At 42.5% G+C, this 72,089-nt stretch overlaps 2 protein-coding genes across 2 annotated transcripts; one reads left to right on the forward strand and one right to left on the reverse strand.

Annotated features, from left to right (window-relative positions):
- Positions 1-15,089: 15,089 nt before the first annotated feature.
- LOC147450242 (4-alpha-glucanotransferase DPE1, chloroplastic/amyloplastic-like) lies at positions 15,090-53,155 on the reverse strand. Its single transcript, XM_086519525.1, has 16 exons — positions 52,857-53,155; positions 51,924-51,986; positions 51,762-51,850; positions 51,590-51,650; positions 51,435-51,513; positions 18,750-18,886; positions 18,500-18,658; positions 18,336-18,415; positions 18,106-18,245; positions 17,992-18,023; positions 17,836-17,910; positions 17,634-17,706; positions 17,462-17,550; positions 15,772-15,816; positions 15,508-15,660; positions 15,090-15,326 (listed from the first exon to the last, which is right to left on the reverse strand). The coding sequence occupies exons 1-16, from the start codon at positions 53,043-53,045 to the stop codon at positions 15,222-15,224; spliced, it is 1,569 nt and encodes a 522-aa protein (XP_086375651.1). The 5' UTR covers positions 53,046-53,155; the 3' UTR covers positions 15,090-15,221.
- On the forward strand, positions 29,259-34,225 carry LOC147450243 (uncharacterized). The gene is made up of 2 exons (XM_086519526.1): positions 29,259-33,019; positions 33,096-34,225. The coding sequence occupies exons 1-2, from the start codon at positions 31,698-31,700 to the stop codon at positions 33,469-33,471; spliced, it is 1,698 nt and encodes a 565-aa protein (XP_086375652.1). The 5' UTR covers positions 29,259-31,697; the 3' UTR covers positions 33,472-34,225.
- Positions 53,156-72,089: the final 18,934 nt, after the last annotated feature.

A 72,089-nucleotide genomic window follows, 5' to 3' on the forward strand; every position in this document is an offset into this window, starting at 1 on the left:
AAGAAATTGAAGAAATGTGGAAAGGCTATTAAACGGTGGATGGAAGCAGCTTATAGGATCGTAAGGGTACAAATGGCCATCCACCCAAATGTCAACATTGGTCTCACAAGCGGTGCGACGTTCCTGTGATGACCTTTGATCACCTTCACTAGTGGTCTTCGGTGCAAATGCTGTGGGTAAACGAATATGTATGCTTTTGGTGTACGGAGTACGTGGTGGTGGAAGCAAACCATTTGTGATGTCCGTGAGCACCATGGATGCTGTTGCGTGAGGAAGCAAATGATGAAAAGATAGAGGGGGAAGGGTAGAGAGGTTGAGGAAGATGGGAGGAGAGAAGGAGGGAGGGGAGGGGGGGAGGGAGAGATTGGGGAGGAGGAGGAAGGTAGGGGCAGAGAGGGAGAGGAGAGGGAGAGGGAGAGAGAGAGGAGGGAGGAGGAGGGGAGAACAAAATATTTATTACATTTTTGGGAGAAAAGAGTTTTGAAAAAATGGACTTTCTAAGCTTGTGGGTTAAAAAATGGGTCAAAAAATGATTTTTGGATATGTATATATGTTGGGAGGGAGTTTTAAGTTAGAAACAAGTAAAAATGAATTTTTTTTTAAAAAGTCAAATTTTGTCTCTTTGTGACCCACGTTTTTGCTGATGTGGACACACCCCTATGCTTCCTTCACTTTAAAAAAAGCTAAAGAGAGAAAGTAACCCTTTAGGTCCACATCCTACATTTGTCTAAAAAAAAGGCTAGAAAAGCCTACTCAAAACTACCTTCTTCAATGCCCTTGCCCCCTAAACCCCACACAACATTAGCCTTAATCCCTAAAAATTAGGATTCCTTACAAGGCCCATGCAAGGTTCATATTTCTCCTAATGGTGGTGCTGATTTCTTGTCCAAAAGTACGGATGGCTACTCTGAGGTATCTTTGAGAGACGAGCCAGTGGATGCAGAACTATTTCAAATAACAGCCGGAGAAACAACTGATCTAGAGCAGTATGATGTATATTAGTTTCTTTCTAAAGGAGAATTCCCGGACAACTAGACTCATAATCAAAGAAGGCTCTGATTATCAAGAGTCTGAAGTTGATTCTGAAGTTCACCATCATTGGCGGATCACTTTACAGAGTGGGAATAGATGGAGTTCTTAGAAGATGTGTACCTATGGAAGGTAGAATGCAAGTAATTTCAGAGGCACATAATGGGGATTCTGGAGGACATTTTTCTACTGATATCACTTACAAGAAAATTTTGTAGGCAGGTTTGTGGTGGCAAACTTTAATAGCTGAAGACAGAAGCTTTTGTAAATTGTGTGATATATGCCAGAGGATGGGCAGATCACAGCAGCAGATATGACTCCTCTAACTCCAGTTCCGCCGCCGCTGGGTGTATTTATCAAATGGGGTCTAGATTTTATGGTTCCCTTTAAGAAAATTACTCCCAGAAAGAACATGTATATATTGATGGCTACTTGCTATGTCACCAAATGGGTGGAAGCTAAAGCTCTTCTCGACAACACTGCAAGGTCAACAACTGTGTTCTTATTTGAAAATACTGTTTGCCGATATGGATGTCCTGTGGAAATTGTGTCTGACCAGGGAACACACTTTATAAATGACACTATGGACATTCTCATGGAAATGCTTTCAGTCAAGCATCAGAAATCAACACCAAATTATCCTAGATGCAATGGGCAAGCCAAAAGCAGCAACAAGTCTGCCAAGACTATTCTCACTAAGATTGTGCAGAAAGAGCCACATCAGTGGGATTTGAAACTTCAAACTGCTCTCTGGGCATATCGGACAGCCTACTAAGGTCACTACTGGACTAACACCATTTAGAATGGTATATGGCACTGAGGCTGTTGTACATATGGAGTTTGTGATTCCCAGTCTCATAATGGCAGTGGAGTATGGATTGGATTTTAATCACAATCTAAACAAAGACTGGAGGAGTTAACACAGCTGGATGAGTTGAGACAACATGCTATGCTGGAACAAAAATTTGTTCAGCAAAGACGGAAACACTGGCATGATAGACGAATCAAAGTCAGGAAGTTCCAGAAAGGAGATTTGGTTCTGCTATATTAATCAAAACTGGGTCCTAAGAAACAGAACTTAAAAATAGCTTGGGTCGGTCCATATGAAGTTGATTGGGTGTCTTTCAATGGCTTCGTAAGATTGAAAGATTTCTCTAGATTACTGTCGCCAGGCGTTTATAATGGGGCCAAAATCAAGCTATACTATTCCAATGACAAAGAGACTTCCAAGGATGAAGATACTGGTATTCTGGGAGCTGAAAACCAGGAAAATTCAGAATCAATTATTCTAAGCTTGTTTCATGTACAACCAATACCAGAGCCAGTCAAAGAGGTAGCTCAAGGGTCAGAAAAGTTCCAATACGACAAATCTGTGTCAGTAGCAAAATCTGTAAAGTGTCAGAATCAGTATCAGTTTTTATGGGAAAAAGGGCCAGTTGGACCATCAATAGTAATCATTTCAAGGAACATGGAGAGTATTAGCCAACGCATGTATGCCATGTCATTTGCGGTGCATAGGACTCTAGGAAAAGTAAGTAGTGGAGCTTTTATGGCACAAACGCGTATAACAGTAAGGCAAGTTCCTCATAAATCTCCTGCGCGACGATTGCCTGCTGTCACGCATTCACCATCGCCAAGCTCCGAAGCCTCGTCACTGCAACCATAGACTTCTTCTTCAGAAGCAACCATCGATTGCTGTTTATCTTTACCCCACACACCTGGATACGGATTTGAATATTCGGGTAAGTCTTCTTTTTCTTCTGACACAGAGGCATCGTCTTCACCTTGTATGGGCCGAAGAAAAATGTCAGATAAGATGCAGGACACTAAAGAAGAGACCCAAGCACTTACCACCTCTATCAAAGCCTCCCTACCACTCATTCTCCATAGCAAGATAGAGCGGTATGTGTTTACTGAGCAAGCAGAAGCGTTGCTACGACTGTGGGATTTGCATGTGGTGGTGCAAGCTACAAGAATAGAGTTCGACATAGCCATCATTAGGCAGGTTCTTGATGCATTCAATGCTGATGAAGGCAACGCTATGGTGTATGGAATGAAAGTGTCAGCAACTTCGGATAACATTGCTTATGCTTTCAAGATGCCAAATGAGCCGAAGCTGGCTATGAAAACCGCAGAGCAGATAACTATAGCTTTGAAGGAAGATGATGCAGCCAAGAAAAAAAGTAAGGCCAATGCGCAAGGGGTTCCAGTAGGCAGGTCTGGACGTTTCCATTGCTTACTGATTTGTGGCTGAAGCTGTGAGTCTAAAGAATAACCCCACATATGTTTCAAAAAAACTGTTTGCTATGTTACTGGCAAAAAGATTGGATGACAAGGCCTCAATCAACCTATGTCAGATCCTGTCTCTAATGTGCTTCAGCAGACCGCCAAGCTAAAGTCTCAGACTATTTTTAAAGCCTGGATGTTTGGCAGTTTCTCTATTGGGCAACTTCTCCAGATGCTCATCATCAAGTAGGGATGGCGTGGAGTTAAAAACCCATCCCAGCAACTAATAATGTTGACTTATCTTCTGATGAAAAAACCCCAGGCACTCAATTGACTCTTACTGGTCAGAAGAGAAAGGTCACGCAGGAGGAAGCTGGTAGCTGTAAGAGACCAAAAACTACATTGGCCAAGAGCAGTGCTCTATTAAAGCAGCTACTGAAAAATCTCTAGCAGACCAGACTTCAGCCGGCCATACAGACCAGCCTCCAGCAAAGACTACTGTTGGGAATAGCCAACAAACTGAGCAGAGTTCATCAACCACCAATACTAGAAAAGGCCAGCCTGAAAAGACCAGTGCTCAGCAGTTGCCAGCCCACACTGATAAGGAAAAAGATCAGATGCCTGCTAGCCCACTTGGTAATTCTACTATCCCTTTCAGTGACATGGCTTTGGCCTTAACCAAGAAGGACAGATTACAACAGCTGCAGACTCATCCTCTCAAAGGACGATTAATCCTGCATAAGCCTGATTATGCTACACTATCATATATGGCTCCTGTTACAGTTTATGAGAAAGTTGTCTCTGACCCAACAACGATCAATGATGGTTGCTCAATGTTAGTCCAGTCATCCTAGAATATGATTGTCCATGCCTTGGGGACAAATAATGGATGCTTCAACGTCCACTGATGAAGTGACCAAGTTACAACTTGAACTGAGGAAAAGTGAGCAGCAAGTTGAGAAGTTAAAAGAAGATATGGGGGCACAGTCCTTGAGGCATAGTGTTCTTGAAAATCATTCAGCCATGACAATTCAGACGTTGGAAAGTAAGCTGACAAAGATGGAGGTTGAGATGAGGCAGTTGAGAGAAGAAAAGTCAGAGGCTGAGAGAGTTGCTGACACATTTGAAACTATGTTAAGAATGAAGAGAGTTGAATTCAACTCATTACTAACCAGCCACACTGCATTGAAAGCCTTTTTAACAAAAAGATAAATATATAATAATTTGGTTGATATTTTGAATCTAGACGGCAACATAGCCTTCAATATGAATAATTTGAGGGTGTTCACGGAAACCATGCAAAGTGATTTGCAAGATAAACTTCTTGAGTATAACAGTGATTTGGCAAATCAAGCCATTATGGACTATATAGAGAAGCAGAATGACCTCGAGGAGGATTCTGAGAAAGAGAAGGATGAAGAAAGGGAGGAGGAACGAGCAAATAAACATGATGATGATGATGATTCTCCTCCATCTCCGCCTTCAGGATCTGGTGCTGGTGGATCAGCTGCCATAGGGGGATAGTCAGTCCAACACGGACCAGCCAGACCAATATAAGGATCAACAGTCGGGAGATCAAGGAACTGAAAACTAGCAAACAGGCAACACTGAAGACACCTCAGCACATCAGTCACATCACTGTACATATGAGAAAGGGAAAGCTAAGGTTGTGACTGAAACTCTAGAAGGTGATGAGCAACATTCATCACAGCTCATCACATTGAACAAAAGGCTAAGACATCAGCAAGCCCCAATAACCAGGATGTATTTGGAGGATGATGCTCTCCTTTTTTATTTGGAACGGTTTCAGAGGTTATACATTGGCGCCAAAGAAATGGTCCAGCATTAGAAATCAGCCGCCTTCCATGATAAGGAAGTGTGCCAATTGCCGGAGCATCCTAGCCGAATTCAGTTGCTAGAGAGAGTACCTGAATGGGTACTAACCTCTGATGATAGGCAGGTCAATGTACACTGGCAGTGGCAGTCTACTGTAGACTGTCATTCCTTAGCCATTGAATTAGAGCTCCTGCTTGGGAATAGGCCCACATACAAGTGCATGAGAGAGGTCAAAAATCAACTGAAAGAGGTACTACTGCAAATGCAAATTTCCAGAGGAGTTTTGGACCAGAGGGTACAAGCTATGATTGAAGATCAAGCTTCCAGCAGTAAGGGACCACAAACTCAAATGATAGTAGGGGCACAAGCGATGACTCTTCGAAGTCTGTTCCAGCTGGTTAGAGTCACCAGGAAGGTGATGCAGTAGGAGAACCAGACTGTTCTAAATTTTTTAGAATTTGTACCCGATTCCCCAGTTTTCCTGTATGCCTTGCCTGCTAGGGAAACTTAGCTGCTTAGGTTTTTCCCTGCCTTGTATCCTCAACATCCAGAACCAGTGGATCGGCTTACATACTATAACATCACTAATGATCTTCAGGAGTGGTATGAGCGACCCACTGTCGAATGGAAAACCTGGCAGTCATTGATCAATGATGCTCTCCAGTTAAATGATGTTCTGGAATTGAAAGATGAAATACAGAGGATCAAGCTCTGTATGGGGCGATGGAAAATCCGGCTCAAAGGGCTCACTAAGATCACAAATCAGTTGTTGCAACTTATTGTGGAGTCCTCTAAGATTCCTGAAAAGGATATTACGCCTAAACTAGGTTTGGGACCACAGTATAGAGAAATGACTGAGATACTCTTTGAAGCTAGGATTTAAACAAATCAGCCTCTTCTAGAACGATGGATCCACATAGCTTCGCATTGTCATAAATTGGCCAGAGCCCGTCTGATGAAGGGTAAACGCACACTCTATGATCCCGACACTAAAACCTATCATCCTCTCACGCCCTATGAAATTGAGACAACCATAGCAAGGTGGGATCAGCTTGAGTAGGAGGCCATTTACAGACTTATCCAGAAGGACAATGCTGGCACTGGGACTTCTGAGACACCAACACAGACGAAGGGAAAGAGGAAGCGGGTTCAGTGGAAGGATCGTGGGTAGTTCCATCTCAGAATCAGACGGTGGATTTTCCCAGTGAGGCGTTGGAATTTCTTTGGCTAGACACCCTTGGAATTACAATTGTAGGGGTGTCAAGCACTCAACAAGCATGAAATATGGTATAAAGCTAGCAATACCAGAAGAGCTAGCAACTCCAAGGGAGTACTATCATGAGGAACATCAGCGACTCAACAAATGGGCAAAGGGGTTCCTCAACACCATTTCAAGATCAGGCAGTGGATTTTTCCAAATTTTTTGGAGTTATACCAAAATTCAAGAAAGGAGGGAAGGATGTAGAAGGCGAAGACGGTTCCAGCAGGCGGGAACTATCTCCTGGAAGCCGGATAGTGGATCGGTCACACAACAGTAATTGCCACGGTAATTACTACAGTACCTCTAGAGGCTATAAATAGACCCATTACTTTGTAATCGGGCGGCTTGTCTTTTGACTTCTTACTTCATAGTTCTCTTGGTTTAGCTTCCTAAGTAGTTCCTGAGCTACAATCTTTCGCCTGTAAATCCACTTTGTAATCATAACTACTGTAGTCAATTGAGCTTCAGTATGATATACCTTGTACTGGTTACTCATGAACTATAAATCTGTATCTGAACTGTGAACACTGTTCCAGTCATCTTGTCTATTTCTCAGTCCAATATACTATTTCAGGTCAGCTAACTATTTCAGTCTAGTTTTCACCTTCTATCCCAGTTTCTCTGAATGAACTGACGACTTACCAGTATAGCTGTAAGTTCTAACACTGGAATCAGCTATCTGAAAGAGATTAGCTCCAATTCCAGGAGCCATGGTTTGATCGCATGGCTTCCAACATGAAGTTCCGTGAAAGGAGAATCTACTTCATCTACAGGGGAAAGAACATGTATATAGATGCTAATGAGTCTAGTCATACTATACCACTTGTAAATTCACCAGCTTTTGATAAGTCAATGAAAAGCTCGATTTCTGTCTACATGATTTTTGTCAAAGAATCCACTAATGACGCTAATGGTTTATCAAATGAAAATGGTAGGAATCAAGAAGAGTGAGACCTGTCTACTTTTCTAATTGGATTCCAAGATGTTTTCATCGATGATATCCCTATGGACTTACCTCCAAAACGAGGGAATGATGACCATGGAATTGAGCTCCTACCAGGAAGCTCGCCACCTAACAAGTTTCTTTATCGAGTTTCCCAAGCTCAACAAGAGCAGATCATGAAGCAAGTACAAGAATTGGTAGACAAAGGGACGGTGAGGCCTAGCTCCTCTCCCTTTTGTTCTCTAGTCCTTTTAGTGCAAAAGAAAGATGGTACATACCATATGTGTGTGGACGATCGAGCACTAAACCATATCACTATCAAAAATAGATTGCCTGTGGCTCAGATAGAAGATCACTTTGATAAGCTATAAGGCTCTACCTACTGCAGTAGGATTGATATTAAAAGTGGCTATCATCAAATAAGGATAGTCGATGACGATATCCTAAAGATCGCATTTTGTAGAACGTTTGGTCTTTATGAATATCTACTCATGCCTTTTGGCTTGATCAATGCACCAATCACATTCAATCGTTTGATGGAGACCTTACCGCAAGTTCATTGGAGTGTTCTTTGATGATATCATCATCTACTCCAAGTCCTTGGAGAAACACAAGCAACATCTCCAAGTGATTTTTCAAGCATTGAGGGAGAACAAGTTTTTTCTCAACTAAAAGAAAAGCGAATTTTTCCTTCAAGAGATTCAATACTTAGGTCATATTATCTCTCAAGATGGTATTCGTATGGATCCATCGAAGTTAGAGGTAATAAAAGCATGGCCTAATCCAAGGAATCTACATGAGCTAAGAAGCTTTATTGGTACTTGTGCATACTATAGACGCTTCATAGAAATTTTTTGTCAAATAGCAGGACCATTACATGACTTAACAAAGAAGAACGTTAAGTATTCATGGACTGCTAAGGAGCAAAAAGCTTTTGACACGCTCAAAGAGAAGCTTACCTCTCAACCAGTCCTCATGCTTCCGGATCTCTCAAAGTCATTTGAGGTCCAATGTGATGCTTGTGGTGATTGCCTTGGAGTAGTCTTGCTTCAAGAAGGGCATGCCATAGCATATGAGAGCCGAAGGCTCAATACGGATGAACAAGTCTTGGGTATTTATGAGAAAGAGATTTTAGCTGTTCTACATGCCCTAGACACATGGAAGCACTATTTATTGGGGACTCCATTCATTTTACGAATAGACCACCAAAGTCTCAAGTACTTCATGATGCAAACCAAGCTTTAGGACAAACAAATGAGGTGGGCAAATTTTCTTTTGCAATTTTATTTTCGTATTGCTCACATTGTTGGTAAGCACAATCAAGTGGCCGATGCACTTTCACGACGACCAAAAGTCAATGCGGTGTCTATAGAAACTCACAATGATCTATCTTCCGTGATAGATGAGTATGCTATTGATCCTGAATTCAAAGATGTAATGTCAGCCCTTGCTTTGGGAAAGAAAGAGGAACCATTCACCTTGCAGGATGATTATCTTCTCCATGGCAATAGGCTATGTGTTACCCACTCCCTTTGTGAGAAAGTCATGTATGAATCCCATGCTCCTCCGCATGCGGGACATAGAGGCATTCAACCTACTCTTCGAGGAGTAGAGACATACTTCTATTGGCCTACCATGAAAGTGGACATACAAGAGTATGTTTCAAAATGTGTGGTATGCCAAAAGACTAAGTATGATAGAGGAAAGAAACCTGGATTACTCCAGCCATTGCCAATCCCTAATTCACCATGGGAGAGTATATCCATGGATTTTATCTTTGGATTACCCAAGTCTATCCATGGAAATACGGGAATATGGACAATAGTCAACAGGTTTAGCAAGCAAACACACTTTATCCCTGTCAAAAAGACTATTAAGGCACACCAAATGGCAACCATCTTTATATCTCAGATTTTCAAACACCATGGATTACCAACATCCATCATGTCAGATAGAGATCCTAGAATGACCAGTAATTTCTTGAAAGGTCTCTTCAAAAATCTAGGTACAAGATTGAAATTCTCTTCGGCCTACCACCCACAAACGGATGGCCAAAGTGAGATAGCCAATTTTACGATACTCGATCTACTAAAGACTTATGTTACAAAAGTAGATCAGCGATCACAATGGGAGAAGTACTTACCCCTTGTAGAGTATGCGTACAATAACAATGTCCACAGTACTACAGAAAAGCACCCTTTGAGATCATAGAGGGAAGCCCTAAAAGTCCCTTGCTACTTAAAGTACATGGGAAGATCTTCGCTGCTGCTGATGAGTATAGTCGTGACCTACAAGAATCTTTTCAAAAGGTTAAGGAGGCCATATCCATCTCTCAACAAAGGTAAACATCTGCTGCTGAGAAGCACAGAAGGGACTTAACATTTAAAGAAAATGATTGGGTCTTACTTAAGTTTTCGAAGGCTCGATTGTGGCAAACAACAGACAAAATTCCTACGGGCCATCAAAAGTATTATGCTAAATTAGCAAAAAGATACTATGGTCCTTTTCAAACCTTGAAGCCAATCAATGCCATGGCTTATCAACTCAAGTTGCCCAACCATTGGCTCATACACAATGCTTTTCATGTTAGCCTACTTAAGCCCTACAAAGGAGAGCCACCAATAGAACCAATTATCAAAGACCAAGAGGAGGTGCTACAACCTGAAGCTATCCTTCAGCATGAAGACAAGGTACTACGGCATGGTAATATTATCCGACGGTATCTTATTAAGTTCAAAAATTATCCATTTGAAGATGTGAGATCGATGCAAGGAATACAGCTTAAGGATAGTATGAACCTTGTCAATGCTTACAATGCTGCACTAGAGTAAGCAAATATAAATGCTTTCTAAAGGAACAATGTTTTTGTCTTATATAAGACTAATCCTCTTTTGTGCACAAATTTAAATAGTATGCATGCTTAGAATCATGTTTGTGATGACGACGTCACTCAAACACTAAGTAGAATTTGTCACTCTACTTTGAGAGTATGATATGGACTAAAGAGCAGACATGCTTGCGATAGCTACGTCTCCCAAGCACCAAAGGGACTAGTCATCCATTCTGGAATGATATCACAGGGTGAAAAGGGTTCCTCTACCCAGTAAGAAACGTAAACTAATGACTAAGACTTTATCTCTTCTACTTTATAGTCGAGGACGACTATGATTTCAAGAGAAAGTTGATGTCATAAAATCTAATATCTAATCAATCCAAATGATTTTCTCATATTAAACTGATCAATTAATGTGGGAGAATAAACGGGAACAAGGATTAGAATATACACATGTGCTTATTGATCTGTCTCAACACGGGGCCAAGGTTAAAAGTGGTCCAAATGAGAGATGGTATGTTAAAGAGCAATGCTACCTAATGGAGCTTAAAGACCGTAGGGTTAGCTTCATTAAAGACCTCCAAAAGTAGTGTTCAAAAGTCTTTTGACCTTAGGCAAGTTAGGGATGACATTGAGGTGGAAATCTTACCCGAGCATGAAGTGCTTGTTGGCTTGCTAAGTGTTAGTGGGAACCTTACCCAAAAGCTTGAGGTGTTTCTCATATGCTTCAATGAGTAAAGTTCTTGAAGTATTCAATTCAAAGATAACTCTTAAGAGGCATCAACGTTTCCATGCTTGATTGACTAAGTCCTTGAAGTATTCAATTCAACGAAATGACTTAATTAGCATAAAAGACACATGTTCAAATGATCCTCCACATGTGGCCCTCATGATGTGCTTGAATGCTATTGGATAGGTTTTAAAGGGGTCCAATGAGAATTTAGATACATAACAATAAATAATTAAGTTCTTTCTCTCAAAGAGGAAAAAGAGGACACATGTCCAAATGACATAATAAAATCATGAGAGAGAGAGAGAGAGAGAGAGAGAGAGAGAGAGAGAGAGAGAGAGGTGTGCACCAAGCATGGGAGGGGGGTATACTTTTCCACACACAGGCACAGACATACACATTCTCTCATTGTGGAGAGTGCAAAGTGCAAGAGCTCCATCTCCTTCTCCAAGCTTGTTGAGAAGTGGAGAGCCTACACCAACACTCTTGGCTATGGAATGCAAATCCAACCAAGAGCCATGCTTCAATGCTTAAGCTTGCCATCTTCCTCATCTTCATTACTATGCTATTATGCTATGCTAAGCAAGAAGAGTGATGATAAGTGAGGAACTATTTCTTTCTCCTATGGACTATTCTTCTTCCTCTTCCCTACCTTCATTCCCCGCTAGCTCTCTCCACCTTCGAAGGTGTTTGAGGCCTTGGGAGTGAGCGTTGGGATAGTTAATGTTTTTTGCAAAGTTCATATTAAGCTCGTGATGCATGAAGCTTTCCATCTGCATAGCATCACCAAGGTCACAAGGAACACAAAGATTGTATTATAACAAGTCTCTCTTAATGGGAGAATCTATAATACAAACGCCTTTTGGAGGGGGGGATCGGCTCCAAGTAAATCCGGTCCTCAATTATTGTCATGTTCTCTAATACTCTCTCTCTTGCAAAAGTATTGCTCATGTCAAGTCAATTCAGTACTATGTTCATGTTGTTACCATCAATTATGTTCACCCTCTATGTTCTCAAAGTAATCTCACAAAAATGCTCACTCTAATTCTCTTAATTCCGCTATTCTCAAAGTTTATAGGCCATTTCCATTACAAAATCAATGAAAATGAGTAGGCTAAAGGTATGCCACATGCACTTTGGCTTGAGGCTATCATGTGTGTTGCATATGCACAAAATATGAGTCTCGTTAAAGCATTGCAATCTTATAAAACTTGGCATGGCAAGAAGCCATCCATTGGTCATTTGCCTGTTTTTGGTTACTTGGCTTATGCTTTAGTGCTTGAGAAACAACATAGAAAATTGGATTATAAAGCTGTGAAATGTCTTTTTGTTGGTTAAAAGTTTATAAATTAATGGTTACAGGTTGTATCGTCCACAAATGAACGTATCTTGATTGGTCGAGATATTTTTGTGGAAGATGCGGTTTGAACCTTGTTAGTATGTATCAAGGAGGCATAAATGAGCTCAACAAATGTATATGATAAGTTTTTGCCTCTAATCAATGGTGGGAGTACGAATGTAAGTCCCAATGAGGCACACGTAGAATCTATGTAGGTTTTAAATGAGGTTATAGATTAGCCATCTTTTGCTGCGGATTTATGAATGCTCCAAGATGGCTGGTGTGAACCTTGCGCGACACTAAATTGGGTGTACCTTTGTCTAGTCATACTCGGTTAGGTTCTCATCATACTTCTATGCATTTGATTTTTATGTTTTGGCTGTCTAGTATGCAAGATAAGGAAGAACCTTTCTCATTTGATGAAGCACAAAATTGGTTGGCTGCAATGCAATTCGAGTACAATGCTATTGTGAAGAATGGCACATGGTCTTTGTGCAACTTGTCTCCTAGAGAATAGGGAATTGATACTAAGTGGAATTAAAACATGGGCATGATGGTAGTGTAGATCGTTGCTACAAGGCTATAGACTTGTGGCAAAAAGGTATCCTCAAGAGAAGGGCATTGATTTTGATGAGACTTTTGCTGGTTGCATGACTATCATTTGTAGCATTTGTGCATTGGTAGCTAAAAATGCAAAGAATGTATATCAACAATTGGACATAAAGACTACGCTTTTATTTGGTTGTTTGCATAAGGAAATGTATATAGTGCAACCTCATGGCTTAGTTCAAAACAGGTAGGAAGACAAGGTGTTCATGCTTAAGAAGACTTTATATGATTTAACAAGTGCTTGGTACAAAAAGATTCATGTTTACTTGGCTGCACATGTTTTTTAGAATTGTTCAATTGAGAGCACTTTGTATGTCAAGTGTTTGGATAACGTATCTTTGATCATTGTGCTCTATATTGATGAAATAGTGATCATTGGAAGAATGAAGGACATATTCATGATTTTAAAACTGACACAACACCTCTTTTGAAATGTCAAATTTGGAGCTTTTGCATCATTACTTGGGCATAAAGTTTAAGCAAGTTAGGTCTTGCATTGGGTTAAACAAAGTACATTGAGACGTTGTTGTGTAGATTCAGCCTCAAAGATTGCAAGCCTATTTGCACTCCTATGGAGAAGCTTAGTCTTTATGATGTTGGAGACTATTTGCGCACACACACACACACACACACACATGCACGGGCTTACACGATGTAAAGAGCGCCCAATGCAAAGGCTTTAGAGATGGATTTCTTTTTTGGTGCACATACCTTGCAAGGTTGTTTTAAAGATCCCCAAGCACCAATGGATCCACATCTTTGACATACATATGCACAATGTGTATCATGTGCCACAGCCATCACCTATGCCTCGGCCACGGTTTCTAGTGAGAGAAAGTCGTTTAAGTAAGCCAAAATTAAAGTCTGTGACAACAACAGTCTTCAAACCTATTACAACTACCTTCTTTACACCATCGATGATAAGGAGTGATCCACCAACTATACCATGACTGAAAACATACAACGCACACCCACAACATTAACACTTCATTTATGCTCTTGATAGACTAGCTCCTTTTTGGCTCACCTACTCAATAGAGCTCTAGTAGAGAGTCTACGTGTAGAGTGGACAATGCATACCATTGTATCAATTCACAAGGAACTCTCAAACACATATTCTACCTTATTGCAAAAGCCATGCTCTTTTGGTCAACCAATTGAGTCCAAAGGCCAACACAAACTCAAGCCATCACAAAAGAGCTCTCTACAACCCCAATCACACAAGGGATAGGACAACAGACACACATTGCAAATTTTTCCACAAATCTAACCCCCATGTCACACTTCAACAAGATATAGCAAGATATCAAGAGCAACACTATCAAATGCCCAAGCTCTACGAGAAAGATAAGACATAGACCAAAGCTTGATACCACATGGAGGAAGCCTAGAGCGCCTCAACTCCACTCAAAGCAAACATGTTCTTCGCAAAACTCTTCATCCCTAATGATGTACACCATCTTACCCCACACTTTGTACTAGATGGAGCTAGCTAGATTATGCTCATCATCCATGAAGTTTGCACTCTTAACCATTAGCCATTGAGACACCCTCCTTTGTACCAAATCATATTACAGTATCCTATCAACAATCCGGTACTAAAACAATTACGTGCTACAAATTTGGCTTTTGAATTTAAAGTGCACATTATTTTGAGGCCTATAACAAGTTGACAATCTATGTTTTAAATAAATATATACGTATGGATTCCTATTGTATACATGTCCAAGTATCTTACAACAAAGAAAAAAACAAAGTGCTTTGAAGGGGTCTAGGGGGGATATCAATACTTTTTGAATTTTTTTGGATCAATTGTACCTAAAAGATGCCTTCTCAATAAATAGCATGTTTTATATAAAAAAGTTTATTTCTATTTTTAACCACCTCCCTACATGCCTTCTAGGTTAAGATTTTTTTGCGGCTCATAACAAGAATTTACACATAAATTGCTTATAGCCACAAAACTGTCCTGTGCTCACACAACTTTCATTTCAATCATAGGTATTCATTGATTTGTCTCATAGACTCAGACTCTAGAAGAGGTTAATAATCTCTCTCTCTCTCTCTCTCTCTCTCTCTCTCTCTCTCTCTCTCATTGCTGATGTGCACCCATGCAATTTGGCTGACACATTGCCAGAAAACCTTACCAGACCCAAGAAGCTCAGCACTACTGTTTGTGAATGGCAATGCTATCAAAACAAAACCCGAAGGATAGGAAAATACTAGAGCGCCCAACCAAATAAATCATTTGTATCGGATAGCACGCGAGTTTCATCCTCGAGAGATTAAATGTAGTTATTTCTTGATTAATTAGGAAGTAAAATTTTTACCAATACGAAGCACCTTCATGTTTGTTTACATCATGACTACCGAAACTTTGCACAGAAGGCTAATAAATTAGAAAGCTTTCTTCTTTTAACACCGTCTGAATTGAACAAGTAGTTCATGGAGTCTTTTACTCTCCTTATCCAGCTTTTCAATGCTTCCGACTTCTCCCATTCGCCAACCCCAATTACCATACTAGAACAAAAAGCAGAAAGTCATTATAGCAGCCTTGGAGCCATGTGAGCACCCATACATGGATAAAGAAGCATACGGTTAGGAAAAAAGAAGGAACTGAGAAAAGAGCTTCTCTTAGGAGACAAACATAAACTCAAAATGATGCATCACAGTAGATTAGACCCTCGAACAATATCCCCACCTGTGTTGCAGGTGTGTTCATTCGAGCAGAGTTATCTAGCCCCATTATGTCTTGCATTGTGAGTATCGCTGTCCGGGCCACGGATGATATTGCTGCCTTCATGATGACCCATGATACATCAGTTTCATCGGTGACATCAAAATACCTCCTTACCTGTATTCGAGAGAATGATACACATGGCTTTCTTTCATCATTGACTTGCAAACTAAATGTTGTAAAAGGCTCAGTTTCCACACATGAGAAATAAGGAAAGGGACTACGTACAGTGGCTCTTTCTTCCTCGCTTGCCCGCTTCCACCACCCTAGAGTCTTTTACAGATAACAAAAAACAAGTCAGACAAAAACTAGTGATCAGAAATGCATAACAAAGAAGCGTGCATATAAGAGGGCAAGCAAATAGAATATCCATAATTAAACAAGGTGAGATTTTACTATTGCATTCTAAAAAGGAAATCTAAATATGAGAGAAATAAACCAAGAGATGTACATTAAATTATTAATCATGTTTTTTTATTAAGTAAAAACCACACATAAGATATGAGCAAAGGACAAGCAGAAAGCAAAAAGCGAGAAGAATGAAAGTGGGGACATTAAAAACATTATACATGATAGTATAAAAGAAACCAAAATGCGAGAAAAATAAACACGAAAAACATACATTAATCAAATTTTGACTTAAATAACACAAACAAATAACGAGCAAGAATGGAATCTCACGATGACTTGCTTAAAACGAGAGAGAGAGAGAGAGAGAGAGAGATGGAATGTTATATTAACGTCCAAAATGACCTATAAGACCAGAGCATTACAGTGCGGTGGATCTGATACAAAATCAGAGTAACAAAATGAAATGAAATGACAAAATGATGGAATATAAATACTGTGAAATATTAAGCTGATAGGTGTGAACAAAGCAGCTAGTCCGGATAGCTAAACCACAAATCACAAGAGATCCAGCATTGGTCGCTGGCGGATCTCATCAATCTCCTCCATGGCCAGCAGTCTGACTGGGCACGTCGGGCCAACGTGATCCGGATCCTCTGATGTAGCCTTTGTCGATGCTGTGTAGTCCTCCGCAGTCGTGGGCGTCTGGATCTCCCCAATTCAGTCGCTCGGTCGATCAATGTGCCTCTGGTGTGAGGTGACAAGATCTGCTGTGGTAGTAACTCTTCCGGGTGTCCAGTGTCTGCTCTAAAGAAGTCTGTGATGTGTCTCTGAGATTGGCTGGCCTCTCCTCTCAGCAGGCTCTCTTTGTGTCTGCGCAGCTCGAGCAGAAACAAACCCAGGCATCTCTGATCCTCGTACCCCATGACTTTGGAGAGAGCTCCACACTCTTAAAAAACTTTAAAAGCAGAGTTTGGAAAAGTAACGACCCACTTACACAAATGATAAAAGCAATCTAGTCCCTCCCTAAGGAAAAGAACAAGTGTGGATTGTGTACTGACTAGTCCCACTTTTGAGGAAATAATAGATGAGTGTACAAAATTTTATAGGAACCATGGTGGTTCATCGCCCTCCAAAGGTCTTCATACGACCTTTGGCATAGGAGTACTAAGACCTTCTATAAGCCCAAAAACGATAAATCAAAACCTTCTCTGCAAAAAAAAGCGAAGGCAGCCAACAGCAACTGATCAGCTGAGAAAAATGTCATCATAAATGAGCTGCTCCCTGAGTCCGCTGCACAAGTATGCCATATGATACAACCAACAGTATGACATAGTTGCTTGAACAGTAGCGAAATTTTTTCTGGTAAATCTGTAGAGCTTGACTAAAAGAGAGACTACTGTTGCATGATCAGCCTAGAGAAGCTGTTGAGAGTCTACATAAGGCAATCAATGCTAGGTAAAGAATAAAACCAGAGTTGGTAAGGGCCATGTTGAAAGATAGATAGCGCTTAGTGACAGTCTTTCCATGCATCCATGTGACAAATGGTGAAGATGAAAATAACACTCACCGTATCATTATCATGTGTACCAGGATATACTACTTGATCCACTTCATGATTGTGCAATAGGTAAGGGTTACTTGGTCCACCTCCAAAGGCTGTGAACAGAAAAAAATTAAGGACACGAGAAGGCTTCCACTTATGGAAAACGAACTGCAAAAGCACCATGATGCCCTGATACCGAATTGTAATACTGCCATTCCAGGAGCACCAATAGCTTTGCGTAATTTGACAACATCTCCTGTTATGACTCCCTGCATTTCCATGAAAAAAGCAGTTCATACCAAACCAAACCAGCCTTATTTTATTTTCTTTATGACTCATTTAAAGTGAGTAAATTATAAAATTATTACTCCTTTCAGGAGGAACAAAACCAAACATACCAAATCCTCTGCGATGATATCAATCTTCCCTACTGCACTTTTTACTGCATTAAAAAGTTCCTCCCTCGGGCCCCTCTGCAAGTTTAAGATTTACTTCAGCCTGAAAACCTAAGAGAAGCCTTGGATTAGGCTACGAAACACTATAACATAACTTACCTTCCATTTTCCAACCATTGCTGTCTTTGAATCTGACAAGAAACTCGGTGAACAAAAGGGTTCACCATAATTAGAAAAAACGACTCAAAATCAGCCAAAACAAATGAAACCAACCTGCTGCTATAGCCCAGTAGCCAGCTAGCCCACGAAAATGATCTATCCGAAACTCATCGTATAGGTCGAACGCCCGTTTCATTCGGTTGATCCACCATGAGTAGGCATCTTTTGCCATTGCCTTCCAGTCATACAATGGACTACAACATAGTAGAATTATTGGCGAGGGTGCAATCCTTCACTGCAATTGAGCTATAAGGAGGCAAAATGGGCATAATATCGATGTTCACCTTCCCCATAATTGTCCAGTATCACTAAAAGCATCAGGTGGAACACCACTTACAAGAAGAGGGGCTCCAGTAGCTTTGTCCTTTTGAAAGACCAAGATAGCAAACGGCTACTTAGATAAGCCAAAATGAGCAGGAAAAAATTCAGCCTAATTCAACAGACGCACCAGCTCAAATTGATCTCTATTTGCCCAAACATCTGCACTGTGACCACCCACATAAATAGGCATGTCCCCCACTATCCGTATCCCTTTGCTGTTGCAGTATTTGTGTAGCGCTTGCCACTGCTTTTGAAATAAGAACTGCTCAGCAACAAATACATCAATCTGCAAGACAAGCCAGTGGAGCCAGTTCTCATCTCGAGCTTTCCTTCATCGAAACAGTTCACATGTTCATAAAAATCTCTATGAACCTTACAAATTCTTTTTGGTTATTGCGAACTTCCTCAAGAGCACCTGCATGCCTATCTCTAAAAGGCACTGGCCAATTCCACCAGCACTTCTCATCTACCACATTGTCTATAGCAGCAAAGAGAGCTGCATCCTCCAGCCAAACTGATAACAAAAAGGAATATCAGCAGGAAACATATTTGCACAATTATTTATTTAATTATTCTCTATCTCAAAGAAAACTTCAAACAGATGGCAGATATACATCTTTTGAGTCACTCCCCCCTTAAGATCTGTCAGTTTACAACTGTTTTGTGTGAGACCACTCACATAATCTGTTTTACAACTTGGGTCCTGCCCATTAATTTATAGGCTCACAAAAAAAAAAAAAAACCTGGAATTTTATGGAGCTTTTAATAAAAAACCAACTGCTTTGATAACTGAAAAAAGCTCCCATCGCTGCCACGTCGGTAAATCCGTACAGTTCCACAGTTTGCACCGAGTTTTGCAGCGTTTTATGAACGCCCCAGCTCAGCTTTTGATCGCTTGTTTGGGGGCGTCTCCTGCTGCTCCATTGGTCATCTCTTGCACCCTCTATTGCTCTCCAATGATGCCACGTCACCAGCTTGTCACATACACATTGGAGATTGCAAACTAGAACAAGTGATTGCTACTGATGAGGGAAAGAGGTGCTCCACTTCGGTTTTATGGTCGTCTGCTGTATCTACGCCATATGTAGGAAGAGCGTACGAACTATGACAGGGGTAGGGCTTCTCTTATATTAAGTTAAAGCTTAGTCTACCATAATGTCTTGTTAATGGTCTTATGAAAAAGCCAGATCATTATCAATGAAGTCACCATAAAGGTACTCGCACATTTCCACACATCACATGATTTATGAATCCAACCCGAGCAAGACCAAACAGGCAAGCATCTAATGCTAGGTTATGTGATGGCGATGCTCGATGCCAAAGGAAGTGTATAAAGACGGGATTACGCCTCGCACAATCATTTATGCTCTGCCAAGCTGAGATCCCCTAAAGTTTCCTAGCCTAAGTATGGCCCTTGGATTGTACTAGCATGTCCAAGTGGCACACTGTGTGCATGTGACAGATAGACAAAGGTTGGATATATTCAACGTACGAATCCGTACTGTTACCATACGGCGTACTGTATAGGGATCTGTATGTACAGGTCGTACTGCACAATAGTTTTTTTTTCTTTTTTGTTTTTGTTTTGTTTCTTGAGGTCGGTTTTTTGAGCGACCATTTGTGTGAGCGCTCTTATTTGGGGTGTTAGGCACCTGTAGACCCTTATTAAACTCATAGAGAGAGACTATCACCTTGTTCTTTTGATAAGACTATCATCTATGATTGACTGTCATCCACTTCGTAATCTAAAGTTTTGAAGTTTGTTGTAGTTTTATGCAAAGCGTAACATTTCAGAGGTAATTGAAGCTTTGCATGTGTTGTTCAATTTTAATTGCTTAGTGTTGGATGTCTGAAGTGGCCCACAATATTGAATGGTCATTTTACTTTATGGCAGCAGTCTTTTTTTTCCCAAGAAAAAGATCCTTCCATTAGTTAAGAAAACTGCCCAATGGGCTACGAACTCATCGAAAATGAGGAGACTCTCCCAATGAAAAAACAGAATATGTACAAGATGGGTGGGGGAAACAGCCACATTGGTGGTCGGTACATCGGGGCACGCCGTGAACCATGGTGAAGATGGGTCCAGGCTGCCACAATCTCAAGAAAGCCTCACGACGCTTGTCACAAACTGATGACGTGGTATGACCATCCGGGCCAACACCTGATGATGTTGCAAGCTAATGACGTGGCAGAACTGTACGGACCTCCGCGTTTTGCGCTGACATGCCATGTGGCAGGCTGTACAAGTTTCCCGTGATTTCCGCTGGCTGCTTTTAGCCCAGTGCTTTTGAGTTTGCAGCTTTTTTACTTGCTTTTGATTTTGAGGCCAAGGGCCTTTAAATAAGAACCCAAGGCCCCTCTTTCACTCAGTTTTGTGCTAACGAGCAACAGAGCAGAGAGGGACCGCGGGAGTTGTAACTTGCTGAAGTATTAATATAAAAATAAACACCGAAAGGGACGCCAGATTTTGGGGCCAATACCTCTGGGTACGGAACTACGGCGGGCCGCGTGGACTCTCTATTTAAAAAGTGTGATAAAAATGAGAAGTATTTTAAGTGGTTCTCTCGTGTGTCGTGCCCGATCTTAGGGTGCCCAAGTCTATTACAACGCTCCCGTACGTAGTCGGAGCTACCCTGAAGGCGCTTGAATTGGCCCATGAGTGTGGACCAACTCCAGTAGATGTCATGAACATTCTCCGCCGGTGGGAGAGGTCGAGCCTCGAAGATGCGAAAACAACGGGCTCTCCAAATGAATCACAGTGTCAGGCCGTAGATGAGCTCCCAACACCCCTCTTTATCATTGCTCCAATTCTGTGGGACGAGCTCTGTGGCAGGCTGAAGTGTAGGCCTGCCATCCTGTAAGCACAATCATCCTAGTGACTGAAGCCATCTCAAAGCGAAGTGCTGAGTCCATGAGTGTGGACCAGGCAGCAACACCCGAAGTGTAGTATCTAATTGGAGAAAATGCAAGAATCGGCGCAAGATCCGAAGCCAAACCTACTATGCCAGGGGATAATGTAACTGGGATGGCACCACGTGCCAATAGAAAAGAACAAACTTAACACACTTTTAGCACTTCAATAACAATAGAATTGAAAGAGAGAGAGAGAGAGAGAGAGAGCACAAGCGACACAGAGTGGTGGAATTCCACCCCAGAGAGTACTTGCCCCAAACCGTAGCGCCCCTCTCAGTATTTCTTTATATTGCTTAAAACACGTACACTGAGGCTCTTGCTTTGCATCTACCGTGGACAGATCGCCAGAGTGAGAGCCCACAGATTATATTTCAAGGCTCTTAAGCAGTTTACATTAAAAGCTATAAACTCAAAAGCATCTGGTCCAAAAACGTTGAACTCAAAAAGCTGTCAGCGCGAATTACGGAAATCCATACACCTGGCGCGTCAGCACCTGAATTCGCTTTGTGTATGTGTTGGTCCCGCTTTAATCTTTAGGTCCTTTGGGCCCAATCGATCTTCACTGATCATCAGATTTTACACTACTTCTTGTCATAGAAGCAGTTACAGATCCAAATTTTCTTGATGTATTCACTCGAATACAAAATGCGGAGGTAGTAGTGGGACATTCCATACGGGATGCCTACTTGATGAAGAAAACAATGATGTGCGTTACACAGCCGTTGAGGGAAAAGGTTCTAATTGAATGCCATTGTCCACCTTTTACGGGTCACCGCAGCATTGACACCACCTTGAAGATGTTGAGTGTTACTTCTTTTGGCCGAAACTCAAGAAGGATGTGGACGACTTTGTACGCAGTTGCTCGGTATGCCAAAAGGTCAAGTTTGACAAGCATAAAGCACAGGCATTGTTACAGCCTTTACCCATTCCCACCCGCCCCTGGGAAAGTATTGCTATGGATTTTATTTTTGATCTCCCGAAGACACAGAGTGGGCATGATGGCATTTGGACTGTCATTGATAGATTTAGGAAGCAAGTTCACTTCCTTCCAATGAAGAAAACAGTCAAGCCGGATTATTTAGCGAGACTGTTCATTCCACAGATTTTTAGATTACATGGCATGCCTGAGACAATAGTCATTGACAGAGATCCCCGATTCACGAGTTTGTTTTGGAAGGCTATTTGGAAGAACATTGACACACGGTTGTAGTTCTCGTAATCTTTCCACACGCAACCAGATGGGCAATCTGAGATTGCAAATTCAGTCGTATTGGATTTATTGAAGTCTTACATATCTGATCAGAAGACTCAATGGGAATTTTTTTTGCCCTTGGTGAAATTTGCCTACAATATTGAATAACACGATCCACTCTTCCACGGGGAAGGCGCCATTTGAGATCATTGAAGGTGCTCTGAAGGTTCCACCCTTCCTTAGCACGAAAGATAAGATTTTTGAAGCCGACCAGTACACGAGGGACTTGGACATTGCTTTTGCCAAGGTCCGGGAGGCTTTAGCGAAATCTCAGAAAAGACATAAGAAGGAAGTAAATCGTCACTGTCGCGATTTGAAATTAAATGAAGACGATTGGGTGCTCTTATGTTTTGAGAAGGCAAGCCTAAGAAAGAAAAAGGGAAAGGAGCGGCTTTTTTCAAAGCTTAGCATGAGATACTATGGCCCTTTCCAAATAAAAGAAAAGATAAATGATGTCTCCTTTGGACTAAAGCTGCCCGATACTTGGAAGATTCACAATGCTTTCATGTGAGTCTCTTGAAGCCTTTTAAAGGCGATTTGCTCAATGATGGAGAGCCACATGAGCAACCCGAAGTAGATACTTGTTCCAGAACACATATTGGCACACAAGGATAGAAAGTTTAAAGGTAAATTGATTAGGCTGTTCTTGGTTAAATTCAAGAACTATCCTGCATTGGATGCGAAGAGCTTAAGCGATGGAATAATTTTTCCATTGACGATGGCTACTTACTCCACAAGGGTAGAGTATGTGTGCCAAAGGACTCAGACACTTGGCGCCAAATATGTAAGGTGCAGCGGAAGTGAATGTTTATATTGCTCAAGATGAGTGCTCCGAATTGTGCTCAAGAGTTCCTTTTACTTACGGAAGGGAGAGCCTTCCGTCCTTTAGAGAGAGAATGCAATGATCACAAACAAAGTGAATGCTACTGTGAATGAAGGTGTTGAGACTAAGAGAAGAGAGAGAGAAGAATACGACACCAAATGGTTCTCAAACCCTCCTCCAAGGGCCCCCCTCTCTATGGCGAGAGAGGTCTATGCTATAGATTGCACAGATATGGTACAATGGTCTAGATGCAATGGACTTGTCGATAATGACGAGGACGGCTGAAAACTGAAAACGCTAGTGCTGAAATCTGCAAACTGCTGACTTTTTGCTGACCTCTGACACTGTGTCTGCGAGGATGGCGACGACGACGACTTGACGCTGAAAACGCAGATGCTGAAAACTCAAAACAGCGGACTGAAATTGTAAATGCCGGCTGATTCCACGGTACAGTGAGGATCTGCTGTGGGTAGGTGAGATATGCGAGGCTAGGGTATGGATCTGCAACGGCTAAGTGCTGAAAACTGAAAACGCTGATGTGCTGGGCTGATCTGGCGCCGGAATCTGCAAACGCTAGGCTAGATCTGCAAACTGAAAAAGCCAGGCTGATCTGTAGCAAAAACGCTAGAGGATATGCATCCAAAAACGCTATCTGCTGCTGTTGGCTGAAAACGCTAGACTGTCTTCTGCAGGTCTTCCTAAGGAGAGAACACTGCAAGTTGCTGGAACTTCTTCTATCTCTTCTGCTTCTACTGAGTGACCACTGGGTTTCTTTTATAATTCCTTAGCAATTTGCCCTACTTACTTTTCCAACAAAAGTGACTTATTAATAAATAAGTGAAAAATGTGTACTTTGGCAAAAAGGGTTCTATGCTCAGCAAATGCTCATGATGGATACCGAATGTCATGCTAATGATCCTGCTACGTGCAATCAGAGGATATGCAACTACTGGGCATGCGCACAAGCTCACAAGGGTGCCATAACACTTCCTAGGCTGACCTGACCCCTAGGCCTGCTATAGCTTGTCGACATGCACATAGGGTTAGATGTACACGTGATAAAATATTATTTGAGTGTCACGATAGTCCACGTGTTGGTCATCCAAATATTCGTAAGACGTATGTCTTAGTTCGACGGCAATTTTATTGGCCAAGCTTACATCATGATGTTCAAGAGTACGTACTAAGCTGCCAACAGTGCCAAGTTAATAAGGCAGAGCGCCTCAAGGTAGGTGGCCTTTTACATCCTTTAGAGATTCCAGAAGGTAAGTAGGAGAGTATCTCTATGGATTTTGTAGTAGGACTACCTAATACAAATTGTGGCCATGATGCCATATGAGTAATTGTAGACCGTTTAACAAAGATGCGTCGATTCATTCTCACTGAGACTACGGTTAAGACACCGGAATTAGCACGGCTATTTATAAAGCATATATATAGACTCTATGCTCTTCGAGGCTCTAGCTAGTATCATTAGTGACAGAGATCGAAAGTTCGATAATCACTTCTCGAGAGCTGTGATCCAAAAGTTGGAAACTACACTTAATCTCAGTACGGCTGATCATCTACAAACAGATGGTCAAACCGAAAGGGTTAATCAAGTGCTAGAGGATATGCTACGAGCGTACATTAGCAAGAAGCAAACCAATTGGGAAGACTACTTGCCCATATTGGAATTTGCTTATAATAGTTCAAAGCATGTGACTACAGGGTTTAGTCCATTTATGCTTTTATATGGTTTTCAACCTAGATCACCCGTTATGGTGGGGTTGGCAACGGAGAAGATACAAAAAGTGAAGGATTTTCTCAAAGACCGTTTTGATATGCTTCGAGTTACTCACCAGAATGTTAAGCAGATATAAGAAGTACGTAGATGAGCATCGGCGTCTTGCTACTTTCCAAGGAGGAGACAAGGGTTTCCTCAAAGTTCTGGAGCATTTAGAAAGTATGAAGACGAGAAAAGTTGCTAAACTTTCACCATGTTATTGTGGACCGTTTACCGTTCTCAAACGTATAGGTCAAGTGGCATATAAGTTAGCTCTTCCCGAGCACTCACGAGTTCATTTTGTTTTTCATGTTAGCCGTTTACGAAAACGGCTAGGACAGAATGATAATGTCATTGACACAGGTGTGTTAGTTGACATTACAGAACCGGCAAGCATCCCTCATGAACGCAAAAAGATTTTGGATTCTCATGAGCTTCGCACCAGACATCATGTCAGACGACAGGGTTGGTAAAATGGCTAGATAGACCTGAAGAAGGTTCTACATGGGAGAATGTCTCTGCACTTAAGAAACGTTTTCCTACGTTTGTTTTCGAGGGCGAAAACGATTCTCGGGGGGGGGGGGGGGAAATAATGTAAGGACACAGGTCCTACGGGCAAGGCTACCGGCACAGCCGGACAATGTGTACGCTAGGGGGAGGTTATAAGATAGCATGGTTGGGTCGAGACTAGCACACTGCATTACTCTCCTCCTTTCATTTGGGCTTTTATGTTTTTTGCACCAGTTACACATTTTGCCCTACCTCAACCTAACATTCTATAGATAGAATGGTTAGTGTCTCGTAGTCATACATTGTGTATTGAGAGCATCATTTGCAGAGCACTTGTGTTCTCTCTCTCTCTCTCTCTCGTTTTCGGCGCGCGTGGCTCACACCCTGTCCGCTGCTCACTCTCACAGTTTTCTATGTGCATTGGCAGCTCATTTTGGTTGGGATGTACATCAATCAGATATTTTTACTGCGTTCTTGAATGGTGACATATTTGAGGAAGTTTATGTAACATAGCCTCGCGGTTTTGTCATTAAAGGGTAGGAAGATAAAGTGTGAAAATTTAAGAAAGCTTTGTATGGGTAGCAATTCCTCGTGCTTGGTATGAGAAAGCTGACACTCATTTGGTTAAACGAGGCTTTCGTAATGTCACAAATTGCTGACAAGTCAAGCCACTAAAGACCTGAGTGAACTTGCAAATCTCAGCCGAGGGGCCTAAACCCTAAGAAAGGAAGTTAAAGCAGCAGGAGAAGTTTTACCAACTTACAAAGTCTTGCGGAGTGGCCTATTTTTAAAGAAAAAGAAGTTCCACCAACTTTTGGGACCCCGTCTGATGGGCCTAGAGGACATAGAGGCATTAAAATAAAGCTGGACTCTCACACACACACGTAACCAGCTGATGACGTGGCATCATGTACAAAATTCCGGATTTTGCGCAACCTCTTGACGTGGCAACAATACGGATTTCCGAAATTTGCGCTGACTGCTGACGTGGCAACTTGTATGGATTTCCTGATTTTACGCTGGCCTGCTGACGTGGTAGCTTGTACGGATTTCCGTGATTTACGCTAGGCAGTTTTCAGCGACAGCTTTTGGGACTAGTTGCTTTTGAGTTTGACTACTTTTCATGTAGCTGCTTTTCAAGGCCAAGGGCCTTTAAATATGTACAGAGGACTCATTCTTTGGCACGCTTGAGTGAGAAGGTGCAGAGCGCGAGTTGTACTGAGGTCAAGGAATATAAAGAAACAAAGAAAGGGGCTCCAAGGTTTGGGGCCAATACACTCTGGGGTGGAATTCTGCCACTCTGTGTCGCATGTGCTCTCTCTCTCTCTCTCTCTCTCTCTCTCTCTCTCTCTCTCTCTCTCTCTCTCTCTCTCTCTCTCTCTCTCTCTCTCTCTCTCTCTCAGTTCAATATGCAAAGTGGAAGCGAACACAATCCCAAGAAGCTTCTAACTTCATGGACATTCTTCAAATTTGGCCAATCATGGATAGTCTCTATCTTGGCCGGATTCATCTGCACTCCTGCTGCTTACACAATCTGTCCCAAAAAGTGTATCTCTCATAGGAAAAATTCACTTTTCTTCGCATTAATCACTAACTTGTGATCTCGTAATGCCTGAAAGACTTGAAGCAGATGTACTCTATGTTCTGCCTCATCCTTCAAGAAAACAATGATGTCGTCAAAGAAAGTATCAACAAATAGTCTATACGCTCGAAAAATCCTGTCCATCATCCGGTTAAATGTCGCAAGAGCATTGGTTAAGCCAAAAGGCATCACCAAAAACTCAAATAACCCAAAAGTCGTCCGAAAGGCGGTTTGTAGACGTCTCCCGCCGCGATTCGAATCTGATAATATCCACTTTTCAAGGCGATCCTGCTAAAGCACGAGGATCCCTGAAGTCGGTCAAGTATATCATTGATTCTAGGAATTGGAAATCTGTTCTTGATGGTGATTTTATTGAGAGCTCTATAATCGATGCACATTCTCCAAGATCCGTCTTTCTTCAAAACCAATAACACTGGAGAGCAATAAGGTGAAGTACTAGGCTGGACAAGACCCTTTTCCAAGAGGTCTTTCACTTGGTTCATAATCTCTTCGTTCTGTGCTCGGCTCACACGGTAAGGTGACCGGTTTGGTGGTGTGCTTCCAGGTGTCAGATCAATAGTATGATCTTCAAGACGAACGGGTGGTAACTCGCCTAGCAGGCCCTCTGAGAAGCAATCGGCATGAGAGTGGATTGAATTTAACCAAGAACCGCCTCATCACTTTACCTCTAATCTTTCTATCTTTATGTGTCAGTATCTGTTCTGGAACGAGTATCTCCTCGCTTTCCTCCACTTCGGGTTGCTCATCTGGCTCCCCATCATCGGGCACATCGCCTTTAAAAGGCTTCAAGAGATCCAATTGAATAACATTGTGAATTCTCCAAGTATCGGGTAGCTTTAGTCTAAAGGAGACATCATTTATCTTTCCCTCTTGTGCATACCCGTTACACTAGATTCGCCCATGCTGAAATCGGGGTGGTTCTATTAGAGTAGACTATGCTAAACCGAATGCTTCAAGGTAAAGGTTCACAATCTGAGGAGTATCTGCCAAGTCCTCCTCCTCCATCCACTTCGCATCCAATGCGGAATAGTTCTTGAATTTAACCAAGAACCGCCTCATCACTTTACCTCTGATCTTTCTATCTTTATGTGTCAGTATCTGTTCTGGAACAAGTATCTCCTCGCTTTCCTCCACTTCGGGTTGCTCATTTGGCTCCCCATCATCGGGCACATCGCCTTTAAAAGGCTTCAAGAGATCCAATTGAAAAGCATTGTGAATTCTCCAAGTATCGGGCAGCTTCAGTCTAAAGGAGACATCATTTATCTTTTCTTTTATCCGAAAAGGTCCAATAGTATCTCATGCGAAGCTCTGGAAAAAGGCGCTCCTTTCCTTTTCGCTTCTCAGGTGTGCCTTCTCAAAACGTAAGAGCATCGAATCGTTCTCCTTTAATTTCAAATCACGACCATGTCATCTGCTGCCTTCTTATGTCTTTCTTGAAATTTCTCTAAAGCCTCCCGGACCAAGTCCAAGTCCCTTGTGAACTGGTCGGCTTCAAAAATCTTATCTTTCGTGCTAAGGAAGGGTGGAACCTTCGTAACAAATTCAATAATCTCAAATGGCGTCTTCCCCATCAAAGAGTGGATCGTGTTTTTGTAGGCAAATTCCACCAAGGGCAAAATACTTTTCCCATGTAGTCTTCTGATCCAAAGAGAAGACTTCAACAAATCCAGTACGACTAAATTTGCAATCTCAGATTGCCCATCTGTTTGCGGGTGGAAAGATGAAAGAATTGCAACCGTGTGCCAATGTTCTCCCAAACAGCCTTCCAAAACAAACTCGTGAATCGGGGATCTCTGTTAGAGACAATTGTCTCAGGCATGCCATGTAATCTGAATATCTGGGCAATGAACAGTCTCCCTAGGTGATTCGGCTTGACTATTTTCTTCACTAGAATGAAATGAGCTTGCTTGCTAAATCTCTCAATAACAGTCCATATACCATCATGTCCACTCTGTGTCTTCGGGAGATCAAAAATGAAATCCATTGCAATACTTTCCCAGGGGCGGGTGGGAATGGGTAAAGGCTGTAACAATCCCTGTGCTTTATGCCTGTCAAACTTGACCTTCTTGCATACGAAACAACTGCGTACAAAATCATCCACGTCCTCCTTGAGTCTCGGCCAAAAGAAGTATCGCTCCACACCTTTCAAGGTGGTATCAATGCCGCGGTGACCCGTGAATGGTGGACAATGGCATTCGGTTTGAACCTTTTCCCTCAACGGTGTGTAACGCACAACATCGTTTTCTTCATCAAGTAGCCATCCAGAAGGAATATCCCGCTACTACCTCCCTATTCTGTATTAGGCTGCAAAATCTGTATCTGTGGCATACTAATCGACCATGTCCTCGAAGGTTCTATGGTGTGTCGCGGAAATAGCCAAAACCAACGGCTTCCGGGACAAAGCATCTGCCACCCAGTTCTTCTGTCCCTGCACATGGACAATCTAGAAGTAAAACTGTGACAAGATGTTTGCCCACCGCATCTGCTTTTCCGAAAGCTGCTTCTGTGACAACAAGTAGCGTAAATTCTGATGGTCAGTGAAGACCGTAAAATCGGCTCCGAGTAGGTAATGTCGCCACTGAGTAAGAGCATGTCACAAACTTGTACGGATGCAGGAAAAGCGGACTGAATGCTGACGTGGCTTGTTGTACGGACAGCTCCGAAAAATGTGGCGCCATTCACGGGCAGGCAGCCACGTGGCAAGGCTATACGAACAGCTTTTGGGACAGCTTTTTGCTACGTAAAAGTTGAACGCTGAAAATTACGCTGAAGCTTTTAGGGATTGCTTTATTTTACATTAAGCAAGAATGAGAGAGAAAGAGTCTCTTGCTTTATTTTTCAAAGAGCTTTTAACTTGAAGCTTTTGGGTCTCTGCTTTTAGCATCCCTTTGTACTCTTTAAATATGCATGTAGGCTCTCATAACTCAGAGCATCTGGACGCACAGTCTAAGTGTGAGCGCCTGCCTCCACTCTTGTACTTTGAACACAGATTAATACAAAAAGAAATACCGAAAGGGGCGCCAGTCTTTGGGGCCAATATCTCTAGGCACGCCGAGCCAGTGTCGAATCAATTGTGAATTGTGAACTGTTTTGAAGTGATCTTTTGTGGTGTCGCGGTAGATTCTCGACTTAGAGTGTCCAAGTCTGTTACAGTGGTATCAAAGCACGACCGATTTCTCTTCCAGGGAAGTCCGATCCCTTTCTTTTCCGCAGCACTTATGGCTTCAAGCAAAGATCAGTCGACTCCCTCTACATCCGGAGATGCGAGAAGGGATCACAACGAAGATTCACGCGAGGAGCATGGCCCACCTCCGCCTACTCAGGCGGAGCGTCGAGAGATGGAGCGTCGACAATTGATCGGCGATGCAACAAAGATGATGCTCAATTTTGCGAAGGAACCCAAATTGGTAAAATATATGAGCCAGACTTCTTTCAATGAGGTGCACACGCAGTGGCAGAAGACCACAAAACCACCCGGCAAACCCGCTCTCAAGAAACCTCCTACTCCCAGGAAGTATACAGAGCAAGAATTAGAAGAGGTGGTTGATGCACGAACATAGTTGCCAAGAAACGCGTTTCCTGATTGAAGAAACGTACGAAACGTTTCTGAAACGTTTCTGACTATTTTTTAACGTTTCAAAGGTAAGAGTAAGGCTCGTAAGTTTTTGCAAGGCTGTAGCGCTGATTTTTTATCAGTTAGAAAAGTATTTAAAAAAGTACTGTGTATGTGGCTGCTCCTAACGTTTCACATTTGGTCAGGTTTTTAAATATTTTCACACTTGGCAATTTAAGTCATAAAGCATAAGTATTTTATGCTGCTGGGTTCTCTTGCGCACACAGAAAATTCTCTCTTACACACACAGCGTAAGTTACTTCTCTCTCTCTCTCTCTCTCTCTCTCTCTCTCTCTCTCTCTCTCTCTCTCTCTCTCAGACACGCACGTGTTACTTTTCACTTTTCTTTCTATTCTTTCACAATCGACTTCTTTTTTACCCTTCTTAATACTCAATCTTACTTTATTGTTTTAAAACAGCTATATGATATTATATATTAAAAATTACCTGGCACCTGCACGAAAGAAAACAGAAAAACAGAAAACACTTTTAACTTAAAAAGAACAAACTTCATATAATCATGATTGATTCATTACTTCGTAAAATATTGTTAAAATGTACCTGCACAAAGGAAAACATAAAACGTGAACATAACAGGCTAACAACAAATAGTATAACTGAAAAACAATATATAAAATACATTATAGCTTCATACACATGACAGTTAGCAACGTTCAAATACCACAAATGAAAGTCTCTATAAAAACCAATAGATTGGAATACAAAGCAAGTACACAAATGCACTACAATTTATCCAGCATCATGTGATGACTCTCTAGAGTCTCCATTCTCATCTATACATTCCTCTCTTTTGTCCCGTTAGCATTCTTTGTCTCTACTCACAGTATGCCTCATGCGAATGTTTTATGGTTGCATACCACCAAAAATTCAGCCTATGGTGGGTCAGGTGCAAGCGAATGGACCTGTAAATTTTGCCACGAGGACTATGCAGGTGTGCTCAATCGAGTGAGAGCGCACTTTTCACATACATCTGGGTATGGTATTGGTGCATGCAAAGACGTACCAAAGCTGATTTTTGATGAGAGATCCCGCAATCAAGTTGATAGTGTCATTGATGATCCTATCCCAAATGTCAATGAGGCTTCTAGCGTCCCCCCGAAGAAGAAAACCAATGTGGATCTTTTCAAGAAGGGGCATGTACAAGCAGGGATGCAAAAAGCTGCCATGAAGACAGCAACAAGTGAGATCACAAAGTTGTTTATTCAATGTGGCCTCTCCTTCAACATTTTGCGAACACCTCAGTGGAAGAAGACTATGCGTGCCATTTCCCGCATCGGTTGCGAGTGGGAGGGCCCCGCATATGAGACCATGCGCACGAAGGATCTTCGAAAGGAGAAGGAAAATGTGGAAAGGCAGCTAGTCACCTTAACACCTACTTGGGAGAAGTATGGCTGCACTATCTTATGTGATGGCTGGTCGGATGTGCGAAAGAGGCAAGTTTACAACATCTTAGTATCCTCATGCAAAGGAACTAAGTTTCTTCGTGCCATTGATGCATCTACGCCTGGTCTTGTCATTACGGGTGAGTTTATTTGGACTCACATACGGAAAGCAATCATGGATGTCGGGCAAGATAATGTTGTGCAGGTTGTTACAGATAATGGGTCCAATTGTGTCTCCATGGGACGCAGGCTTGAAGATGAGTTTCCAAAGATTGTTTGGACACCATGTGCTTCCCATAGTCTTGATCTTTTGATTGAAGATATTGGGAAGCTTGATTGGATCAACCAAACCTTTTCACTTGCCAATAGCATGGTGAATTTTGTCACGAAGCAGCCGAAGATACTCAGCATATTCAGGGCACAAAGCGACTATGAGCTTCTAAAGCCTTCCAAGACACGGTTTGCATATATGTTCATTGTCTTAGAGAGGGTTGCAAGAGTACGCTCAGCACTCTCACGAACGGTGATGTCTCGTGAGTGGGAAGCTTGGGATGAAAAGGAGACACCAAAGTCGCTTGCTTTTCGGCTTATGGTCTTCAATGAAAGTTGGTGGCAAGATGTGGAGGCACTTGTGAAAGTGCTTAACCCTCTCTATAGTGTCATACGGCTAACAGATATGGAGGGCAGCACTATGGGTCTCTTATATGAGTTTATGGACAAAATTGGGGAGTCTCTTGATGCATATTCCTCTTTATCTGAAGAAAAGTGAGTAGCTAGTCTCTAATATTTGCATCAACTTTGACGTCTCTAAATCTGAATTTTTTTATGTTTTCTCTCTTAGAGTCGAAGCTATTAGAGAAATATGGAACGACCGATGGAATTGGTTCCATAAACCTATCCATGCTATTAGTCACATCCTACATCCTTTGTGGAGATCAAAAGAGCAATTCCTCAATGAGGAATTGGAGGAAGGATGGAGTGACTACATTAACCTTTTGGCTGGTGATGATGTTGGTATGGTAAAGAAGCTAGAGGATCAGCTTCTTTCCTATCAGAATGGCACTAACATGTTTGGTAAGCCTACTGCGCTACTCATGGAGACTCAACTTCAACCAGTATCTTGGTGGGAGAAGTATGGCATTGCTACTCCTGAGTTGGTACGTATGAGGGAACATCTAAGTATAAGTTCATGCCAACTCACTAACTACCTGAATTGAGTCTTTGACTTCTATTAATCTTTTGTCTTTGCTCTTATATAGAGACGCATTGCCATGAGAGCATAGTTACCCGGAACGCGGAACGGGAACGGCAACGGGATCCCCGCGGAACAGGGGAACGGCTAGGGGTCCGGAACGGGAACGTCGCGGAACGGGAGGTATAAAAAACACCCAAATAGTGCAATTTTTAGCTCCTTGTGTTTAAATACAAGGAGTATTAGAGTGCTTTGACTCTAATACTCACAAAAAACTCGTTTTGAAGACCATTGAACCTTGCTATGACTAGATGATGAGAGAGAGAGCGAGAGAGAGAGAGAGTGAGAGGGAGAGGGAGAGATTTGAGAGAGTGGGAGGGAGAGGAAGAGAGCTTGAAGGCTTGAAGCCTTGAGCCTTGAGAGAGTGAGTCTTGAGAGGGAGAGATCTTGAGAGTGTGAGAGGGAGAGAGCTTGAGCCTTGAGGATTAGCTTGTGAAGAGAAAGGGGGAGGGGGGTGCATTTTATGAGTCCTTGAGGCCTTGCACACTTTCAAAAGAAGCCCGAACATTTACTTCAATGTTTTCAATTTTTGCCAAATTTGTTTGTAGCCGTTGGCCGTTCCAGGGGCATTCCGGAACGTTCCGGAACGGCCGTTCCGGTTTGCATTGGCCACCCGGAACGTCAGACATTCCGGGATGTTCCGGAACGTTCGGGAAGGGAACTGTCCCCCGGAACGCCGGAACGGGGGCTAGGGGGCGTTCCCCGGTAACTATGCATGAGAGTTCTCTCGCAAGACTGTAGCTCTGGCCCTTGTGAGAGAAACTGGAGTACTTGGGCACTTTTTCATACGAAGAAGAGAAACCGGCTTTCCACCCAACAATTGGAAAGACTTGTGTTTTGTCATTGCAATCTACGTTTATTGGAGCAAAAGGGATATCAGATAGAGCCTCAGCAGGTTAACCCAGATGCGATCGACATCAACAAATGTAAGGAGGTACCAGAGATTCCTCAAGAGGAGAGGGACATTTATGCCATGTTATATGAGGAGCTTTCAGCCCCTACTGATATTACACGATCTCAAACAGCTACTAGTAGAGCCCAGACAACTACTACTAGTCTTGCACCGCAAGAGGCCTTTCATTAATCTTCAGCCAGTGATAATGAGGATTCAGAAAATGAGGATGAGGAGGAGGAGGAGGAGGTGGGGGAGGAAGAGGAGAATTTGACAGTTGATCCTGTTTGATTTGTGCTCGTAGAGCTCATGTTAGATGTAAACCTTGAAGCCTCTTGTTCTTTGTGTCGGTCATGAAATCGTCAATGTCATGAATACAGCTTCTGTCTTGGTTCTAATGATGAAAGTTAGTCCTATTCTCCCTCTTTTTCATGTCTAATTGTAAGGTAATGCTTAAAACATAGATCTCAGCTTATACCACTTAAACTTACGTACATTTCTTTAGTTTGCACGAAACTTCTGTTTTGACGTTTCTTTCTCGGGCGAAATCGTTTCGAAACTTTTGAAACTCGTTTTGAACGAAACGTTTCGAAACTCCGTGGCAACTATGTGCACGAATTGCTCAGCTTTTTGACGTGCAAAACAAAGCTAAAAAGCACGACAAAAAGCAGAAGAAAGGCGCTGACTTCCCGGGTTATTTGGGTCGTTAGTCTACATTTGAAAAGGCAAGAAAGCAGAAGAAGCGTGTTCGATTTGAAGGAGTACCCAGTTCTTCTTCTTCTTCGTCTTCTTCTGACAGTTCTTCTAGCTCATCTGACTCGAGCGAAGAAGAGAGAAAAGGAAAAAAGCAAAGCAAAAAGCAACACTTCGGAAAGGGCAAGAAAAAGGCAAAGAAGCCTAAATCTCACCCCATGATTGACAGTTCTACAGAGGACTCGTCTACAAACAATTCGGACTCTGATGACAACAACTTTTATGCAAAGAAGAAGAATTTTTACAAAGCCAACCAGTATGACTTTTTGGAAGACAAAAGCAAGAAAGTCCGAGAGTTAAAGGAAGGCGGACAGTCAATTAAATTTGACAAGTTTTCTGGTTATGAAGATGCTTCGAAGGCTTTGTCCTTTGTACAGCAGTTTGACATCGCTTTCGCGGGAGGGTGTCACTCGGAGCACTCTTAAGATTTGGAGAGCTACCTCTTACTCTAAGGGGAATGCACGAACTTGGTGGTCCACACTTCTATTAAACAAGACTGCGCCAGTTAAATGGCTGAAATTCAAGAGGCTGTAACAGACTTGGACACTCCAAGTCAAGAATCTACCGCGACAACACCAAATAACCACTTTAAAACAGTTCACATTTCACAATTGATTCACACTGGCCCCGCGGAGTTCCGTGCCTAGAGATATTGGCCCCAAAGACTGGCGCCCCTTTCGGTATTTCTTTTTGTATTAATCTGAGTTCAAAGTACACGAGTGCGGGCAGGCGCTCACACTCAAACTCTGCGTCGAGATGCTCTGAGTTGTGAGAGGCCTGCTCACATATTTAAAGGTACAAGGGTTGCTATAAGCAGAACCCCAAAAGCTGAAATCAAAAGCTTCAAGTAAAAGCTTTGAAAATAACGCAAAAGTTCTCTCTCTCTCTTTCTTTTAATAAATAAAGCAGAGAGGCTTAATTTTTCTCTCTCTTGCTAAAATAAAGCAAAGAGGGTTCTCTCTCTCTTTCTCAGCAATTTGCATGGGAAAAGCAATGCCAAAAAGCTGCCCCCAGAAAAAGCTGCCACTGGTTCTAGTTGCCGGAAATCACGCCGTAAATTGCAGAGATGCCGTACTGCTGACCTGCCACGTCAGCATTTTCTGCAACCTTTTAGGGTTAGGGTTTACAGTAGAATTAGGGTTTCTGATTTTAGGGTTAGGGTTTCAACAGAATTAGAGTTTTGGATTTTAGGGTTAGGGTTTCAACAGAATTAGGGTTTTTGGTAACCACGTCATCACTTTGCGACATACCCTCCTCTTGAAAGCATTGTAATCGAGGGCGATTACGCCTGCAAAATAGACAGAAGCCATAAACTGCCTTTGCAGACACTGACTGTTAGTACCTACGCACTAGGAACGCACATCTAGCACATATACCAATCGACAGTCACATCACATGACATTCAACATTCATTCGGATCTTAGACCATGATTTATCGGCAATGTAGCTAGCAATCGTATCTAGATCCAGTCGGGACCTCATAGATGTCCGATTGACTAACCCCTATTGCAACCATGTCTATTCGAGATCATTTAGACCAAAATGCTGCAGTCATTTTGTCTATCAGTTCCTGCACTTAAAAACAAGTTAAGAACAAATCAATTTCATATTCCGGAATTCCATTTCATAAAGTCATACAGCAGAATACTATCAGCTCTCAGTATCCCTGAAGCTCAAAGAGACATCAGTGACTCTAGTATACAAAAATCAAGGCATCTGTTGACAAAGGAGTGGAGTAACTCCCCTCTTGTGCATCCCACTGCACCATATCTCCGGCCAAGCTGAATTATGGGTTCCATTTGGAATACACTATGATAAACCAAAAGCTCGAGGTAAAGTTTCACAATCTGAGGAGTATCTGCTAGGTCCTCCTCCTCCATCCACTTCACATCCAATGCAGGATAGTTCTTGAATTTAACCAAGAACCGCCTTCGGACTTTACCTTTATTCTTTGTGTCCTTATGTGCCAAAATCCGTTCAGGAACAAGGATCTTCTCGTTTTCTTCCACTTCGGGTTGCTCATCGGGCTCCCCATCTCAGGCACGTCACCTTTAAAAGGTTTCAAGAGACTTCTGAAATGCATTGTGAATCCTTAAAGTGTCAGGCGGTTTCAGTCGGAAGGAGATATCATTGATCTTTTCGGAGATCTGGAAAGGTCCGTAGTATCTCATACTAAGCTTTGGAAAAAGCCTCTCCTTTCCCTTTTTCTTTCTCAGGCATGCCTTCTCAAAACGTAAGAGCACCCAATCATCCTCCTTCAATTCAAAATCGCGACGATGGCGATCCGCTGCCTTCTTCTGTCGTTCTTGAGATTTCTGCAAAGCCTCGCGGACTTTGGTAAAAGCCATGTCTAAGTCGCGCGTATACTCATCTGCTTCAAAAATCTTATCTTTCGCGCTTAGGAAGGGTGGAACCTTCGTAGCACCTTCAACAATCTCAAATGGCGCCTTCCCCGTCAAAGAGTGTATCTTGTTATTGTAGGCAAATTCCACCAAAGGTAGATACTTTTCCCATTGAGTCTTCTAATCCAAGATATAAGACTTCAATAAATCTAAAACCACTGAATTAGCAATCTCGGATTGCCCGTCAGTCTGCGGGTGGAATGATGACGAGAACTGCAACCCGTGCCAATGTTCTCCCAAATTGCCTTCCAAAACAAACTCATAAATCTGGGGTCCCTGTCGGAGACAATCGTATAGGCATGCCATGTAATCTGAATATATGGGCCACAGACAATCTCGCTAAGTGATCCGGCTTGACTGTTTTCTTCATTCGAATGAATGAGCCTGTTTGCTAAGATCTGTCAATAACAGTCCAGATACCATCGTGACCACTCTGTGTTCTCGTGAGGTAAAAAATGAAATCCATTGCGATACTTTCCGAGGGGTGGGTGGGTATGGTGTCACAAAGTGATGACGTGGCGGACAGCAGAAACCCTAATTTCTGCCAAAAACCCTAAAATTCTTGCAAACCCTAATTTCTGCCAGAAACCCTAATTTCCGAAAATCGCGGAGGAGGAAAAAAAGAATATATATATATATATATATATATTTATTTATTTATTTATTTATTTATTTATTTATATTTATATTTATATTTATATTTAATGACGAGCGACGCGAATCTTGCTTTTTTCTCTACGCCATGAGAAAGAGAGAGAACTTGCTTTTTTTTTTTTTAAAAAGAGACTCTCTAAGAGAGAGAGAGAGAGAGAGAGAGAACTGATGCTTTTTATTTTTAAAAGCTTTTGGGGCTCTGCTTTTGGGCATCCCTTGTAACCTTTAAATTAGTGGTGAGGGCCTCACTTCTCAGAGCATCTGGACGCAGAGTCTGAGAGTGAAACCCTAACCGCTCTCTTGTACTTTGATGATTGATTAATACAAAAAGAAATACCGAAAGGGGCACCAGTCTTTGGGGCCAATATCTCTAGGCACGGAACTCCGCCGGGCCAGTGCAAATCTTTTGTGATCTGTGAATTGTTTGAAGTGGTTATTTGGTGCTGTCGTGATTGATTCTTGACTTGGAGTGTCCAAGTCTGTTACAGTGGTATCAGAGCACGGCCGATTTCTCTTCTACGGGAAATCCGATCCCCGAAATTTTTTTCCGCGCCACCTATGGCTTCAGGCAATGATCAATCGACTCCCTTTGCATCTGGAGATGCGGGCTGGGATCACAATGAAGATTCAGACAGAGTATGGCCCACCTCGGCCTACTCAGGCGGAGCAAAAAGAGAGGGAGAGTCGTCGATTGATTGGTGATGCAACAAAGATGATGCTCAATTTTGCCAAGGATGAAAACCAGTATGACTTTCTCGAAGATGAAAACAAGAAAGTCCGAGAGTTTAAGGAAGGTGGCCACTCGATCAAGTTTGATACTTTTCAGGATACTCAAATGCTTCGAAGGCTTTGTCTTTTATACAGCAGTTTGACATCGCTTTCACGGGAGGACACTATTCAGAGCACTCCAAGATTCGGAGAGCTACCTCTTACTTTAAGGGGAATGCTCGTACTTGGTGGTCCACGCTTCTTTTAAACAAGACTGCGCCAGTCACATGGCTGAAATTTAAGAGGCTTTTTATTTCTTCTTGGTTGACGCAAGAATATGAACAAGATGTACGAGTTGCTTGGAACCATCTTCGGATGACCAAAAAAGATACAATCAATGCTTATTGTGAAAGATTCTGGAGCTCTTTTCTACCCGCCTCTTCATTCAAGAAGATCTCATTCAGAGAACAGATTGAGCGGTTTACCTTGGGCCTACCTACAGAGATCCGAGATCACTGCTTGGAACAGAAGTCAGCTTCTATTCAGGAGTTGATGAGTCATGCGAAGCGGGGCTTTGCCATTCACTCTGGCAGTCTGACATACCCCACAGATGAGGCCATGACACAACGAGCCGAACAGACTTCTGGGAATGAAAGTAGAAAGAAAAAGAGCGACCCAGAGAAAAGGATGCACAACCCAAGCTTACTCCCGAGGAGAGAGCTCGCTTCATCAGAGAAGGGAAGTGCTTTGGATGCAGGGAACATGGACATATCTCCGCGAAGTGCCCTAAAAAGGCACAGAAAGAACAGAATGATAAACACGACGACAAGCCTGAGAGTTCGAGAGAAGCTGAGGAATGTGGCAGAAAAGGCAGATAGAAAAGCAGAACTGGTACCACATGGCGTGGGACCTGCACCGAATCTAATGAATGAAAGTACAAACTTTGCCGCTCTTGGGGCAAAGTGAAGGATCAGGAAGCTCTTTTGAAGGAGCCAAGGCCAACTTCTTTTCACTTGGAATTGGCGGCTCGATTTGGAATTACGCCCGACAGACTGACGCCACAGGCGGAGGTAGTTCGACTGGCACCCGGATGGGATGTTGCCATTACACCGAGCATTGGCAAACTTCGTTTGCAATGACAAGGGTGTTCAGGGCACGCGAGTGACGTTCTACTCAGGATCCCTTGGTACCACAAGAACTATGCCGTGGTTGACTACCGGGCCGAGAAAGCGACTTTGATAAATGAAGGGCTTAGAGATTGTACTTGATGAACTTCAGTTTCTTACTCATTCTTTTGGGAGAGAACTGAACGATGGATAAAGGTTGAATATGTTTTGACCTGATCAAAAGAACGCCAAGATTTTTCTCCACACTCATGCCGATTGCTTTTCAGAGGGCCTGAAGATCAAACCATTGATCTGATACCTGGAAGCACACCACCGAATCGGCCACCTTACCGTGTGAGCCGAGTACAGAATGAAAAGATTATGAACCCAATGAAAGACCTCTTGGAAAAGGGTCTTGTCCAGCCTAGTACTTCACTGTATTGCTCTCCAGTGTTGTTGGTTTCGAAGAAAGACGGATCTTGGAGAATGTGCATCGATTATAGCACTCTCAACGAAATGACCATCAAGAACAGATTTCCGATTCCTAGGATCGATGATATACTCGACAGGTTACAGGGATCCTCGTGCTTTAGCAGGATTGACTTGAACAGTGGATATCATCACATCAGGATAGCACCAAGAGATGTCTACAAGACAGCTTTTCGGACGACTTTTGGGTTATTTGAGTTTTTGGTGATGCCTTTTGGCTTAACCAATGCTCCTGCGACATTGAACCGGATGATCGACAGGATTTTTCGAGAGTACAGGCTATTTGTTGGCACTTTCTTTACGACATCATTGTTTTCTCCAAGAATGAGGCAGAACACAAAGATCATCTGCTTCAAGTCTTTCAGGCATTACGAGATCACACGTTAGTGATTACTGCAAAGAAAAGTGAATTTTTCCTACCAGAGATACACTTTTTGGGACACATTGTGTCAGCAGCAAGAGTGCAAATGGACGCGGCCAAGATAGAGACTATCCGTGATTGGCCCGATTTGAGGAATGTCCATGAAGTTAGAAGCTTCTTGGGACTGTGTTCGTACTACAGGCGGTTCATACGAAAGTTTGCAGAGGTTGCTTCCCCTCTGCATACCTTGACACAGAAAGGAGTACCTTTTTTGTGGGGACCCACAGAGGTGACTGCCTTTCGGACATTGAAAGAGAAATTGACTACGGGACCTATTTTGACTTTGCCGGACTTGCAGAAGTCATTTGAAGTATATTGTGATGCTTGTGGTCGTAGTCTGGGTGCGGTCTTGATGCAAGAAGGCCATGTCATAGCTTACGAGAGCCGTTTGTTCTCTAGGCCGGAGATGACAGCACAGATCTATGAGAAAGAGCTTTTGGCGGTTATCCATGCTCTTACTCAGTGGCTGCATTACCTACTTGGAGCAGATTTTACTGTCTTTACAGACCATCAGAGTTTGCGCTACTTCTTGTGACAGAAGCACCTTCGGGAAAAGCAGATGAGGTGGGCGAACATCTTGTCACAATTCCACTTCTAGATTGTCCATGTGCAGGGACAGAGGTATGTGGTGGCAGATGCTTTGTCTCAAGAACCGTTGGTTCTGGCTATTTCCGCGATACATCATAGGAGCTTCGAGGATATGGTCGATCAATATGCCACAGATACAAATTTTGCAGATATTTTCACACGGATACGGGATGGGGAGACAGTAGCGGGATACTCCCTTCGGGAAGGCTACTTGATGAGAAAGACTATGTTGTGCGTTACACAGCCATTGAGGGAAAAGGTTATGACTGAATGCCACTGTCCAACCTTTTACGGGTCACCGCGGCGTTGCTACCACCATGAAAGGGGTAGAGAGATACTTCTTTTGGCCGTGACTCAAAAAGGACGTGGAAGAGTTGGTGCGCAGTATGCCAGAAGGTCCAGTTTGACAGGCATAAGGCGCAGGGATTGTTACAACCTTTACCCATATCCACCCGCCCCTGGAAAAGTATTGAAATGGATTTCATTTTTTATCTCCCAATTGCACAGAATGATCACGATGATTTTCCGATTACATGGCACGTCTGGGACGATTGTCTCCGACAGAGACCCCGGATTTATGAGTTTGTTTTGGAAGGCAATTTGGGAGAACATTGGCACGCGGTTGCAGTTCTCGTCATCGTTCCACTTGCAGACTAACGAGCAATCTGAGATTGCCAATTCAGTGGTTTTAGATTTATTGAAGTCTTGTATCTCGGATCACAAGACTCAATGGGAAAAGAACTTACCTTTGGTGGAATTTGCCTACAATAACACGATACACTCTTCGATGGGGAAGACGCCATTTCAGATTGTTGAAAGTGCTGCGAAGGTTCCATCCTTCCTAAGCACGAAAGATTAGATATTGGAAGCGGATGAATATTCGCGAGATTTGGATACGGCTTTTGCCAAGGTTCGTGAGACTTTGCAAGAGTCTCAAGAACGATAGAAAAAGGCAACGGATCGCCATCGTCGCGACTTGAAATTGAAGAAGGATGATTGGATGCTCTTACGTTTTGAGAAGGCACACCTACGAAAGAAAAAGGGAAAGGAGAGGCTTTTTCCAAAGCTTAGTATGCGATACTACAGACCTTTCCAGATCACTCACAAGATAAATGACGTCTCCTTCCGATTGAAACTGCCAGATACTTGGAGGATTCACAATGCATTGCATGTGAGTCTCTTGAAACCTGTTAAGGGTGATGTGTCTGATGATGGGGAGCCTGATGAGCAACCCGAAGTGGAAGAAAACGAGGAGATCCTTGTTCCTGAACAAATTTTGGCACATAACGATACGAAGAAAGGTAAAGTCCGAAGGCGGTTCTTAGTTAAGTTCAAGAACTTTCCTACATTTGATGCGAAGTGGATGGAGGAGGAGGACCTAGCAGATACTCCTCGGATTGTGAAACTTTACCTCGATGTTTTGGTTTAGCATAGTCTACTCCAATCGGAACCCAGAATTCAGCTTGGCCGGAGATCTTGTGCAGTGGGATGCACAAGAGGGGAGTCACTTCGCTCCTTTGTCAACAGATGCCTTAATGTTGATACTAAAGTCATTGATGTCTCTTTGAGCTTCAGGGATACAGAGAGCTGATAGTATTCTGTTGGATGACTTTATGAAATGGAATTCCTGATAATGATACTGATTTGTTCTTGACTTCTTGTGAGTGCAGGAACTGACAAGCGAAATGACTGCAGCATTTGGTCTAATTGATCTCGAATAGACATGGTTGCAATAGGGGTTAGTCAATCAGACCTCGATGAGGTCCCGATTGGACCTAGATGTGATTGCTAGCTACATTGCCGATAAATCATGGTCTAAGATCCGAATGAATGTTGAATGTCATGTGATGTCCTGTGATGTCTGGTGATGTCTTGTGATGTCGTGTGATGTGACTGTCAATTTTGTACATGTGCTAGATGTGTGTTCCTAGTACGTAGGTACTAACAGTCAGTGTCTGCTAAGACGGTTTATAGCGCTTGTGTCGGTTTTGCAGGCGTAATCGCGGTCGATTACAATGCTTTCAAGAGGGGGGTATGTCACAAAGTGATGACGTGGCAGACAACAGAAACCCTAATTTTTGCCAAAAACCCTAAAATTCTTGCAAATTCTAATTTTTGCCAGAAACCCTAATTTTTGAAAATTGCGGAGGCGGAAAAAAAGAAAATATATATATATATATATATTTTAATGACGAGCGACGCGAATCTTGCTTTTTCTCTACGCCATGAGAAAGAGAGAGAACTTGCTTTTTTCCAGACGGCGTACTCGGTCTTGTTGCTGGCATGCTTTGAGCGAGAGACAAGACGTGTCTCTTTCGCCATTGATCTCCATCATGTCTCCTGAGCATTTAGTTGTGCAAGTCGTGCCACTACATTCTGTAGAGACAGAGATAGAGCGGCAGTGCTCTAGTGAGACACAGCAGGTGTTGTCAGATTTTGTGCAGGCAGAGGTAAAGCAAGTCTGCTGTCACAAAGTGATGACGTGGCGAACAGCAAAAACCCTAATTTCTGCCAGAAACCCTAAAATTCTTGCAAACCCTAATTTCTGCCAAAAACCCTAATTTCCGAAAATCGCGGAGGTTTTTTTTATTATTATTTATAATGATGAGCGACGCGAATCTTGCTTTTTCTGTACGCAATGAGAAAGAGAGAGAGAATGCTTTTGCTTTCAAGTTTTGACTCTCTGTGACAGAGAGAGAGCAGTTGCTTTTGATTTGAAGCTTTTGGGGCTCTGCTTTTGGGCATCCCTTGTAACCTTTAAATTAGTGGTGAGGGCCTCACTTCTAAGAGCATCTGGACGCAGAGTCTGAGAGTGAAACCCTAGCCACTCTCTTGTACTTTGATCTAATGAATATAAAAAAAAATACCAAAAGGGGCGTCAGTCTTTGGGGCCAATATCTCTAGGCACGGAACTCCGCCGGGCCAGTGCAAATCTATTGTGATCTGTGAATTGTTTTGAAGTGGTTATTTGGTGCTGTCGCGATTGATTCTTGACTTGGAGTGTCCAAGTCTATTACAGTGGTATCAGAGCACGGCGGATTTCTCTTCTACGGGAAATCCGATCCCCGAATTTTTTTTCCGCGGCACCTATGGCTTCAGGCAATGATCAATCGACTCCCTCTGCATCTGGAGATGCGGGCAGGGATCACAACGAAGATTCCGGTACAAAGTATGGCCCGCCTAGGCCTACTCCAGCGGAGCAGCAAGAGATGGAGCGTCGAAAATTGATTGATGATGCAACAAAGATGATGCTCAATTTTGCCAAGGACCCAAAGATGGCAAAATATATGAAACAGACCTCTTTGGAAGAGGTACAGATGGAGTGGCAGAGAACCACAACACCACTCCTGAAACCCGCTCTCAAGAAACCTTCTGCCTCCAAGAAATATACGGAGAAGGAACTGGAGAACGTGGTTGATGCACGGATTGCTCAGCTTTTCGACGTGCAAAAGAAAGACAAAAAGTAGAAGAAAGGCACTAACTTCCCGGGATATTTGGGTCGTCGATCGACATTTGACACGGCAAAGAAACAGTTCTTCTAGCTCTTCAGACTCGGGCGAAGAAGACAGGAAAAGCAAAAAGCGAAGCAAGAAACAACGCTTCGGAAAGGGCAAGAAAAAAGGCAAGGAAGTCTACGTCTCGCCCAGTGAGTGACACTTCTACAGAGGACTCGTCTACGAACAATTCAGACTCTGACAACGGAAACTTTTATGCGAACAAGAAGAATTTTTACAAAGCCAACGAGTCTGACTTTCTCGAAGATAAAAGCAAGAAAGTCCGAGAGTTTAAGGAAGGTGGCCACTCGATCAAGTTTGATACTTTTTCAGGATACTCAAATGCTTCGAAGGCTTTGTCTTTTATATAGCAGTTTGACATCCCTTTCCCGGGAGGACGCTATTCAAAGCACTCCAAGATTCGGAGAGCTGCCTCTTACTTTAAGGGGAATGCTCGTACTTGGTGGTCCACGCTTCTTTTAAACAAGACTGCGCCAGTCACATGGCTGAAATTTAAGAGGCTTTTTATTTCTTCTTGGTTGACGCAAGAATATGAACAAGATGTACGAGTTGCTTGGAACCATCTTCGGATGACCAAAAAAGATACAATCAATGCTTATTGTGAAAGATTCTGGAGCTCTTTTCTACCCGCCTCTTCATTCAAGAAGATCTCATTCAGAGAACAGATTGAGCGGTTTACCTTGGGCCTACCTACAGAGATCCGAGATCACTGCTTGGAACAGAAGTCAGCTTCTATTCAGGAGTTGATGAGTCATGCGAAGCGGGGCTTTGCCATTCACTCTGGCAGTCTGACATACCCCACAGATGAGGCCATGACACAACGAGCCGAACAGACTTCTGGGAATGAAAGTAGAAAGAAAAAGAGCGACCCAGAGAAAAGGATGCACAACCCAAGCTTACTCCCGAGGAGAGAGCTCGCTTCATCAGAGAAGGGAAGTGCTTTGGATGCAGGGAACATGGACATATCTCCGCGAAGTGCCCTAAAAAGGCACAGAAAGAACAGAATGATAAACACGACGACAAGCCTGAGAGTTCGAGAGAAGCTGAGGAATGTGGCAGAAAAGGCAGATAGAAAAGCAGAACTGGTACCACATGGCGTGGGACCTGCACCGAATCTAATGAATGAAAGTACAAACTTTGCCGCTCTTGGGGCAAAGTGAAGGATCAGGAAGCTCTTTTGAAGGAGCCAAGGCCAACTTCTTTTCACTTGGAATTGGCGGCTCGATTTGGAATTACGCCCGACAGACTGACGCCACAGGCGGAGGTAGTTCGACTGGCACCCGGATGGGATGTTGCCATTACACCGAGCATTGGCAAACTTCGTTTGCAATGACAAGGGTGTTCAGGGCACGCGAGTGACGTTCTACTCAGGATCCCTTGGTACCACAAGAACTATGCCGTGGTTGACTACCGGGCCGAGAAAGCGACTTTGATAAATGAAGGGCTTAGAGATTGTACTTGATGAACTTCAGTTTCTTACTCATTCTTTTGGGAGAGAACTGAACGATGGATAAAGGTTGAATATGTTTTGACCTGATCAAAAGAACGCCAAGATTTTTCTCCACACTCATGCCGATTGCTTTTCAGAGGGCCTGAAGATCAAACCATTGATCTGATACCTGGAAGCACACCACCGAATCGGCCACCTTACCGTGTGAGCCGAGTACAGAATGAAAAGATTATGAACCCAATGAAAGACCTCTTGGAAAAGGGTCTTGTCCAGCCTAGTACTTCACTGTATTGCTCTCCAGTGTTGTTGGTTTCGAAGAAAGACGGATCTTGGAGAATGTGCATCGATTATAGCACTCTCAACGAAATGACCATCAAGAACAGATTTCCGATTCCTAGGATCGATGATATACTCGACAGGTTACAGGGATCCTCGTGCTTTAGCAGGATTGACTTGAACAGTGGATATCATCACATCAGGATAGCACCAAGAGATGTCTACAAGACAGCTTTTCGGACGACTTTTGGGTTATTTGAGTTTTTGGTGATGCCTTTTGGCTTAACCAATGCTCCTGCGACATTGAACCGGATGATCGACAGGATTTTTCGAGAGTACAGGCTATTTGTTGGCACTTTCTTTACGACATCATTGTTTTCTCCAAGAATGAGGCAGAACACAAAGATCATCTGCTTCAAGTCTTTCAGGCATTACGAGATCACACGTTAGTGATTACTGCAAAGAAAAGTGAATTTTTCCTACCAGAGATACACTTTTTGGGACACATTGTGTCAGCAGCAAGAGTGCAAATGGACGCGGCCAAGATAGAGACTATCCGTGATTGGCCCGATTTGAGGAATGTCCATGAAGTTAGAAGCTTCTTGGGACTGTGTTCGTACTACAGGCGGTTCATACGAAAGTTTGCAGAGGTTGCTTCCCCTCTGCATACCTTGACACAGAAAGGAGTACCTTTTTTGTGGGGACCCACAGAGGTGACTGCCTTTCGGACATTGAAAGAGAAATTGACTACGGGACCTATTTTGACTTTGCCGGACTTGCAGAAGTCATTTGAAGTATATTGTGATGCTTGTGGTCGTAGTCTGGGTGCGGTCTTGATGCAAGAAGGCCATGTCATAGCTTACGAGAGCCGTTTGTTCTCTAGGCCGGAGATGACAGCATAGATATATGAGAAAGAGCTTTTGGTGGTTATCCATGCTCTTACTCAGTGGCGGCATTACCTACTCGGAGCTGATTTTACTGTCTTTACAGACCATCAGAGTTTGCGCTACTTCTTGTGACAGAAGCACCTTCGGGAAAAGCAGATGAGGTGGGCGAACATCTTGTCACAATTCCACTTCTAGATTGTCCATGTGCAGGGACAGAGGTATGTGGTGGCAGATGCTTTGTCTCAAGAACCGTTGGTTCTGGCTATTTCCGCGATACATCATAGGAGCTTCGAGGATATGGTCGATCAATATGCCACAGATACAAATTTTGCAGATATTTTCACACGGATACGGGATGGGAAGACAGTAGTTGGATACTCCCTTCGAGAAGGCTACTTGATGAAAAAGACTATGTTGCGCGTTACACAGCCGTTGAGGAAAAAGGTTATGACTGAATGCCACTGACCACCTTTTACGGGTCACCGCGGCATTGCTACCACCATGAAAGGGGTAGAGAGATACTTCTTTTGGCCGTGACTCAAAAAGGACGTGGAAGAGTTGTGCGCAGTATGCCAGAAGGTCAAGTTTGACAGGCATAAGGCACAGGGATTGTTACACCCTTTACCCATACCCATCCGCCCCCGGTAAAGTATTGAAATGGATTTCATTTTTGATCTCCCGATTACAAAGAATGATCACGATGATTTTCCGATTACATGGCACGTCTGAGACAATTGTCTCCGACAGAGACCCCAGATTTATGAGTTTGTTTTGGAAGGCAATTTGGGAAAACATTGGCACGCGGTTGCAGTTCTCGTCATCGTTCCACTTGCAGACTGACGGGCAATCTGAGATTGCCAATTCAATGGTTTTAGATTTATTGAAGTCTTGTATCTCGGATCAGTAGACTCAATGGGAAAAGAACTTACTTTGGTGGAATTTGCCTACAATGGGGAAGACGCCATGTGAGTTTGTTGAAAGTGCTGCGAAGGTTCCATCCTTCCTGAGCACGAAAGATTAGATATTGGAAGCGGATGATTATTCGCGAGATTTGGATACGGCTTTTGCCAAGGTTCGTGAGACTTTGCAGGAGTATCAAGAACGACAGAAAAAGGCAACGGATCGCCATCGTCGCGACTTGAAATTGAAGAAGGATGATTGGATGCTCTTACGTTTTGAGAAGGCACACCTACGAAAGAAAAAGGAAAAGGAGAGGCTTTTTCCAAAGCTTAGTATGCCATACTACAGACCTTTCCAGATCACTCACAAGATAAATGACGTCTCCTTCCGATTGAAACTGCCAGATACTTGGAAGATTCACAATGCATTGCATGTGAGTCTCTTGAAACCTGTTAAGGGTGATGTGCCTGATGAAGGGGAGCCTGATGAGCAACCCGAAGTGGAAGAAAACGAGGAGATCCTTGTTCCTGAACAAATTTTGGCACATAACGATACGAAGAAAGGTAAAGTCCGAAGGCGGTTCTTAGTTAAGTTCAAGAACTTTCCTACATTTGATGCGAAGTGGATGGAGGAGGAGGACCTAGCAGATACTCCTCGGATTGTGAAACTTTACCTCGATGTTTTGGTTTAGCATAGTCTACTCTAATCGGAACCCAGAATTCAGCTTGGCCGGAGATCTTGTGCAGTGGGATGCACAAGAGGGGAGTCACTTCGCTCCTTTGTCAACGGATGCCTTGATTTTGATACTAAAGTCACTGATGTCTCTCTGAGCTTCAGGGATACTGAGAGCTGACAATATTCTGCTGGTGACTTTATGAAATGGAATTCCTGATAATGATACTGATTTGTTCTTGACTTCTTGTGAGTGCAAGAATTGAAAAACGAAATGACTGCAGCATTTTGGTCTGATCTCGAATAGACATGGTTGCAATAGGGGTTAGTCAATCGGACATCGATGAGGTCCCGATTGGACCTAGATGTGATTGCTAGCTACATTGCCGATAAATCATGGTCTAAGATCCGAATGAATGTTGAATGTCATGTGATGTCATGTGATGTCTGGTGATATCCAGTGATGTTGTGTGATGTGACTGTCGATTTGGTACATGTGTTAGATGTGTGCCCCTAGTACGTAGGTACTAACAGTCAGTGTCTGCTAAGACGGTTTATGGCTTTTGTCGGTTTTGCAGGCGTAACCGCGGTCGATTACAATGCTTTCAAGAGGGGGGTATGTCACAAAGTGATGACGTGGCGGACAACAGAAACCCTAATTTCTGCTAGAAACCCTAAAATTCCTACAAACCCTAATTTCTGCCAAAAACCCTAATTTCTGAAAATCGTAGAGACTTTATAAAATTTTTTATAAAAAATTTATTTTATATATATATATATATATATATATATATATATATATATATATATAATGATGAGCGACGCGAATCTTGCTTTTTCTCTACGCAATGAGAAAGAGAGAGAGAATGCTTTTGCTTTCAAGTTTTGACTCTCTATGAGAGAGAGAGAGAGCAGTTGCTTTTGATTTGAAGCTTTTGGGGCTCTGCTTTTGGGCATCCCTTGTAACCTTTAAATTAGTGGTGAGGGCCTCACTTCTCAGAGCATCTGGACGCAGAGTCTGAGAGTGAAATCCTAGCCACTCTCTTGTACTTTGATTTGATGAATATAAAAAGAAAGCGAAAGGGGCGCCAGTCTTCGGGGCCAATATCTCTAGGCACGGAACTCCGCCGGGCCAGTGCAAATCTATTGTGATCTGTGAATTGTTTTGAAGTGGTTATTTGGTGCTGTCGCGATTGATTCTTGACTTGGAGTGTCCAAGTCTGTTACATCTGCTCCCTAGAGACACACACAGAGCTGACAGATATGGAGTTCTTTGATATGCTCATGTTAGAGGCTGATGAGTTGGTGCCAGGACGCACAGTTTTGTCTATGGGTGAGAGGGACGTAGCTTCCCCACTGTCGGTGTTGACACATCCATACGCGGTGAGTAGTCCTGATGATGCAATGTTTACACATAGCGCAGGGGATGCGAGTACAACCAATTTTGCGCAGATTTCGTCGACGTTCGGACGCCTCGTGTTCAACTTGTTAGTGTCGAGACTCAATCTAGTAGCTACAGTGGGAGCATTTGCAGCAGGGGTTGTCAGTCATGCAATGGCCGACACTAGCATGATGCATAGTGGAGTTTAGTAGACCACAGAGTTATCTGCAAGATTTACATGCAGGCTGGGTACACACGCTTGCCTACCATCAGAGCCGATACGACTGCGTGTAGATCGACAGAGTGAGCCAGTGGGCATAGGTCGAGAGAGTCTCTCACCTAGTTTCTTGTACATACTAGTAGTTTAGCTAGTAGGCCTCACTTATCCGCGCATCGCCTTTAAGTGGGAGATTGTTGGGGTAAAGGCGTTGTGCCTTTGCTCGGGGCCGGACGTCCAGTGTCCAGCCGCTCACCCACATGTGTACATACCCTTATTCTTCATATACATGAGAATAAGGAGCTCTACACTCTCACTTGCTCCACCTACACGGTCTCGTGCTTCTCCCCTTCCCCACACGCACCGCACCGCGCACGCACGCACGCACCGCATCCGCGCACTCACAACCTCAAACTTGGCAAGCTTGCAAGAATGTTAAATAAGCCTAAATATTTACAGAAAAAACGAGGCATCAGTAAAATATACTTCCCCCCAGCAATGGGCATGAAATCTTATTCAATCAACAGCATCCCTTTACAAAGGCGTAACATATGGTTCACATTTTGCAAAGCTTTGACAGATTACTTGCAGCAGCCTGTAAGTAAAACATCAGTTACCAGCAATCTCAGGTTTCTTGCTAAATGCATCCATCTCCTCCTTCAATTGATTGTTGCCAGTCACAACTGCCTTTGCTGCCTGCATGAAGAGCTTTGTTGAGATAGCACTAAGCTTCGATAATCAGCTCATTGTCATGTGCAACGTCTAGACAAACCTTGTTAATAAGAGGGTCTTTGGTCCTAGCAACAGCAGTGAAATCAACCTTCTTGACAGGCCTAAAACCATAGATTAAGAGTAAAGCTTTACAACACTGAAACCAATAAGTTGCTTAAAACTCAATATGTGTAACAAAACACAGACAACAAAGCATTGAGAAGAAGTCCCACATTGGTGTCGGCAGGTCCGCCCCCTTTAATAGGCCATCTTTCACGAGCTCTTCCAGGGATATGAGGAGGGTGTTGCCACAATTGGCATCCTGGAATGAGAAACAGTGTAAATTTGCCACTTTTCCATAAGAGCATTGTTTGCATGCTACTACTAGCCGATACCTGTCCAGCATAAGGAGAGCCATCTTCACCAGATTTACGACCAGGTGGAACTAGAGGAAGCACCTGGAACCATGCATCACATAACAGAAATAGTCCAGTATAAGAAGCAAGCACAATAGGGGGAAAAGTTAAAACAGACAAGAGTAATTGAGGATCCAGCACACACTGATTTACACCACCATCAAGCATCAGGGGTCTCCCATGGACCTATGAGAGAAGGAAAAGGACCCATAAATCATCTGAGCTAACCAGAAGATTTAAGCTTTCTGCAGATATTTGAAATCCAGCTGTCCATAACAGTTGATCCACCTTCAATTCTGAGATACATTTGCTTTGAGACTTGCCTTAGCACCAACTGTACCGAGTAAATATCATAGTATCAACCTGCCAAGAGGTGTTACGGCATGGTAGAAGTTCAATTCAGCCCCAGGAGTAATTACAACTAGCAAAGAACCCCAAAAATGCTATGCCTGACATAGTGGCAAGGAGTTATCCAACTGCATCCTATGGTATCTTCTGAACTTAACTCCAGTCACTAGCCAACAACATCAGGTACGGCTAGCTGGTGAGAAGAAAGAAATCGACTCACTACAGCCAAATCTATAACATGCTTCCTTCTTTCTGCCTTTTTAATTACACACAAGCAAGAAATAAGAATCCAATAATGCATGATCGCATTTCCACTACAGTTTTTGCCTTGTTAGCTTTGTGTGAGTGGATACTACCTACTAAAGCTTGTCGTTTTTCCAATCAGAACAGAAGAAAATGAGGATAGCACTAGCAAAGAAATGCATGCTGAAAACTGCAAGTGAAATTGCACCAGCGAAGCAGAAAAAAACAAATCAAGAAAGAAACCAAGGCTTCCGTAGCACCTGCGGTGCATGAGAAGATGAAAATGAGCCAGATACAGGAGAGCAGGGAGAAAAAGGAAACCTGCCAAAGAGTGCATCCCGTGGCATGAAGCCAGTCGATGAACGCAAAGGCCTGCGGGCCAAGATCACCAATGCCAAAAGGACCTGGCAGGGAGGTCGGGTGAAGCAGCACTCCAGCTCGGCGACGTGGTGCATTCTTGAAAGGATCATCCTCTGTGTAAGACGCCGGGAGGTCGTCGCCTACTTCCATGGCTAGTGCCTCTTGCAGCTCCTCTCGTTAACTCCTAGCTTCCTTGCCACAGAACTGAAGCCATGGCTCATGCCATCCTTCCACGTGGAGCACAAAAGAGATACACGAGCAGAGGTAGGTACTAGAGGGGTCACGAGTTTCAAAAATCGTCTTGAGAGGAGAATCTACGAGAAGGGAATCTACCAAAGGATGCGGGTCTGTAATAAAGATGGGATCGACGGTGGAGGAGTGAGCGCACGAATCTCGAGAAGAGCGGACGGCAAACAAAACGTCCATTTGGTCAATCACCAAGGGAATTCAAACCCGAAACCTAGGCTGTGGCACTGAAGCCCTAACCACACAAGCACGTGCCTTTAAACATGGTCAGGAGGCACGAAGGCTTGCTAAGTCAAGGGGGGAATGAGATTTATGGAAAGTAAGGTTAAATGAGTAAGCAGAGTGAAAATAAAACAATATAATAGTTTAAATGAAAGTCCTCAAATAAAGGAGATCTTTACAAATGAGAATATGAAAAACAAGGTGGTGAGGAAGCACGAAGGCCTGCTAAGTTAAAGGGAGAATAAGATTTATGGAAGTAAGTTTAAATGAGTGCCTACAATCACATGTAATTTTTTGTTACCATATACATGTGGTAGGGATGTGTGTGAACACACTTAAGACTGTCGAGGCATTTTTCCCTCGCTAGGAGATTTTTTCCCCCGTGCAGTGTATATACGTCCCACTCTAGGGCTATCTTATATTTCCATTGCACACTAAGTAATATACTCTCTGTTGTGTGCCTTGAGTTTCCTTCGTCTTCTTCAAGCTGTGTGTGTTTTTCTGTAACCCTAATTCCAACAATTGGTATCAGAGTAGGTTGCATCCTCCTGGGATTAGTCACCGGCAGCTCCAGCACACGCTTGCTCACTTTCTTCGATTTTTGTGAGCTTTGGCCAGTGTTCGTAGGTTGACAAATATTTTGGGGAAACTCGAAGACCTTAGGTTACTCAGATTTCTGATTCGGGCTCATTTCGGCCTCCATTTTCACTACAGGCACACTACTGTGCAAGCTATTTTGTCATTTTGTGCAAAAATTCTGTCAGTGCCGTTTTCTGCATAACAAGTCCCTTACAGTCTTCTACAGTTTGTGTTATATCGTTCCCACTTTCTTTCTCCTATTTTTCGGTAGTTTTCACATCAAGTGCAGCATTTACCATGGCTAACAACAACACAGATGCGTTCAAGACGTTTGCTGCTCAGGACAGATTGGATGGGGACAATTACCCTATGTGGTCTTATATGATGCAACATGTTCTTGTGTCGAAGGGCGTTTACAGGGCATTGATGTACGTCCTAGTTCTGAGGATACAAGCGATGTTGCAGGTCCTACTGCAAGGATTGTTGTTGTTAGAGTTGTTTTTCATATGGCAAAACAAGCTCGTTGGGATGTAAAAGATGCGCATGCTCATGCATTGATTGCATTGTCCGTGAAGCGCACTATTACTCCTCACATTTGTTGAGCGAAATTTGCAAAACAAGCTTGGGATATTCTAGTTGGTCTTTATGCAAGTCGCGATGAGGCTAAAATTGCATTGATGCGTAAAGAGCCGGAGTCAAAGATTATGCATGAGGAAGATGATATGGACACTTTCCTTGCTGGTGTCAAGGATATCAATGAGCAACTTATTTCTGCAAGTGAAGTCATTTCAGAGAGCTCCCTTGTGGAGACTGTTCTTGATGCCTTGCCAGATTCTTACCATACTTTTGCTAGTACTTGGAGACTTATGACCCAAGGAAATCCCGAAGTTGTCAAGTTTGATGCATTAAGCACATTGCTGTTGCAAGAGTCACTTTCCAAAAAAAACAGGACTAGACAGCGTGCAATTGATCATGCCTTTATTGTTGCTCAGAGAAAAGGTGGTAACAGCAATTTAGCCACTTCTCATGATTTTTTTGCTGGTGGTTAATTACTTATGTCTAATGCTTTTGCTGGTAGCAATTTGTCTAGCAATTCTGGTCATTTGGGCAAAAAGAAGATGCATTGTCATTATTGTAAAGCTAATGATCATTTGATCAAGCAGTGTCGTAAGTTGAAGGCCAAAGAGGCTAAGAAGAAAGAGGCTGGCTCCACTGCAAATGCTGGTTCCACTACAAATGCAGCTATTTTTTAGTCTTTTGTGAAAGGAGATTGTGATGTTGATGTTGATGCAGAATGGGCTTTTAGTGCAGAGTGTACTTATGATCCTAATGTCCAGTTGCTGCAGATGCTCAAGTGTGGTACTTTGATAGTGGTGCTACAAAGCACATTACCTCTCATCATGACTTGTTTACCTCTCTTGAGGATGTCCCTTATGGGAATTCAGCCACTTGTGCCAACAATGACTCTTATCTGGTCAAGGGAGTTGGAAAGATTGTGCTTACTGCTGCAAATGGCAGTACTTTCACACTTGTTGATGCATTGTATATACCTGGGATCAAGAAGCTTTTGTTTGTATTTGCACTTGCTAGACTTGGTCTTGTTGTAAAATTTGTGGATGACAGATGTACAGTTCATGATCTCAGTTTTGGTGATGAGATTGTTGTATCAGACATTTTATGTTGTGGGTTGTATAAGCTCACTTTGTATGACAAGTGTGGGTAGAATTTTGCAAATGCAGTTGTGGATTCTAAGGCTATTTCAAATGCAAAACTTTGGCATGCACGTTTTGGACATCTAAATTTTTCAGTCTGCTGCGTTTGCAAAAATCTGATATGGTTGCTTCTTTGCCTCCTCTTGAAGCACCTGTCAAACATGTTTGTGAAGGCTGTACTTTGGGTAAGATGCAGCGTTCAAAGTTTCCAAAGGATGGTTTAGTTAGGGCCACACATAGTGATGTTTGTGGGCCCATGCAAACTCTGTCCTTGGGCAATTACCTGTACTTCGTGACTTTCATTTATGATTACTCCAGGCATGCATGGGTATATCCACTGAAAGCTAAGTGCAAAGTGGATGAAAATGTCTCGAAATGTACTATGGGCACCCTCAATTCTGATCGAGGGGGGGAGTATATGTCTCATGAATTTAATGCATTTCTTGCTAGTCATGGGATAAAACACCAATGTACAATGCATTATACACCTCAGCAAAATGGTGTTGCTGAGAGGAAGAATAGGTCACTTACGAAAATGGCACGATGTATGGTCAAGAGTCAAGCTTTACCGCATTTGTTTTGTCTTGAGGCCATCATGTGTGCCACTTATGTACTAAACAGGTGTCCTATGAAAGCTTTGCAATCTATGACTCCATATGAAGCGTGGCATAAAGCCTTCTATTGAGTACATGCGTGTTTTTGGTTGTTCGGCATATGCTTTGGTGCCACAAACGCAGCGCATGAAATTGGATGATAAGGCTGTCAAATGTTATTTTGTTGGTTATAGTACTGAAAGAAAAGGTTACAGGCTCTATCATCCGTAAACAAAGCGTATCTTGGTCTCAGGGGATGTTGTGTTTGTGGAAGATTCTGTTCAGCCCTTGCTGTCATGTATTAGCGATAATAATTTTAGCTCACAGGACATTTATGACACTTTGTTGCCTCTTTTCAATGGTAGAAGTTCGAATGTAAATTCCAATGAGGCAAATGTACAGCCTATGGGGGTTTCTGAAATGTTACAGATCAACCTATTACTGATGTAGATGTACATGATGTACTTGATGAGGAAAGGGCGGAGAAGGAGCAGGATAGAGGTATGCCTAAATGGTTGGTGCATACTTTGCGTGATAGTAAATTGAATGCACCTTTGTCTAGTCGTACTCATTCAGGTTCTTGCCATGCATCAGATTGTTATGGTTTGGTTGTGTCTAGCTTACATGATGTTGAGGGACCTCTATCTTTGATGAAGCATAAAATTCAAAAAATTGGATGGCTACCATGCAATCAAAATACGATGCACTTATAGAAAATGACACATGGACTTTATGTGATTTGCCTCCTGGCAAAAAGGCCATTGGTACAAAGTGGGTTTACAAGTTGAAACGCAACTCGGTTGGTGAGATTGATCATTATAAGGCTCGACTTGTTGCAAAAGGTTATGCACATAAAAAAGGCATAGATTATGAAGAAACTTTTGTTCCCACTTGCTGTATGACTACTGTGCATCGGCAGCTCATTTTGAATAGGATATACATCAATTAAACATTGTTACTGCTTTCTTGAATAGTGACATATTTGAGGGAGTTTATGTAATGCAGCCTCGCGGTTTTGTCAAGGAAGGACAAGAGGACAAAGTGTGCAAATGTAAGAAATCTTTGTATGGGTTGAAGCAATCTCCTCGTTCTTGGTATGAGAAGGCTGACACTCATTTGGTCAAACGAGGCTTTCATAACAATCCAACAAAAAGCACATTGTATGTAAAGCGTGAGGGTGGTGTCTTCTCATTGTGGTTCTTTATGTGGATGATTTCCGAATCATTGAACCAAATGAGAGACATATTGCTGAATTTAAGATTGATTTGAATGCTACTTTCAAGATGAAAGATTTGGGATTGTTGTATCATTATTTGGGTATGCAGTTTAAGCACTGCGATGGTGGTATTGCCTTGTGTCAGAAAAGTTACATAGAGACATTTCTATGTAAGTTTGGACCTGAGGATTGCAAACCTATTGCCACTCCCATGGAAATAGGTTTGAAATTGAGTCTTCATGATCCTGGTGATCCTACAGATGTCACTCTTTACCAAACTCTTGTTGAATGCCTCATTTATGTATGCAACACGAGGCCGGATATTCGGTTTGCAGTCTCACAGGTCAGTAGATTTATGCATAGCCCAGGCTCTAAGCATTGGCAGGCTGTCAAGAGAGGATTTTCCGCTACTTGAGTGGCACTTTACATCTTGGCTTGTTTTATCCCAAGCGGGGATCATTGCTACCATACTTACATGCTTTTTCAGACTCAAATTGGGCTGGTTGTTTTGACATGTGAGTGTCCACAAGTGGTTTTGTTTCATGCTTGGCCGTTCATGTATATCATGGTTGAGCAACAAGCAACCTACTGTGGCCACTTCCAGTTGTGAGGCTAAGTACATGGCAGTCTTCACAGCTATGGTTGAGTGTGTATGGATCAGACGCCTTATGGCTGATTTGGGTGTTGGAGAGGACTCTACCAACACTATCTACACCACTATGTTAGGGAGAGGCTCTCAGCAAGAGAGATCAGCTTGGCTTATGTACCAACAGAGGACAAACTTTCAGATCTTTTCACAAAGGCATCGTATCCTGAGAAGTTTGAAGCTTTCCACAAAACTTTAGGCTTACCCCCCTTTGTGGACTGATCATGTTCTCTAGGCATGGCACTTTCCTTTACTCTATGTGCCAGCTTTCGTTCACTGCATCACTCCCAGGGGGGATTTGTTACCATATACATGTGGTAGTGATGTGTGTGAACACACTTAGGACTGTCAGGGGCATTTTTTTCCTCGCTAGGAAGTTTTTCCCCCTGTGCATTGTATATGCGCCCATCACTCTAGGGTTATCTTATCTTTCCATTGCACACTAAGTAATATACTCTCTATTGTGTGCCTTGAGCTCCCTTTGTCTTCTCCAAGCTGTGTGTGTTTTCGTGTAACCCTAATTCCAACATTTTTATTGTGTGTTAACATAAAATTTTATGGAAGTAATTTTAACTGAATACCTACAACCACATGGAATTTTATTGTGTTTTAATATAAAATTATATTATCCATCATACATACATAATCATAAATGATTTATAAATTAGGAAAGGTCTCACTTAAATAATGAGGTGAAAGGTGCACACTACACATTATCATTCGAAAACAAAATAAAATGAAAAAAAACTAAAAACATAAATTATGTTATTCATTATACATACATAATCACGAATGGTTTATATATTATAAAAGGCTCCACTTAAATATTAAGGTGAAAAGTGCGCTGTAAGGACATGGGTCCTATGGGCAAGGCCACCGGTACGCTAAGGGGAGGCTATAAGATAGCACGGTTGGGTGGAGACTAGCACACGCATTACCACCGCCCTTTCACTGGTATCCGAGCTATTTTTGAAAGGAGGCTAAAAGCGGCTTGCATGTGCGTGCAATGCTCTGCTTCTCTCCCACGTTCCACAAACAGCGACATCTCTGCTGTGCAGCAAAAAGAAGGCAGACACAATTTTTTGTGTGAACAATGCGTGGACAGACAACGGCACTACGGCCGCCCGACTAAGGCGGGCAACCAAGGCAAACGCGATCGACAACTCGACGGCACCGAGGCTCTGAAGGCTTCCGTTGGCGCCGTTGGTTGCACGCGTAGGAAGGCCCGCTTAACCCTTGCATGAAGGAGTGTTGAACCCACCCCATGAGGGTAAGAGGCCAACACTTTACCATCAAGCTATTGGCCCTACTGGGTCTACGTGCCCATTAACCGGAATCTCACGAGATTCCTAAAACAACCTCTCTCTCTCTCTCTCTCTCTCTCTCTCTCTCTCTCTCTCTCTTTCATCTCTCCTCTCTCCTCGCCCGCCTGCTTAGAAGCTCCATCGCGACTCAAGGCAGACCCCCCCTCCTCTGGCTCTGCACATGCCAGGTCGCCTCCTGCTTGAACGCAATCGCCTGCACTCGCCTCCATTGCGACCTCCACTCAGATTGGGCCATGGACCACAACTTCGAATGGGCATGCCTAGATGACCAGACAAGTGAGAACAATGGCTTTGAAAATGCAGGTGTTTTTTCTGAGCGCGATCCATGTATGGAGAATGGGGACAGGCACACAGGCATGAAGAAGCAGGTTTTGGTGTATGTGATGGCGATCATGAGCACTTAGCATGGACAAAACATAATGCAGGCACTGCATCCACTCAGGCCCTCTTTGAAGAGGATGAAGCAGAGGGAGAAGTGCAGAGTGCCAAGGTTTAGGATCGTTTCTGCGCCAGCAATTGTACGCACAACAAAGCCTTCTATCAATAGTAAGCTTACATCTGCTCCACGAAAGACGCCATGCTCATTGGACCCCCGTCGGCACTATCGCACCCGCTCCAATTCACTTTGTATCCTCCATGACTCCCTCAGAGAGTGCGATGGCATCATTATTCTCTCTCTCTCGCTGTCACTATTCTCTCTCTCTCGCTCGCGATGACTGTAGTCCCTCTGTCCCCTCCACGTGCCATCTCTGAAGCGGACCTCCGCCCTCACCTTTTCCTTTGCTCTTGTTTTCCCCTTGAAGCTTTGGGAGCATCTTCCCAGATTCTGCTTAATTCACCTCCTTCCCAAAATTGGGGGAGCTTACTGGCCCTTGTTGTGTATAGCAAGGAAAGATAGTCTTACTTGTGTTGAAAGGAAAACTAGAAGGAAAGGGAAAGCTTCAAACTTCAAGGAAGTAGCTTCACCCTTCCTTTTCACTTCTTGGAGGAAGGCAAGTTTTCCTCCAAAAATTCTTTTTTCCTCAAAGGAGGTAGCTTCAAAGTGAAGAGAAGCCTTCACAAAAACGTCGAGTTTTTGTGAAGAATCATAAAAGGTGTTCTTACAACAAACGACAAGTGAAGCGCTCAAATTCCCGCAAAGCGAGGTTCGCATGCAACGCAAATCGCGGAGCATACAAAACACAATTTCTCAAGGTACAAGTTGTCGTTTTTTTTCTCTCTTTGCATTAGTGTGTGTTTACCATGGCCAGTGAGGATATCCCACCTACACACACGTTTGATTTTGAGCACATAGATCACAATCAGGGCACCACGGGTGCTACTGACACTAATATGCATGATGATGATGATCTAGAAGATCATGGGCTTGTAGATATGGCTTCTTTCAAGACTTTGGAACATCGCCAAAGCGTATTTGAAAGCAACCTCTCTGCACTCAATGCAAATGTTACCAATCTTACGGAGTTACTTGTTAAATTTATGAATTCACAGCGACTCAAGGAGCCACAAGTGGCACGGTTCAAGGGAACCAAGCTTGCACGACTCAAGGAGTCCAAGAGACAAGTGCTGCAGAAGATGTAGAAGGTAGCAATGCATTACTTAAGAATATCACCATTCCTGAGTTTCACGGTGAAGAGCATGATCGCAACAAGGATGCGGTCAATACATTCTTACACAAATGAAGTGATATTCATAGATTGAGACACACCCCGGATATAAAGACGGCTGTGGAAACAAGTCTATCTCTTAAAGACAAGGCCTATAAGTGGTGGATGACATTTCCAATAGATGCTCGTCCTCCGTCTTGGGTTGCTTCAAGATTCTTTCTCCAAAGAGTTTTTGGACACCATTGAAAGAAGATAAGAATTGGTTAGCATGGGATGCATGCCGCATGTCTGGTCTCTCTCTCACACAGTACCTTTCGAAGTATCGAGAAATCATATTAAAACTAAAAGGTCTAGATGAATTCCAAAAGATACAGGGTTTTAGTAGGGGTCTTGACAAAGACTATCGTCTTCATGTCAAGACCCAACATCCAAAAACTTTGGAAGAAGCCATCAGTCATGCGCAAAGATATGATGATGACCAAGAGAGGAAAGGAAATGTTCCCTACTCTAAGAATACTTTTGTTAAGAGCAATGTGGCTAAGAGCCAATGGCCAGGTAGATCTTCCACACTTTCCAAGAGGAATAAGAGACAATCTACCTCTCCACGCCCACAAGAGGCTAAGAAGCCTAAGCAATCACGAGATACTCCGCGTGGGTCTCTCAGCACTGCTAATTTTGAACGTGCAAAGAAACACAATTTGTGTTTTAGATGTCTTTCAGACCAACATAATAAGAAAGATTGTCCTCTTTTGCAAGGCAAAGAAAAGGCCCATGCACACGGTGCAACGCCTCACATTAGATTCATCTCCTAAATATTGTGCTGCAGAGGTTCTTCATATGGAAGAAAAGCACAAGTGTTGTGTGCCTGCTTCAATGTGGCAGCCCACCTTTGGCCCCCATGATTTGACTCGCATGCATGGCACTATTAACGAACAACGTGTTCGTATTTTAGTGGATGATGGTGCAACTCATAACTTCTTGAACTATAAGCTAGTCAAGAAATTGAAGCTTACACATACTCCCTGCTCTCACAAGTATGTGGTGGAGCAGATGTTTGGGAATGGTAAAGAAGTATGGTACACGATAGTTCAAGGGGTTAAGCTTATTGTTCAAGATCATACGATGACCCTTGACTTTCAAGTTATGAACATGGACCGTGCTGATGTAGTTTTAGGACGGGAGTGGCTGCATGGTTTGGGAAACACATTGCACACTAGCTATGAACACAACTCCTTATCCTTTATGGCCAATGGTAAACATGTGCTTTTGCTTGGTGAGAAAAATATACCATCTGCACCTCTTATATGTATATCCAAGCTTTTTATTTTGCAAAAAGAAAATTTAATAGATGAAGTCTTTTTGTGTTACTGCTTGTCTCCAAGTCTTGGGAATTCTCAAGAGCAAAGTGCGGTGAATTCTAGTAATGATATGCAAAGTGCAATTAATTCTAATGGTATGCAAAGTGCAATGAATTCTACTAATAAACAAAGTGTTAACAAGTCTAACAAGCAAAGTGCTCTCAATTTTAATTCTATAGAGCAATGTGCAACTGTTGTAAAACAAACATTACAGGAATTACAAGATTCTCCATCCGAACATAACTCTAGTTTACTTTCTCCTTTTACACGGCAAAAGCTAACTCACTTACTCACGGAGTATAGTGATGTGTTCTCAAGTGATTTACTACTGGGTTTACCCCCCTACACATGATGTGCAACATGGCATAGATGTCTTGCCAGGTACTAAACCGGTGAGTAAACCATCTTATCGTATGAGTGCTAAAGAAGCCAAGGAGGTTGAGAGTCAGTTGGATGACTACCTTGACCGTGGTTTCATTAGACCTACCACTTCGCCTTGGGCATCACCAATTCTATTGGTAAAAAAGAAAGATGGTACTATGCCAATGTGCGTAGATTATAGAGGGTTAAACACCATAACCATCACAAACAAGTATCCTCTACCAAGAGTAGATGAGTTGTTTGATCAACTCCATGGGGCAAGATACTATAAAAGATAGATCTTCATTCAGGATACCACCGGGTGCGTATCCTTTTACAAGATATCTCCAAAACTGCCTTTAGAACACGGTTTGGGCATTTTGAATTTTTGGTTATGCCTTTTGGTCTAACCAATTCTCCAACTACATTTATGACACTCATGGATAGTGTCTTACGTCCCTATCTTGGAAAATTTGTTGTGGTTTTCCTTGATGACTTTTTCATTTACAGTAAGACTGAAGATGAACACATATAACACTTACTGGAATGGAAATAGCCTATAAACTTTGAGAGTAGCGGAATTAGGAAATTAGGTGAAGCACTTTTGAGAGATTACTTTGTGAGCATAGCGGGTGAACTTAATCGATGGTAGCAACATAAACATGGTACTTAATTAACTTGGCATGAACAATACTTTTGAGAGAGAGAGAGAGAGAGAGAGAGAGAGAGAGAGAGAGAGAGAGAGAGAGTTGAGAGAATATGACAATAGTTGAGGACCGGACTCATATGGAGCCGGTACCCCCTCCAATAGGCATTTGTATTATAGTTTCTCCCATCAAGAGAGACTCGGTACAATACAATCTTTGTGTTCCTTGTAACCTAGGTGATGCAATGAAGATGGAAAGCTTCATGCATCACAAGCATAACATAAAGTTGAAGAAAGCATTAACTATCCCAAGCCTCAGTCCCAAGGCCTCAAACACCTTCGAAGGTGGAAAGAGCTAGCGGGGAATGAGGATAGGGAAGAGGAAGAAGAAACATTCCATAGGAGAAAGAAATAGTTCCTCACTTATCATTACTCTTCTTGCTAGCATACATAATAGCATAGTAATGAAGCTGGAGAAGATGGAAAGCTTAAGCATTGAAGCATGACTCTTGGTTGGATTTGCATTCCATAGCCAAGAGTATTGGTGTAGTTTTTCACTCTCACAAGCTTGGAGAAGGAGGTGGTGTTCCTCCACTTTCCCCAAGTGAGAATAGCCTTGCAAATGAGTGTGTGTGTGGAGTATATCCCCGTAGCACCCCCCTTCCTTGCTTTGGGTGAAATTTCTACGTGCTATAAGCTCATTGGACCCCTCTTCCCCTAGCCAATCACATGCAGCCTACAGTCAAGCACATGGGTAGTCTTTTGAAAAGTGTCCTCCTTACCCCTTACAGAGAGAGAGCTTGAAAATATCTAGATATTTGTTAGATGGAAGTAGAATCTCATTGGACACCTCTTTAGCCCAACCAATAGCATTCAAGCACACCATGTGGTTAAGCTTAGTGAGAGTCTGACATGTGTCCCATGTGCTCTTTTAGAATTCCCCTAACTTTGAGATTTTTATGCATAGGACGTTTCTCCAGCAACTTCCTCATTAAATGTGACAAGTACCTCAAGTACCTTAGTCATCAAGCATGACAAACACCTTAGGTGGAGTTCCCACCTCAAGCATAGCCCTAGCTTGCTTAAGTTTAGGTCGGGTTTCCACCTCAAGCACAGCCCTAGCTTGTTTAAGTTTAAGTCGGGTTCCCACCTCAAGCACAACCCTAGCTTGCTTAAGTTTAGGTCGGGTTCCCACCTCAAGCTCAGCCCTAGCTTGCTTAAGGTCAAAGGACTTTTAACACTAACCATTGGAGGTCTTTAATGAAGCTAACCCTAAGGTCTTTTAAGCTTCATTAGTTAACCTTGCTCTTTGACAGCAGACCATCTCTCATTTGGGTCCCTTTACCATTGGCCCCGTGCTGAGATAGATCCGTAAGCACATGTCTATATTTTAACCCTTGTTCCCATTTATTATCCCATATTAAATGATCAGTTTAATATGAGAAAATAATTTGGGTTGGTTAGATATTAGATATTTAATGACATTACCTCTCTCTTGAAATCATAGTCGTCCTCGACTATGAGGTAAAAGGGATAAAGTCATAATCATTAGTCAATTTGTCTTAGCGGGTAGAGGATCCCTTTTTAGCCTACAACATCATTCCAAGATGCATGACTAATCCATTTGGTGCTTGGGAGACATAGCTGCCGCAAGCATGTCTGCTCTTTAGTCCATTTCATCCTCCCAAGTAGAGTGACAAATTCTACATGGTGTTTGAGAGACGTCGTCATCCCAAACATGATTCTTAGTATGCATACTACTTAAATTTGTGCACAATAAAGAGATAATTAGTCTTAGAAGACATAACATTGATCATTTAAAAGAAACATGTACATTTGGTTACTCTAATGTAGCATTGTAAGCGTTGACAAGGTTCATACTATCCTTAAGCTGGATTCCTTGCATCCATCTAGCATCTTCAAAAGGATAATTTTTGAACTTAATAAGATACCGTCGAATAATCTTACCATGTTGTAATACCTTGTCTTCATGCCGAAGGATAGTTTCGGGTTGTAATACCCCTTCTTGATCTTCGATTTCGGGAGGGTCTTCAATAATTGGTTCATTTGGAGGCTCTCCTTTGTAGGGCTTGAGTAGGCTCACATGAAAAAACATGGTGCATGAGCCAATGGTTGGGAAACTTTAATTAATAAGCTATCTCATTGATTAGCTTAAGAATTTAAAAAGGACCATAATATCTTTTTGTTAGTTTAGCATAATACTTTTGATGAACCGTTGGATTTTTGCCCGTCGTTTGCCTCAATCGAACCTTAGGAAACTTAAGTAAAACCCAATTATTTTTGCCTTAAAGGTTAAGGCTCTTCTGTGCTTATTAGCAACATCCCTTTTTGCCTTTCCTGTGAGATGGATATAACCCCTTTAATCTATGAAAAAGATTCTTGTAGGTCTCGGCTATATTCATCAGTAGCAGCAGCGGAGATCTTCCCATGTACTTTAAGTAGTAAGGGACTTTTGGATCTTCCTTCTTTAACCTCAAAAGGTACTTTCCCCATAGAAGTATGTACAATATCATTGTACACATACTCTATAAGAGGTAGGTACTTCTATCATTGAGAACATTGATCTACTTCCATGACATAGGCTTTTAGTAGATCAAGTTAGATTAGTTATTTCACTTTGGTCATCCGTTTGTGGATGATAGGCCGAAAGAGAAATTTAATCTACTTCCTAGATTCTCAAAGAGACCCTGCTAGAAATTACTGGTCATTCTAGGATCTTTGTCCGACACTATGGGTGTTGGAAATCCATGATGCTTGAAAATTTGAGATTTGAAGAGGGTTGCCATTTGATGTGCCTCAATATTTTTTTTGACAGACATAGAGTGTGTTTTCTTGTTAAGCATGTCGACTGAAACAATCCAAGTTGCTTTCCTCGATCAAATTTCAACTTTTGGTATACCACGCATTTTGAAACATACTCTTGTACGTTTACTTTTCATGGTAGACCAACAGAAATACATTTCTACTCCTTGAAGAGTAGATTATGGATTTCCTCTTTGCCCCACATAAGGAGATGTATGGGATTCATACATGACGTTCTTATTGTATGGGTGATTAACACATAGCCTATTGCCATTTGGAAGATAACCATCCTTCAAGGTGAATGGTTCTTGTTACTTCCCTATTGCAAAGGCTGTAATTACGTACTTAAAGTCTCGGTCAATAGCAGACTCATCTATCATAAAAGATAGATCATTGTGAGTTGCCATAGACACCACATTTACCCTTGGTCGTTGTGAAAGTGCATCGATCTTGATTGTGCTTGCCAACAATGTGAGCAATATGAAATTTAAATTGCAAAAGAAAATTTTCCTACCTCATTTGTTTGTCGAGGAGCTTGGTTTGCGTCATGAAGTTTGTGATCCATTTGTAGGATGAATGGAGTCCCCAAGAGATAGTGTTTCCATGTGTTTAGGGCATATAGAATAGCTAGTAGCTTTTTTTTCGTATTTGCCCAATACTCACTTATTGAAGTTGAGTCTTTGACTCTCTTATGCTATGGTATGTCCTTCTTGAAGCAAAATAGCTCCAAGGCAATTACCACAAGCATCAGATTGGACCTCAAATGGCTTTGAGAGATCTAGTAGGGTGAACCCACACTGAGAGATAAGCTTCTCAAAAGCTTCTTGCACTTTTGCAGTCCATGAATACTTAACGTTCTTTTTTTGTTAAGTCATGTAATGGGCCTGCTATTAGAGATATTTTTTTCTATGAAGCATCTATAGTATGCACACATACCTATGAAGCTTCGTACCTCCTATAGATTCCTTGGATTAGGTCATCCTTTTATTATCTCTAATTTTGTTGCATCCATATGGGTGCCATCTTTAGAGATAATGTGACCTAAATATTGAATCTCTTGTAGGGAAAATTCTCTTTTCTTTTTATTAATGAAAAGCTTATTCTCTCTCACAATCTTGAAAGATTACCTGGAGGTGTCGCTTGTACTCTTCAAGAGAATTTGAATGGCTTGAAGATTTTTTTGTCCATCATGAGTTTGAATGCATTTGGAGCATTTGTCAGGCCAAAACTTGTAAACTATCAAATAGATCTTCTACCCGCGGCACGGAAATCTATTTTTTTGATAGCGATCTTATTTAGTGCCCTATAGTTGACACACATGTGATATGTGTCGTCTTTCTTTTGCACTAAAAGCAACAGTAAACAAAATGGAGAGGAGTTAGACCTCACCATCCCTTTTTTTTTCACCACTCCATGCACTTGCCTCATGATCTCCTCTTGTTGGGCTTGTGAAACTCGATAAAGAGGCTTGTTAGGCAGTGATCTTCTTGGTAGGAGCTCAATTGCATGGTCATCATCCCTCATTTTAGAGATAGCTCACTAGGGATGTCATCAATGAAAACATCTTCGAATCAATTTAGGGAATTAGACAACTCTAATTCCTCTTGATTCCCTTTATTGCAGGGATATGGTGTTTCCCAACTCATAAACATCTATGTGCATTCTCTTTTCCCTGTAGGTGTAGATTCTCCTTTCAAGGAGCTTCATGTTAGAAGCCATGCGGTTAAATCATGGTGCCCCAACGATAACATTCTCATGTTTGAGAGGAAAGATGAAGAAATCCTCTTTGTCCAAATAGCTTTGGCCATGAAGCCTTAATTTTCCAATGAAAGAAGTAACTGAGACGTCTTGTCCCTTGATAGCTCCATTGGCTTTCAATGCATCTTCCATCTGTGGGCTTGTATGCCTAGCTTAGTGGTCAACTCCGTGGATATGAAGCTGTGAGTTGAACTAGGGTCAAACAAAATAAAGGAATCATGCTCTTGCATCTTTCCCCAAGCATACGAAAGGAGAAATCCTTGGCAATGAGTATCCTCTTTTGGAGCTTCAAACATAGAGACTTTAAAAGTCTCATTGCGGGCAATTCTCTTGGGGCAAGGACGATAACTATGGCTTTGCTCCCCACACTTAAAACATTTGTGGTTCTCCTTACTAAAAGATTCTAGCTCTTTAGGAGAGAGTTTATATTTACCTTTGTAAACTCCCTTCTCCTTGGACCAATTGTTGTTGTTGTTGGAATTAGCCTTGGTAAGAATTTTGGGCATTGGTTTTCCCCTTGGCATCATTTTTGTCTTTATTTTCCATGGGCTTGACATTCCGTCTAGCCCCTTGTTGGAAATTGATGCGCGAAGCAACCATGGTGTGGTGGATTATTTTGGTGATAGAACCAGGTCGTTGAGAGTTCACATACTCAGACAACTCTTTGGGTAATCCCGCACAAAATTGTTGCTTTTTCTCGACAAAGTCTATCTTTTGAAAGATAGTAGCCTTGAGATGTAAATCCCAAAACTTGTCCACATATTTGTGGATAGACTCATGAGAGAGAAGCTTTAAACTTCACCATTTAGTAAGCACTTTTTTCTTTGCATCACTTGCAAGAAATTGCTTCATGATGGAAACTCGTAGAGTTTTCCATGTCTTTGGGGCTTCACCGTTGCCACGAAGGCTAGCCCACCATTGACAAGCCAATTTTTGGAAGTGCATAGCTACATGGTGTATCTTGGAGGACTCCATGAAGTCCTCGTCTCCAAAGGCCCATAAATTGTTGGATGAAGGCCAATACTTTGTCGGTAGCACTAAAGGTGCCATCATACTTTAGCTTTTGTGACCTTCGCCATGCAAGGTAAGATTTGCGATGTCCTCCCCTCTTGTATTCTCTAGGAGAATAGCCATAGCTTTTATTGGTAGAGGAGGAAGGTGAAGAAGAAGGAGAAGAGGGTGACCTCTTTCTTGCCCTTTTCTTCCTTTGTTTCCTCTCTCCCCTTTTGGAGTGATGGGGAGAAGGACTATGGGTTAACCGTTTCCTCTTGGGAGGAGTTGGCGATCGTCTAGACCACCATCTTCATGGAGCCACATATTTTGAGGAACTTAGGGAGTCATTACTTTCTCGTTCTTTGGATTCCTCCTCTCGTATGGGAGAGAGTTCTTTTGGGGGTCTCACCAAGAGGACTCCTAAGCTCTCTCTCCTCTTTGAGAGGAAAGGAAATCCCATAAGCACGAAGCTGTTGAGTAACTTCGGCTTGCAAAGAGGGGTTGCCCATAGCTTGTTGCAACCTAGTAACAAGATAATTAACAAACATGGGGGCATCATCATTAACACCTTCATGTGCAAAATCAAAGTTGTCAATGTTCATTCTACTCTCTTGGTTATTGTCAGTCATGTTAATTAAACTTAGGTGTTTACTTAGTGTATGCTTTGGCAATTCAAAACCTTAGTTGCTACTCCTCTTAGCCTTTAAAAATAGGCACTTAAGTATCTACACCCACGACTCGAATTGGTTAATTATAGACAGTAGTGGAGTGAGTCTAACATAGCGAAGTTGCCGAGGGATAGCTCCTTTCGGACTTCTTATGGCTCAATAATGGTAAAGCCATAGGCAAGTCTAAAAAGACTCCATTATTAAGACCAAAGCTCCCGAGATGTGTACCATATCCCACATAGTGGGCTCAACAAAACCGATAATAGATCCCAATCCCACTTACCCCAATATAATTAACAAAACCAACCATTAATAGGCTACTTAAAGACCTCTCTTCTTAAGCAAGAAAAGAGAAACCAAACGCTCTGATACCAATGTAATGGAAGTGGCCTATGAACTTTGAGAGTAGCAGAATTAGGAAATTAGGTGAAGCACTTTTGAGAGATTACTTTGTGAGCATAGCGGGTGAACTTAATCGATGGTAGCAACATAAACATGGTACTTAGTTAACTTGACATGAACAATACTTTTGCAAGAGAGCAAGAGAGAGAGAGAGAGAGAGAGAGTTTAGAGAACATGACAATAGTTGAGGACTGGACTCATATGGAGCCGGTCCCCCTTCCAATAGGCATTTGTATTATAGTTTCTCCCATCAAGAGAGACTTGGTACAATACAATCTTTGTGTTCTTTGTAACCTAGGTGATGCAATGAAGATGGAAAGCTTCATGCATCACAAGCATAACATAAACTTGAAGAAATCATTAACTATACCAAGCCTCGGTCCCAAGGCCAGGGAATGAGGATAGGGAAGAGGAAGAAGAAGCATTCCATAGGAGAAAGAAATAGTTATTCACTTATCATTACTCTTCTTGCTAGCATACATAATAGCATAGTAATGAAGATGGAGAAGATGTCAAGATTAAGCATTGAAGCATGACTCTTGGTTGGATTTGCATTCCATAGCCAAGAGTATTGGTGTAGTTTTTCACTCTCACAAGCTTGGAGAAGGAGGTGGTGTTCCTCCACTTTTCCCAAGTGAGAATAGCCTTGCAAATGAGTGTGTGTGTGTGTGGAGTATATCCCCGTAGCACCCCCCTTCCTTGCTTTGGGCAAAATTTCTACATGCTATAAGCTCATTGGATCCCTCTCCCCCTAGCCAATCACATGCAGCCTGCACTCAAGCAAATGGGTAGTCTTTTGACAAGTGTCCTCCTTACCCCTTAGAGAGAGAGAGCTTGAAAATATCTAGATATTTGTTAGATGGAAGTAGAATCTCATTGGACACCTCTTTAGCCCAACCAATAGCATTCAAGCACACCATGTGTTTAAGCTTAGTGAGAGTCTGACATGTGTCCCATGTGCTCTTTTAGAATTCCCCTAACTTTGAGATTTTTATGCATAGGAAGTTTCTCAAGCAACTTCCTCATTAAGTGTGTAGATTCTCTTTTTGACTCAAGCATCTTACTCTCCATGCATAGGAAGCTTCTCAAGCAACTTCCTCATTAAATGTGACAAGTATCTCAAGTACCTTAGTCATCAAGCATGACAAGCACCTTAGGTGGAGTTCTCACCTCAAGCACAGCCCTATCTTGCTTAAGTTTAGGTCAGGTTCCCACCTCAAGCACAGCCCTAGCTTGCTTAAGTTTAGGTCAGGTTCCCACCTCAAGCACAACCCTAGCTTGCTGAAGTTTAGGTCGGGTTCCCACCTCAAGCTCAGCCCTAGCTTGTTGCTTAAGGTCAAAGGACTTTTAACACTAACCATTGGAGGTCTTTAATGAAGCTAACCCTAAGGTATTTTAAGCTTCATTAGTTAACCTTGCTCTTTGACATACCATCTCTCATTTGGGCCCCTTTACCATTGGCCCCGTGTTGAGATAGATCCGTAAGCACATGTCTATATTCTAACTCTTGTTCCCGTTTATTATTCCATATTAAATGATCAGTTTAATATGAGAAAATCATTTGGGTTGGTTAGATATTAGATATTTAATGACACTTATGATTAGTGTTCGAACAGCTACGAGCTCACGTGCTGTATGCTAAGCAAAGCAAGCGCAATTTCTTTAAAACAGAGATACATTACCTCGATCATGTGATCTCTTATTCTGACATCAAGATGGACACTGACAAGGTCGTTGCCATTCTTTGATGGCCACATCCCAACACGGTTGAGGAGCTTCAAATATTTTTAGGCATGGCTGGATTTTGTCGACAGTATATCTGTTATTATGCCAAAATCGTTGTTCCTATGACGGATCAACTTAAGGTAAGACCTTTTCTTGGGAAGAAGCCCAAAAACGCAGTTTCGAAAATCTCAAGGTAGCTATAGCCACTGCTCCCATCCTAGCAATCGTCGACCCACTTAAGCCGTTTGTGGTAGAGACTGATGCTAGTGATAAAGCCATTGGTGCAGTACTTCTCCATGAGGGGAGACCTATAGC

The sequence above is a fragment of the Adiantum capillus-veneris genome, chromosome 9 (genome assembly GCF_014529385.1).
Source record: "Adiantum capillus-veneris isolate H3 chromosome 9, ASM1452938v2, whole genome shotgun sequence".
NCBI lineage: Eukaryota > Viridiplantae > Streptophyta > Polypodiopsida > Polypodiales > Pteridaceae > Adiantum > Adiantum capillus-veneris.

Excerpts from the sequence above, each read along its gene's own strand:
- LOC147450243 (XM_086519526.1), top strand. The coding sequence starts at position 31,698 with ATGCCTCATGCGAATGTTTTATGGTTGCATACCACCAAAAATTCAGCC. Across the intron at positions 33,020-33,095 it reads TCCTCTTTATCTGAAGAAAA|AGTCGAAGCTATTAGAGAAA; the intron begins GTGAGTAGCTAG and ends TTTCTCTCTTAG.
- LOC147450242 (XM_086519525.1), bottom strand. The coding sequence starts at position 53,045 with ATGGAAGTAGGCGACGACCTCCCGGCGTCTTACACAGAGGATGATCCT. Across the intron at positions 51,851-51,923 it reads GCTCTCCTTATGCTGGACAG|GATGCCAATTGTGGCAACAC; the intron begins GTATCGGCTAGT and ends TTCTCATTCCAG. Across the intron at positions 51,651-51,761 it reads GCGGACCTGCCGACACCAAT|GCCTGTCAAGAAGGTTGATT; the intron begins GTGGGACTTCTT and ends CTATGGTTTTAG.